The 72089-nt window shown below is 38.2% G+C and overlaps 2 protein-coding genes and 2 non-coding genes across 5 annotated transcripts; 2 read left to right on the top strand and 2 right to left on the bottom strand.

The window, feature by feature from the left end:
* Positions 1-30163: 30163 nt before the first annotated feature.
* Positions 30164-30271, bottom strand: LOC148577317 (small nucleolar RNA R71). The gene has a single exon (XR_015904281.1). It is a non-coding gene; the product is annotated as a small nucleolar RNA R71 (small nucleolar RNA).
* Positions 30272-39868: 9597 nt separating this feature from the next.
* Positions 39869-39975, top strand: LOC148577316 (small nucleolar RNA R71). Its single transcript, XR_015904506.1, has one exon. It is a non-coding gene; the product is annotated as a small nucleolar RNA R71 (small nucleolar RNA).
* Positions 39976-63668: 23693 nt separating this feature from the next.
* Positions 63669-66041, top strand: LOC107631189 (manganese-dependent ADP-ribose/CDP-alcohol diphosphatase-like). 2 transcript variants are annotated; one of them, XM_016334551.3, is made up of 2 exons: positions 63669-63908; positions 64809-66041. In XM_016334551.3, exon 2 carries the CDS (start codon positions 64846-64848, stop codon positions 65842-65844), a length of 999 nt encoding a protein of 332 aa, XP_016190037.1. In that variant the 5' UTR covers positions 63669-63908; positions 64809-64845; the 3' UTR covers positions 65845-66041. The 2 variants fall into 2 exon arrangements, with proteins under 2 accessions (XP_016190037.1, XP_016190044.1); XM_016334558.3 differs by having other exon boundaries at positions 63767-63908; positions 64812-66041.
* Positions 66042-67915: 1874 nt separating this feature from the next.
* WR3 (nitrate transmembrane transporter) lies at positions 67916-69288 on the bottom strand. Its single transcript, XM_016334571.3, has 2 exons — positions 69042-69288; positions 67916-68767 (listed from the first exon to the last, which is right to left on the bottom strand). Exons 1-2 carry the CDS (start codon positions 69172-69174, stop codon positions 68280-68282), a joined length of 621 nt encoding a protein of 206 aa, XP_016190057.1. The 5' UTR covers positions 69175-69288; the 3' UTR covers positions 67916-68279.
* Between the last annotated feature and the right edge of the window lie 2801 nt (positions 69289-72089).

Here is a 72089-nt window from a genome sequence, read left to right as displayed (position 1 = left end):
CATGAAGCTGAATGCCAAATTATTTGGCATTGATACTTGGGAAGTTGAACCTCCCTTGTTCATCAATGAACTAAGTGATCTGGATCAACTGACATTGCCTCAGAAGAGACAGGATCCTGGAAAGTTCATAATACCCTGTACCATAGGCACCATGATCTTTAAGGCTCTGTGTGACCTTGGTTCAGGAATAAACCTCATGCCCCTCTCTGTAATAGAGAAACTGGGAATCTATGGGGTGCAAGCTGCTAAAATCTCACTAGAGATGGCAGACAGCTCAAGAAGACAGGCTTATGGACAAGTAGAAGATGTATTAGTAAAGGTTGAGGGCCTTTACATACCTACTAATTTCATAGTCCTGGATACTGGAAAGGAAGAGGATGAATCGATCATCCTAGGAAGACCTTTCCTGGCCACAGCAAGAGCTGTGATTGATGTTGACAGAGGTGAAATATTCCTTCAACGGAATGAGAACTCCCTTGTGTTCAAAACTCAAGGATCTCCCTCTGCAACCATGGAGAAGAAGCTTGAAAAGCTTCTCTCAAAGCAGAGTCAACCAGAGCCCCCACAGTCAAACTCTAAGTTTGGTGTTGGGAGGCCACAACCAAACTCTAAGTTTGGTGTTGAACTCCCATATCCAAACTCTAAGTTTGGTGTTGGAGAGTCTCAACAAAGCTCTGCACATCTGTGAGGCTCCATGAGAGCCCACTGTCAAGCTATTGACATTAAAGAAGCGCTTGTTGGGAGGCAACCCAATGTTTATCTAACTCTTATTTTTATTGTTTTTCATGTTTTCTTAGGTTCATGATCATGTGGAGTCACAAAATAAATATAAAAATTGAAAACGGAATCAAAAACAGCAGAAGAAAAATCACACCCAGGAGGAAGCATCTGCCTGGCGTTCAACGCCAGAACAGAGCATGGTTCTGGCGCTGAACGCCCAAATGGGCAGCATCCTGGCGCTGAACGCCCAGAACAAGCATGGTTCTGGCGTTCAACGCCAGAAATGGCAGCAAAGGGGCGTTGAACGCCCAAAATGGGCACCAACCTGGCGCTGAACGCCCAGAGTTGTGTGCAAGGGCATTTTGCATGCCTAAATTGGTGCAGGGATGTAAATGCCATGACACCTCAGGATCTGTGGACACCACAGGATCATCTCAGGATCTGTGGACCCCACAGGATCCCCACTTTACCTCCTCATAATCCTAGTTTTTATTTCCACATCTTCTTCTTCATCTATTCCTTCTTCTTTTGCTCGAGGGCGAGCAACATTCTAAGTTTGGTGTGGTAAAACAATTATGTAAAGGATCTATAGCTCAGTGGTAGAACATTTGACTGCAAATCAAGAGATCCCTGAGATACCTCAGGGGATACATTTTCTTCCACACAATTATTGGAAGCAACTAAGGGTGGAATATCAAGAGCACTCCATCATCCTTCATGAAATCAGAGAAGATCAGAAAGCAATGAAGGAGGAGCAGCAAAGACAAGGAAGAGACATAGAAGAGCTCAAGGACATGACTAAGGTGGACTCATTCCTTGTTCTTACTTTCTCTGTTTTTCGTTTTCTATGTTATGTGCTTATCTATGTTTGTGTCTTCATTACATGATCATTAGTAGTTAGTAACTTTGTCTTAAAGTTATAAATGTCCTATGAATCCATCACCTCTCTTAAATGAAAAATGTTTTAATTCAAAAGAACAAGAAGTACATGAGTTTCGAATTTATCCTTGAACTTAGCTTAATTATATTGATGTGGTGACAATGCTTCTTGTTTTCTGAATGTATGCTTGAACAGTGCATATGTCTTTTGAAGTTGTTGTTTAAGAATGTTAAATATGTTGGCTCTTGAAAGAATGATGACTAGGAGACATGTTATTTGATAATCTGAAAAATCATAAAAATGATTCTTGAAGCAAGAAAAAGCAGCAAAGAACAAAGCTTGCAGAAAAAAAAAATATATATATATATATATAGGTGAAAAAAAAAATTTAGAAAGAAAAAGAAAAAGCAAGCAGAAAAAGCCAATAACCCTTAAAACCAAAAGGCAAGGGCAAATAAAAAGGATCCCAAGGCTTTGAGCATCAGTGGATAGGAGGACCTAAAGGAATAAAATCCTGGTCTAAGCGGCTAAACCAAGCTGTCCCTAACCATGTGCTTGTGGCGTGTAGGTGTCAAGTGAAAACTTGAGACTGAGCGGTTAAAGTCAAGGTCCAAAGCAAAAACAAAGAGTGTGCTTAAGAACCCTGGACACCTCTAATTGGGGACTCTAGCAAAGCTGAGTCACAATCTGAAAAGGTTCACCCAATTATGTGTCTGTGGCATTTATGTATCCGGTGATAATACTGGAAAACAAAGTGCTTAGGGCCACGGCCAAGACTCATAAAGAAGCTGTGTTCAAGAATCATCATACTGAACTAGGAGAGTCAATAACACTATCTGAACTCTGAGTTCCTATAGATGCCAATCATTCTGAACCTCAATGGATAAAGTGAGATGCCAAAACTATTCAAGAGGCAAAAAGCTATAAGTCCCGCTCATATGATTGAAGCTCTGTTTCATTGATAGTTTGGAATTTATAGTATGTTCTATTCTTTTTATCCTATTTTGATTTTCAGTTGCTTGGGGACAAGCAACAATTTAAGTTTGGTGTTGTGATGAGCGGATAATTTATACGCTTTTTGGCATTATTTTTAGTATGTTTTTAGTAGGATCTAGTTACTTTTAGGGATGTTTTCATTAGTTTTTATGTTAAATTCACATTTCTGGACTTTACTATGAGTTTGTGTGTTTTTCTGTGATTTCAGGTATTTTCTGGCTGAAATTGAGGGACTTGAGCAAAAATCAGATTCAGAGGTTGAAAAAGGACTGCTGATGTTGTTGGATTCTGACCTCCCTGCACTCAAAGTGGATTTTCTGGAGCTACAGAACTCGAAATGGCGCGCTTCCAATTGCGTTGGAAAGTAGACATCTAGGGCTTTCCAGCAATGTATAATAGTCCATACTTTGGCCAAAAATTGATGACATAAACTGGCGTTCAACGCCAGCTTTCTGCCCAAATCTGGCGTCCAGCGCCAGAAAGGGATCCAAAACCAGAGTTGAACGCCTAAACTGGCATAGAAACTGGCGTTCAACTCCACAAATGGCCTCTGCACGTGCTACACTTATGCTCAGCCCAAACACACACCAAGTGGGCCCCGGAAGTGGATTTATTCATTAAGTACTTACTCATGTAAACCCTAGTGACTAGTTTATTATAAATAGGACCTTTTACTATTGTATTAGGCATCTTCGATCAGTTGTATGCTATCTTAGATCACAATAGGGGGCTGGCCATCTCGGCCATGCCTGGACCTTCACTTATGTATTTTCAACGGTAGAGTTTCTACACTCCATAGATTAAGGTGTGGAGCTCTGCTGTTCCTCAAAGATTTATGCAAGTACTACTGTTTTCTATTCAATTCTTCTTATTTCGCTTCTAAGATATCCATTCGAACCCAAGAACGTGATGAAGGTGATGATTATGTGTGACGCTCATCATCCTTTTCCCTTATGAACGCGTGCCTGACAAACACTTCCGTTCTACATGAATTAAGCTAGAATGAGTATCTCTTAGATCTCCTAACCAGAATCTTCGTGGCGTAAGCTAGAATGATGGCGGCATTCAAGAGAATTCGGAAGGTCTAAACCTTGTCTGTGGTATTCCGAGTAGGATTCAATGATTGAATGACTGTGACGAGCTCCGAACTCGCGATTGCAGGGCGTTAGTGACAGACGCAAAAGGATAGTAAATCCTATTCCCGCATGATCGAGAACCGACAGATGAATAGCCGTGCCGTGACAGGGTGCGTGAGCAGATTATTCACTGAGAGGATAAGATGAAGCCATTGACAAGGGTGATGCCTCCAGACGATTAGCCGTGCCGTGACAGGGCATTGGATCATTTTCCCGAGAGATGACCGAAAGTAGCCATTGACAGTGGTGATGTATCACATAAAGCCAGCCATAGAAAGGAGTAAGACGGATTGGATGAAGATAGCAGGAAAGCAGAGGTTCAGAGGAACAAAAAGCATCTCCATTCGCTTATCTGAAATCCCTACCAATGATTTACATAAGTATCTCTATCCCTATTTTATTATATAATATTCGAAAACACCATTATTATTTTATATCCGCCTGACTGAGATTTACAAGGTGACCATAGCTTGCTTCATACCAACAATCTCCGTGGGATTCGACCCTTACTCACGTAAGGTATTACTTGGACGACCCAGTGCACTTGCTGGTTAGTTGTACGGAGTTGTGTCCACACATAGAGCCACAATGAGGATTCAATACAATTATATATTGTTAATCTCACACAAGTACAAAGAACAGGACATCACAATTTCGTGCACCAGCACGCTAGTACAAAATTCCAGAGAGCAAAATGGAGGACACAAAAGGGGCAAGGCACGCCAGGTTGGGCATGGCATGCCTGACCGATCAACTACTATGGGCGTGCCACTTGAGCAAAGGAGCGTGGCACGCCAACTCACCATTCCAAGAAGAACCTCCACTATGGCGTGCCACTTGGTATCGAAGGCGTGGCACGCCAACTCCAAGAAGTCACTTGGGCGTGCCACTTGAGAACCCAGGCATGGCACGCCAAGTTTGAAGAGTTCACAAATCCATGAGCGTGCCACTTGAACAGCATGGCATGGCACGCTGGTACAATAATCCAGAGAAGGGGCTGAAGGCAATTGAAGACTGGGTGTGCCACTTGTAGTCGAATGCCACTTGAGCAACCAGGCATGGCATGCCAATGCATAGAGATAACAAAAGCAAGGACTGGGCGTGCCACTTGGTATCGAAGGCGTGGCACGCCAACTATTGGAACCAATACAAGATCATGGGCATGGCACGCTGGTATAAGTTTCCAGAGAGGATGAAGGAGGCCAATTACATGGGGCGTGCCACTTGGTATCGAAGGCGTGGCACGCCACTCACCATTCTTCACTTAAGCGTGCCACTTGAGCAACCAGGCGTGGCACGCCAGTGTCATTTAGAGAGCAAAGAAGAATTGGGGCGTGCCACTTGAGTTCGTGGCATGGCACGCCAAACAGAGGAACCACTCACTCACAAAAGGGGCGTGGCACGCCAGACCCTGGGCGTGCCACGCTAGTACAACTTTCCAGAGAAGCTTAACGAAGCATAGAGCAAGGGCGTGGCATGCCAGACCCTGGGCGTTGCACGCCAGTTCAAGTTTCTAGAGGCAAAGAAAAGTGGAAAAAGGCAAAGGGCATGCCACTTATGTTCGAAGGCGTGGCACGCCAAGGTTTATAGAGAGATGAGTGTGCCACTTGAAGGATTAGGCTTGGCATGCCAAGCTAGAAATAAAGGGCACGTGACACGCCAGTAAAGCGCTAGCCACACGCCAGCTAAAAAGTCACGCTTATTGAGTGTTTTCTTTTCCCTCCAAAATGTAATTTTCTTTTTTCACTTTTGTAATTCTTTTATTTTACTAGGAGTAGTATAAATACCCCTAAGGAGTACTAAAGAAGGGGGGTTAAGCAGTTAGTTTTAGATCCACTTTTACACTTTACTTCTGAGTATTTTTTGAGCTATGAGTAGCTAACTTCCCTCTCATTGAGAGAGGGAGCTCTGTTGTACATGATGGATTGATAATAGTGAAACTCTTCTTCTCTTCATCTTCTCTTTGATTTACTAGAAGGAATTTCGTTCTTAATGCTTAGTGTTCAATTATCTTGGAAAAGAGATTGAATGCAATTGGGTTTCATGGGAAACTTGGAAAAGGAAACATGAAACCATGCTTGAAATCCCATCTCACACTTGAGTAGAATCTGGGTTTTAGTGTTTGGATATGTGACATATAATCCTCCCTCTACTTGGACCTATAATGGTGTGTGGTATAATCAGGGACCAAGTATATCTCTCTTCATGAGCAATTAGACCAAGGAATTGGCTATTGATCAAGATCTGAGAGATTGAGTCACCAAGGGATTGGGGCTCAATCAATCATGATTGCCAAGAGGTCAATGAGTTGCATGATTGAAGAGGATATAAGCTAGATTTGATCGATGGAGACAACATCTCCCAATCTCAATGAATTTCCCCATTCTTATCTATCCATTTCTCTATAGCTTAATTTTACATTCAGCAATTCCCCATTCCCATTTACATTCAAGTCATTTATGATTCTTTATTTTACATTCTGCCATTTATATTTTTGCACTTTATCGCTTTTCTTTATATTCTAGTCATTTACATTTATGTCATTTACAGTTCTGCACTTCACAATCTTATTAATCTGCTTGACTAATTCATCAATCAATTAAAGTTGCTTGAATTTGCCAATCTCTGTGGATACGATCCCACTCCACCGTGGGTTATTACTTGACGATAACTTTGGTGCACTTGCCAAAAGAACTAATTCACAAATTTTTGAATGGGGTGTGAATTGGACTCATCAAGTTTTATGGCGCCGTTGCCGGGGATTGGCTTAAATTTAACAATGATTAAATTGATTGGAGAGCTAGATTAAGCAATTTAAATTCCTTGTTATTTTAGTTTTTTTTTTATTTAGCACCTTTTATATTTTTATTTTATTTTTTTTATTTTGAGTTATATTTCTTTCTTCTTTGATTATTCCTATTCATCATCCATATTTCCACTCTTCTAACTGTTCAATTAATTGCACCACTCACACTAACAACCACTCTAACAAGAGTAATTTCTCCATTCATTTTCTTTCTTGCTTTTTGCCTTGTTGGTTGTATGACAGGTAGAAGAAGTGGGGCTTCAACTTCCTTTGATTCTAAACCTGAGAGGACCTTCCTTAGATTAAGGATGGAAGCAAGAGGGAAGGAAGTCGTTGGTGCTGAGGAAGAGGAAGAGTATTTTGAAACAGACATGGAGGATAATATGGAGAACCACCATGAAGAAGAAGCTCACAACCATGCCAGAGAAGGCCCAGTCAATCATGATAGGCAAGAAAGGAGAGTCTTAGGCTCCTACATCAATCCAAACCCAGAAAGTTGTGGTAGCAGCATCCTAAAGCCAACAATTCATGCCAATAATTTTGAGATGAAGCCTTAGCTCATCACACTTGTTCAGAATAATTGCTCATATGGAGGAAGTGCCCAAGAAGACTCTAATCAACATCTCAGCACATTCTTGAGGATATGTGATACTGTAAAGTCCAACGGGGTACACCCTGACATCTACAAACTACTCTTGTTCCCTTTCTCACTCAGAGATAAGGCAGCAAAGTGGTTCGAATCATTCCCCAAGGATAGCCTAACTACATGGGAGGTGGTCGTGAATAGATTCCTTGTAAGATTTTACCCTCCACAAAGAATCAACAGGCTGAGAGCTGAGGTGCAAACTTTCAGACAACAAGATGGAGAAACACTCTATGAGGCCTGGGAGAGATTCAAAGATTTGACAAGAAGATGCCCACCAAAAATGTTCAATGAGTGGGTACAACTACAAATCTTTTATGAGGGACTATCCTATGAAGCAAAGAAGGCAGTGGATCATTCTTCAGAAGGCTCACTCAACAAAAAGAAAACCATTGAAGAGGCCATAGATGTCATTGAGACTGTAGCTGAAAATGAGTATTTTTATGCTTTAGAAAGGACTCAGAAGAAGGGAGTGCTAGAACTCAACTCTGTAGATGCTTTGTTAGCTCAGAGCAAGGCAATTGCAGCACAAATAGCAGCCTTAACCAAGAGGATGGAGGCCAACCAAGCCTCAGTCATTCAAGACCAAACTCCTCAACAAGAGAATGCACCAGAATCTGAAGGTAACTGGGAACAAGCTAATTATGTGAACAATTCATCTAGACTACCATATGACCCACACTCTAAGACATACAACCCAGGTTGGAAGAACCACCCAAACTTTGGGTGGAGAAATCAACAAAACCACAACCAGGACCACAACAAGCCTTATTCATCAAATCAGCATCCCAACCACAACCCCAACCATCAAACAGGGAACCATAGACCCTACCATAACTCACAAAAAAAATCATACTATAGTAACCAACCCATACACAACAACCTCAATCAAGATGCACCATCCTCAACTATGCAACCATGTGAAATCAAGAGCGACTTTGAGAGGATGGAGGCTGCAATAGCACAACTGTCATCCCAGATTACAGGGGCAGTCTCCACCCTCATGGACAGACAAGCACAAACTGAAAGAAGGATAGATGTTAATCAAGAGGAATACAGGTCAAATCTGAAAAATCAAGGTGCAGCAATCTCAAAGTTGGAAGCACAAGTGGGAATTTTATCCAAGCAAATCCCACTTCCCACACACACATTTCCCAGCGATACCATGCTAACCCAAAAGGGGAATGCAAAGCCATTACTCTAAGAAGTGGGAAGGTTGTAGAAGAAGGAACCCCAAGCAAAGACAATCATGAAGAAGTTGCAGCAAAGCATGGGAACAAGGATGAAAGGGAGATCCCTGCTCCACCTCCACCAAAACCAGTCTTGAAGCCTTACGTGCCAAAGGCACCATACCCACAAAGACTGGGAAAATATGGGAAGGATGGCCAGTTTTCTAAGTTCCTAGAGATCTTCAAGAGGCTCCAAATTAACATACCATTTGCTGAGGCATTAGAACAAATGCCATTCTATGCCAAATTTTTGAAGGAGCTTATAACCAAAAAGAGGAACTGGGAGGCAAAAAAAACCATAGTATTGACTAAAGAATGCAGCGCCATCATACAGAAGAAGCTGCCTCAAAAGCTGAAAGACCCAGGGAGTTTCTAAATCCCCTACATCATACGAGATATCACCATTGAGAAAGCTTTGTGTGATTTGGGAGCTAGCATAAATCTTATGTCCCTAACCATGATGAGAAGGATGAAGATTGAGGAAGCCAAGCCGACAAGGATGGCACTCCAATTGGTTGACAGAACATTTAAGTTTCCACATGGGGTGGTGGAGGACTTGCTAGTGAAAGTAGGAGAATTCATTTTCCCTGCTGATTTCATTGTGCTGGACATGGAAGAAGAGGCCAACACGTCAATTATCCTAGGAAGACCATTGCTAGCTACTGCTGGAGCCATCATTGATGTGTAGAAAGGGGAACTAGTCTTGAGAGTGCATGAAGAGAAAATGGTCTTCAACGTCTTTAAAGCAATGATTTACCCCAAAGAATCCATAGGAGAATGCATGCTGGTAGACACCATGGAACAGATAGTTCAAGAAGTCTTGGAAGAAGAACAATGTGGAGGAACCATTGAGCTGGAACAAGCATCAGATGGAGAACCACCACAAGCAACCATGAGAAACTCAATCATGCCAACCACCACAGACAACAAAGATGCAGAGTCACCAAAACTAGAGCTGAAAACCTTACCACTCAGCTTGAAATATTCATACCTGGGTGCTAACAACACTCACCCAGTGATCATAAATTCAAGTTTGAGCAAGGAACAAGAAGAGGATCTTATTCAAGTGCTGAGATAGCACAAGGATGCCATAGGCTGGACACTTGTAGATTTAAAAGGATCAGTCCTTCAATGTGTATGCATAAAATCTTACTTGGAGAGGATGCCAAACCTTCAAGACAACAACAAAGGAGGCTGAACCCAACTATGAATGAAGTGGTTCAGAAAAAAGTGTTGAAATTGTGGCAGGCAGGGGTGATCTACCCCATCTCAGACAGCCCTTGGGTAAGCCCAGTGCAAGTAGTCCCTAAGAAGGGAGGGATCACTGTTGTGTCAAATGAGAAGAATGAATTGATACCCACAAGGACATTGACCGGATGGCATATGTGCATTGACTACCGAAAACTTAATGAAGCCACTCGGAAGGACCACTTTTTCCTACCTTTCATGGACCAGATGCTTGAAAGATTGGCAGAAAATGAGTATTATTGCTTCCTGGACGGGTATTCGGGCTATAATTAAATTGTTGTAGACCCCAAGGATCAGGAAAAAACTTCATTTACTTGTCCATATGGTGTCTTTGCTTATAGGAGAATGCCCTTTGGATTGTGCAATGCACCAGCAACATTCCAAAGATACATGCTCTCCATTTTTTCTGACATGATTGAGAAGTTCATAGAAGTATTCATGGGCGATTTTTCTGTGTTTGGGAACTCATATTCTGATTGCCTATACCATCTTGCTCTTGTGCTAAAAAGGTGTCAAGAAACCAACCTGGTTTTAAACTGGGAGAAGTGCCATTTTATGGTGACTGAAGGGGTGGTTCTTGGTCACAAAATTTCAAAAGATGGCATAGAAGTAGACAAGGTAAAAGTGAAAGTAATTGAAAAATTACCTCCACCATGCAATGTCAAAGCAATCAGAAGTTTTTTAGGACACGTTGGGTTTTATAGGAGGTTTATCAAAGATTTTTCAAAGATTGCAAAACCCCTTAGCAACCTACTTGTCTCAAATACTCCCTTTGTTTTTGATAGAGAGTGCATGGTAGCCTTTGATAAACTTAAGAAGAAACTCTCCTCTGCACCTATTATAGCACCACCAAGCTGGGATCTTCCCTTTGAACTAATGTGTGATGCATCTGATTTTGCTGTTAGTGCCATTCTAGGACAGAGGAAAGACAAGCTAGTACATGTTATTTATTATGCTAGCAAGGTCCTTAATGAGAATCAAAGGAACTATACCACCACAGAGGAAGAACTTTTAGCCATAGTTTTTGCTTTTGATAAGTTTAGATCATATTTCATTGGCTCAAAAGTAATTATGTTTACTGATCATGCAGCACTCAAATACTTGCTTACCAAACAAGAATCTAAGCCCAGACTAATAAGGTGGATCCTGCTGCTCTAAGAATTTGATATTGAGATTAAAGATAGGAGCGGAGCAGAGAACAAGGTAGCTGACCACCTCTTAAGGATCCCACAAGGAGAAGAAATGCAGAAAGTAGCAGTAAATGAAATCTTTCCTGATGAACAATTGATGATGATTTGAGTAGCCCCTTGGTTTGCAGACATAGCTAACCTCAAAGCTATTGGGGAGCTACCAACTAACATCAATAAGCACATGAGGAGGAAGCTAATCAAGAATGCCAAACACTACATCTGGGATGACCCCTATTTGTTCAAAAAGTGTGCTGATGGAATCCTAAGAAGGTGTATATCCCATGAAGAAGGGCAGGAAGTGTTATGGCAGTGCCATGGATCCGCATATGGAGGTCACTTCAGTGGAGAAAGAACAGCAGCAAAAGTGCTTCAATCTGAATTTTACTGTCCAACAATGTTTAAGGATGCCAAGGAAATGGTGTCAAGGTGTGATGAATGCCAAAGAGCTGGTAATCTAACCAAGAGAAATGAGATGCCATAGCAATTCATACTAGAGCTGGAGCTATTTGATGTATGGGGATTGATTTCATGGGACCATTCCTAACCTCCTACTCAAATAGCTACATATTGGTGGCTGTTGATTATGTTTCAAGGTGGGTAGAAGCCATAGCCACTGCAACAAATGACAATAAGGTTGTGATAAGCTTCTTGAGAAGGTACATCTTCAGTAGATTTGGAGTTCCCAGAGCTCTCATTAGTGATGGAGGGACACACTTCTGCAACAAATAACTCGAGACACTCCTTCTCAGATATGGAGTAAAGCACAAAGTGGCAACTCCATACCACCCACAGACCAACGGGCAAGCTGAAATTTTCAACAGAGAGCTAAAAAGAATCCTTGAAAAAACTGTTGGAAGCTCAAGAAAGGATTGGTCTAAGAAGCTGGATGATGCACTATGGGCCTACAGAACAGCCTATAAGACTCCCACTGGAATGTCTCCATACCAACTGGTATATGGCAAGGCTTGTCACTTACTAGTTGAACTTGAGCATAGAGCGTTTTGGGCTCTAAAAATGTTAAACTATGATGAGCAAGCTGCTGGAGAAAAGAGATTAATGCAACTCAATGAGATGGAGGAGTTTAGAAATCAAGCATATGAGAATGCAAAAATCTACAAAGAGAACACAAAAATATGGCATGACCAAAAGATAGCAAGAAGGGAGTTCACTGAAGGACAGAAGGTGTTACTCTACAACTCAAGACTCAAGTTCTTCCCTGGGAAACTGAAGTCTCGATGGTCAGGGCCTTTCACCATACTCAAGGTGTTTCCCTATGGACATATAGAGCTCATGGAGGACAAGACTCAGAGAACTTTTACTGTCAATGGCTATAGACTCAAACACTATTTGGGAGGCTCCTTAGAGGAGTAGAGAGTGAGCTACAAGCTCAGCTGAAGATGAAGAAATGTCAAGCTAATGAGAATAAAGAAGCATTAGTTGGGAGGCACCCTAACACTTTATCCTTTTTGATTTAATTGCTTTTCTTAGAAGTAGTTTAAAATCTATTGCTTTAGATAGTTTAATTTTCAGTCTCACTTTGATGTTACAGTATCAAATTAGGATTAGTTTACAATTGTAGACTAGAAAGTTTGATTTTAGCTTTGGTAGCTAGATTTTCTTTACATTTTTTTCTTTCTATTTTGGATTGCAACTTGATGAAGGCATAAATCACGCTGAGTGAATGGGCTGAGAACTAGCTAAATTGCTAAGTTTGGTGTGGCCTCTCACCAACTTAATCTAGGCTTACAAACAATTAATATTTTGATTTTGAAGAGTAAGCCCAAAGATTAAGTTTAGTGTGGCCACCACCAAGAATCACCTAGAAGCCAAGTCACCCTATTTGAAAGCACTTAATGCTTTGGGTAAGAACATGAACGTGGTTTAATGAGTTCAGAGGAATTGGAATCAAAAGAAAATGAAAAGATTGATGTTATTCCACTCTTATGAACACATTAAATACACAATGATGAAACTAATTTATTAAGATGCCAAAGAATTAAGTTTGGCATCCCAAGGGACACCCATCAGTTGCAATCCAATTCACTCTTGATGAGAAGGAATGTGAAGGGGTTCTTTTGTCATTACTAATGGGTTTAGTTTTAATTTTAGGAGAGAAGATGGGGCCCACATGGTAAACAACTCACAAAGCAAGGAAGTCAAAGTGTACTTGCACTTTGGAACTCAACACATGCAGAAGACACTGTGAGAAAAGAGTTGGCGCCTCTTCCCACGCTAGGCGCCACTCCTCAAGTGGGAAAACTTTTAACCCTTTTTATTTCCCACCCTTCGAACCATACCATTCACCCATCATAAAAGCCTCACTTTCCCATCTCCTATCCCACTTCAACAACCCCCAATCACACACGAAGAATATACACCCCTCACCTTCCTTTCTTTTTCCATCTTTTACCATCTCTTCCCCTACTTTCTTTCTTCTTTTTTCTTGATTGGGATAATCAAGTCCTAAGTTTGGTGTTGGAGCAAAACCTTATTTTGCTTGCTCTTTCTTGCAACCCCCATTTTTTTACAACCTCAAACACACTCTCTCAACCTAATAGTACCACCAAAAAGCTCAGCCTCAAAGAAAAGAAAAACCAAGGAACCAACCTCTGGATCCTCAAGCTCTTTTAATGACTACAAGTTTCTCTCCACATTCAACCAAAATCAATTCTATGGTTGGGTGAGTGAGAGGGAAATCATTCCAGAAGTTGGGTTTCAACTAGGGAGGAATGAGCATATTGAAATCAACATTGAGATCAACAATAGGGGTTGGTCACTTCTATGCAACCCACCAAGGAAAGTGGTAGAGAGCTTGGTGAGGGAATTCTATGCCAACGCCGTGCCTCAACCAGGACAACACTATGCCTACATTAGCTATGTAAGGGGGAAGTCCATTGACTACAGCCCCTCTAGCATAGAAAGAATGCTAATGGTGAAAAGGACAAGCTCCACTCGGAGCTATGAAGAGAGAATGAAGCAGCAAGACCCTGGGTTTGAGGAGATCCTGAATGAAATTTGTGTGATGAATGTCCACTGGATAAATGACAAGGATGGGATACCCAACCAATTAAGGAGAAGATATTTGAGCCCCCAAGCTAGATGGTGGCTAGAATTTGTGAGGAGGTCCCTAATCCCCACGTCCAACACTTTAGAGGTGACCAAGGAGAGAGCTGTGCTCATCTACAGCATCATGAGAGGAGAAAACAACAACGTGGGGGAGATGATCGCCAACAACATCAACAAAGTGCTGAAAAGCACCAGTGACAACACAAGGTTGGCATTCCCCAGCATTATACAGAGGCTATGTGATGAGGCTAGAGTAGAAAAGATCATTGATGAGGTGCTTGTGAAGCAAGACAAGTTCATAACTGCCAAAAAGATGACCAAGGTGGTAGCTGTGCACCCACTCAACAGGGCCAGAGAACGAAGAGCTCAGGCTCATGAACCACAACAACAACAACAACAACAAGAAGAGGCAGAAGAGCAACCTCACTTCCTCGCATTTCAACCACCACCACACTACCAATATCAGCAATTTCCAGAGGGATTCAACTGGGAGCAATTGCAAGGAGATGTACACCAAATGAAGGGAGATCTACACCACTTGAGGGAAGATGTCAATCAACTCAAAGAAACTCAACAAAAACAATGGAGCCAAGTCAACCAAAACATTCAACAACTCCAAGGGAATTAGGAGCATATGAAAAAGGAGCAGCAAGAATAATTTGACTGGGGAGAGGTGCAAAGTGCACTGGACAAAATAGTAGAGCAAGGCAAATGGCAACAGAGGAACTTGGCCGAATTCAGACATCTCTATGATGCCAGAACCATATCCAGGAGGCAGTATGACATCAACACACAAGAGAAGTTGAATCACTTGTGTAACGTCGTGGCCACTCTAAACCCAGAATACCCAACCTTCATGCAAGGAATGGAAGAGCTAAGTGCAAGACAAGAGGAAATCCTAGCCAAACATAAGGAAGATGAAGGACAAAGGGAAGGGGCCAATGAACTAAAGAAGAAGCTGCTCAAGATTATTGAGTCCCATGGTTGACACTTTCTAATTTCTGAAATCTTGTTTAAGTTTTTGCTCTATTTACTCTTTGAATAAATAACCATGCTAGGATAGTTTATGTTTTATGCTTAGTTTTAATTCCTGTTTGAAGTCTTTATGAGTTTTTTTTTACAAGAAAGAAAATGCCATGTATTTCAAGTCTTCATTTCAACATAAATAAAAGTAGAGCTTGTCTCCATAAGAGTTACTGTGAGTTGTGCTAAAACATCAAGAGAGACCAAGGCCAAGAGGGATTATCAAACAAACTAAGAAATAAGAAACTAAGTGTAGAACCTTAGATGAACTAAAAAGAAAATGAGTCATGGAGAGCAACTAGTCCTAGAAGGTATAACAAGGGAAGGCTAAGGGGTGTTCCTTGAATATCCATAGAACCAAGAGGTAGTAAGCAATAAAGGCCCAAGGCTCTGAGCATCAACTACTGAGATAGAAAAAGAAACATTAAAAAGCTCAAAAAAAATTAAAGATCTTAGTAGATGCTTGTGGTGAAGATGTGTCAAGAAGAGACATGGGCAAGTAAATTCTTAGGGGTGTCTCAACACCTAGTACCCTAAAACCAACTGGTTTGGGAGTGCTAATTGAAAGCTTAATTAAAGGGTTGTCTTGAGACAAAACACTTAGAGTCGTGGTCAAGAAAGCAAAACAACCCTTACTACTTCAAGGTGACAATCAATAGAAAAGACCCCTAAAGCCTATACCTGAAAGAACCTTCAAGGATCCAAGAGCTTTTCATGACATTAAAACATTCATGCATGTGTTGAACACTTAGTTTTACTCTTAGCTGTATTGCAATCATTCAAAGCCAAGGCCTCAAGTTATAAAGGTTTACTCACATTGATTTGCTTGGGACAAGCAAAGCTTAAGTTTGGTGTTGTAATGACTTGCATCATCTACCCTTCTTTCTTGCATATAGAAGACCATAAAAGAGCATAAATCTCATTTGATCAGTACAATTTATGCATTATTTGATGAATATTATGGTACACTACTTTGAGATGAGTTGTGCTGAATTTCAGGTGAGAAAGGCATCAAAAAGGGGTAGAAGACAAACAAGAAGCTGAGCATGTAAAACTGGCGTGCCACTTGGAGCAAACGCCACAAAAATGCACTGGCGTGGCATGCTAGGAGCTAGGCATGGCACGCCAGTACTAAAGTCTAGAGAAGAAGTCCAAGCATGCATATGGGAGTGGCACGCCAGGGACTGGTCGTGGCACGCTAGTACAAAATTCCAGAGAGCAAAATGGAGGACACAAAAGGGGCATTGCACGCCAGGTTGGGCATGGCACGCCTGACCCATCAACTACTATGGGCATTCCACTTGAGCAAAGGGGCGTGGCACGCCAACTCACCATTCCAAGAAGAACCTCCACTATGGCGTGCCACTTGATATCGAAGGCGTGGCACGCCAGCTCCAAGAAGTCACTTGGGCGTGCCACTTGAGAACCCAGGCGTGGCACGCCAAACTTGAAGAGTTCACAAATCCATGAGCGTGCTACTTGAACAACATGGTGTGGCACGCTGGTACAATAATCCAGAAAAGGGGCTGAAGGCAATTGAAGACTAGGCGTGCCACTTGAAGTCGAAGGCGTGGCACGCCAACCTCTCAACCTCACTTAGGCGTGCCACTTGAGCAACCAGGCGTGGCATGCCAATGCATAGAGATAACAAAAGCAAGGACTGGGTGTGCCACTTGGTATCGAAGGCGTGGCATGCCAACCCAAGCATGTCACTATGGCGTGCCACTTGAAGGCTGAGGCGTGGCACGCCAACTACTGGAACCAATACAAGATCATGGGCGTGGCATGCCAGCCTTTAGGCGTGGCACGCTGGTATAAGTTTCCAGAGAGGATGAAGGAGGCCAATTACATGGGGCGTGCCACTTGGTATCGAAGGCGTGGCACGCCACTCACCATTCTTCACTTAGGCATGCCACTTGAGCAACCAGGCGTGGCACGCCAGTGTCATTCAGAGAGCAAAGAAGCATTGGGGTGTGCCACTTGAGTTCGTGGCGTGGCACGCCAAACAGAGGAACCACTCACTCACAAAAGGGGCGTGGCACGCCAGACTCTGGGCGTGCCACGCTAGTGCAACTTTCCAGAGAAGCTTACCCAAGCATAGAGCAAGGGTGTGGCACGCCAGACCCTGGGCGTTGCACGCCAATTTAAGTTTCCAGAGGCAAAGAAAAGTGGAAAAAGGCAAAGGGCGTGCCACTTGAGTTCGAAGGCGTGGCACACCAACACAAGAATTCCACTATTGCATGCCACTTGAGTTCGAAGGCGTGGCACGCCAAGGTTGATAGAGAGATAAGCGTGCCACTTGAAGGATTAGGCGTGGCACGCCAAGCTAGAAATGAAGGGCATGTGACATGCCAGTAAAGCGCCAGCCACACGCCAGCTGAGAAGTCATGCTTATTGAGTGTTTTCTTTTTCCTCCAAAATGTAATTTTCCTTTTTCACTTTTGTAATTCTTTTATTTTACTAGGAGTAGTATAAATACCCCCAAGGAGTACTAAAGAAGGGGGTTAAGCAGTTAGTTTTAGATCTACTTTTACACTTCACTTTTGAGTACTTTTTGAGCTATGAGTAGCTAACTTCCCTCTCATTGAGAGAGGGAGCTCTGTTGTACTTGATGGATTGATAATAGTAAAACTCTTCTTCTCTTCATCTTCTCTTTGATTTGCTAGAAGGAATTTCGTTCTTAATGCTTAGTGTTCAATTATCTTGGAAAAGAGATTGAATGCAATTGGGTTTCATGGGAACCTTGGGAAAGGAAACATGAAACCATGCTTGAAATCCCTTCACACACTTGAGTAGAATCTGGGTTTTGGTGTTTGGATATGTGACATATAATCCTCCCTCTACTTGGACCTATAATGGTGTGTGGTATAATCAGGGACCAAGCATATCTCTCATCATGAGTGATGCACGGAAACTTGTCTCTCAACAATTTCCCTCGGCAAGTATACCGAATTGTCGTCAAGTAAAAACTCACAATAGAGTGAGGTCAAATCCCACAGGGATTGATTGGTCAAGCAACTTTAATTGGAGGAATGTTCTAGTTGAGCTAAGCAGAATTTGATTGGAGAATTGCAGGAATTTAAATGGCGGAAGGTAAATGGCAGGAAATGTAATTACTGGAAACAAAGGACTGAATGTAAATGACGGAAAGTAAATTGTAGAATCTTAAATGGGGAATGGGGAAGATGAACATAAAAGTAAATGGCAGAAAGTAAAGAGAATGGGTAAGATCAGAAATGAGAAGTTCATTGGGCTCAGGAGATGTTGTATTCTCCGGATCAAGTTCATTTTCATCTCTTCCTCAATCAATGCATTCATTGATCTCCTTGGCAATCTTAAGTGATTGAATTCCTATTCTTTGGTAATTCAATCTCTCAAATCTTGATCAATAGCCAATTTCTTGGTCTAATTGCTCATGAGAAGAGATGAATTGTGGTCACTGATTATACCACATGTATGCCCAAATCAAAATGTTGGTAGGATTATATGTCATTATATCCATCCAAATCCCAATTTGGTCCAACATGAGAAAGCATTTCTAGCATGATCTCTTCATTCCTCTTCCAAGCTTCCGAAGAGATCCAAGTATGAATAGCTTCTTTTCCAAGACAACTACCCAATTGGATGAAGATTGAAAGCTTTCTAGTAAAATCAAGAGAAAAGAAAGAAGAAGAATAATGAAAACTATTATTGATCCATCAAATTACAACAGAGCTCCCTAACCCAATGAAAGGGGTTTAGTTGTTCATAGCTCTGGGAATGGAAAACAAAGATGGAAAATACATTCTTAAAGTAAAACTAAAAGTGCAGAGAAAGTAAAATTATACAGAGAGTAGTTCTCCTAATGTCCAAAGCTCTCTCTCTAGTTCAAAACTACTCCTATATATACTACTATTCTGATCTTCTAGTTGGCTCTTCAAGTCTTTGGATATGGGCCTTTGGATCTTGAGTTGAATTAGTTTGGAATCTTTAGTGGACTCAGCTTTACTTGCAGAGAAAGTGTGAAGTAGGCATGGACTTTAACTAGGACGTTAGTGGCGTTAATGTTAAGTGAAAATGTGGGTTCGAGAATGTTAATGACAATCACCTTTTTCACTAACGTTCCTAGCCCAAGATGGTTCACGTTAACTTCAATGTTAGTGGCACTAACGTGACCACTAACGTTGCCTTTTGGTCCATCACAAGCATTATTGGCGTTTACCTTTGCCAATAACGTTGCTCTTAGCCCCCCTTTTCTCACGTTAGAGTCCACGTTAGTATAACTAATATGGCTCTTAACGTGGGTATGCCTTAGCCTCGAGAGCGTTAGTGACACTTACCTTTGTCATTAACGCTTCAAACGCCCCTTCTCACGTTAGTACCTCACGTTAATTATCTTAACGTGGTCACTAACGTGGTGGTGATTGCCATCTCCAACGTTAGTGACAAAGGTGAGTGTCACTAACATTGGCTCATCATTTCTTTCCTCCACGTTAGCTTCCACGTTAATGCAATTAACGTGGCAACTAACGTGGCTCATAGTGGCTTGGTCCAACGTTAGCGACAAAGGTGAGTGTCACTAATGTTGGCGATTCCTTGCTCCTCCCACGTTAGAGTTCACGTTAATGTAGTTAACGTGACTCTTAACGTGGCCAATTGGGCTTAGTCCAACGTTAGTGACAAAGGTGAGTGTCACTAACGTTGGCATTGTCTTCCTTTCCACATTAGAGTTCACGTTAACTGAGTTAACGTGACTCTTAATGTGGCTAATTGCCAATTCAGAGCGTTAGTTGTATTCACTTTTACCACTAACGCTGGAGCTCCCTTTCTCTCCATGTTAACTACCACGTTAATGTAGTTAACGTGGCAATTAACGTGGGCCATGATGGTTTCAAAGGCGTTATTGGCAATCACTTTTCTCATTAACGTTGCAAGTTTATTCCCATTCCACGTTAGTGGTCACGTTAATTAGATTAACGTGGCTGCTAATGTGGCTCTTCCTTGCTTCCTTTGTCCTGAAATCAAGCAAATAAAGTGCATCAAAGCTCTAATCCAAGTTATGAGACATGCATTATCCAATTTGTCATTCAATTCATGCATAATTCTCATAAAATCACATGAAATTCACAATGTTTGCTTGAATCAAGATGTAAGTGATTATCTACCCAAAACTTACTTTTTAACTAAGAAAATGCATGAAACTACCCTAAAACAGTAAAGAAAAGGTCAGTGAAACTGGCCAAAATGCCCTGGCATCACAACACCAAACTTAAAGCTTGCTTATCCCTAAGCAAGTACTGAAACATGAGAATGATGAATGAAATGACGAGAAATGAGTCATTATTATGGAAGTCATGTCCTTGGTTTTATAGGGTTTCATGCATAGCAACTTAGGTTCATTCCTTCATTGGCTTTCAGACCTTTACCATGCCCTGGAATACTCACTTGATTGCACCCTATGAGACTTTTATTCATTGATCCCTTTGTCTTTTCAGGGTTTGATTGTGTTCTTTAGACTAGGTGCTCTGTAAGGGGGCGACTCTTTAATATAAGCTTTCAGCCAGCACTCCCGAACCAGTTGGTTCAAGGTGCTAGGTGTTAAGACACCCCTAAGGACTTACTCCCTCAAGTCTCTTTCCCCCATACATTCACACCACAGGCACATGGTTTGTTATTTTTCTTCTTGAGACCTTGGTGTCCAGCACCTCTTTGGGTTACTAAGTGCTCTGTAGCAAGGGTTACTCTTGATAGTGGACTTTCAGCTGATAATCCTGGGTTCGTTAACCCAAGTTACCAAGTGATAAGGCACCCCTAAGAGCTTATTCATCCAAGTAGATCCTTTACACAGGAGAACCATAGACACATGCCTTAAGATTCAACCCTTGGTGCCTAGCCTTATTTTTTATTCTTTTTCTTTATTTCTCAACTTTCATTTTTCTTTCCCTTTTTCTTATTAGGATCTTGTTATTTAGCTAGTCTCATGGGGTGTGTTTCAAGCATATGATTCAGGACAGATAGTTGCCTTCCTACCTTGTTGGTGAACCAACTTAGCTAAGTAATTACTACACCACAAGCTTAAGAACTTACTCCACAAATTGAACATCACTCTGGTCTTTCATAACATCTCTTTTTATTTGACTTAGAGGACAAGCATACAAGTAGGCAAGGTGAAAATGCAGCAGATAGCTTGGCACAGCACACATATGACAAAGGCGAGGAAAAACGAACATTAAATCCTAGTGATGTAAACTAAAGAGTAGCTAATAATCAGGGATACATTCAGACTTCCAATTTGAGCATTTCCAAGCATATGGAATCAAGTAACAATACAACCTTTTGGTGGTGACTTCTAGCCATCCCTTTGTTATCATCGTCCACAGCTTTTGCATCCTTCTTTGCCTCCTTGGATGATGGTGCATCGTTATTCCCAAAGATTTGATTGAATTCCTGCAAAGATATTGGAAGTTGCTTGTTCCCAAAGCACTTGAGAGTTAGTTAGCATGCATGTATGCTTGTGAGTTTCTGAACCTAATTTGGTGTGTGAACACCAAACTTAGTTCCTTGCCTAATGCAACAGATTGAATACATGCAGAGGATCTTATGTGCTTTTATTACTAAAACGACTATGAACTAGAAACTAAACTCTTGTCAAGTGGTTTCCCTGATTGGTTGGGGCTAGCAATTTGCTCTTGAAGAGGTGTAGTGTGATTCTAACTGAAATCTTTGGTGGAACACCAAACTTAGAATTACACATTCACTCTTGGATTGTTTTGGTGTGCAACACCAAACTTAGCTCCTCGCAATACAGGGTAAACTACTTGTAACTTTTATTGAAATGATCATGAAAAGGAAACTACCTTAGGTTGGATTGCCTCCCAACGAAGCGCTCTTTTAGCGTCGCTAGCTCGACAATTTCTCCATCAGTTGAGATGATATTTCACTTTGGGGCTTTCCCCCATGTTGCCCATGTAATGCTTGAGCCTTTGTCCGTTCACAGTGAAAGTTCTCCTTGAGCTTTCCTCCATGATTTCTATGTGTCCATACGGCGAGACCTTTGTGACAAGAAAGGGTCCAGACTACCTTGATTTGAGCTTCCCAGGGAAAAGTCTCAATTTGGAGTTGTAGAGGAGCACCAGCTGTCCCTTCTCGAAACTCCTGGGTGTCAAATTGAGGTCATGTCTTCTCTTTGCCTTTTCTTTATAGATCTTGGCATTTTCATAGGTGATGAGCGGATAATTTATACGCTTTTTGGCATTATTTTTAGTATGTTTTTAGTATATTTTAATTAGTTTTATTATATTTTTATTAGTATTTATTTAAAAATCACATCTTTGGACTTTACTATGAGTTTGTGTGTTTTTCTGTAATTTCAGGTATTTTCTGGCTGAAATTGAGGGACCTAAGCAAAAATCTGATTCAGAGGCTGAAAAAGGACTGTAGATGTTGTTGGATTCTGACCTCCCTGCACTCAAAGTGGATTTTCTGGAGCTACAAATGCGCAATTGGCGCGCTCTCAATTGCGTTGGAAAGTAGACATCCTGGGCTTTCCAGCAATATATAATAGTTTATACTTTTTCCGAGATTTGATGGCCCAAATAGGCATTCCAAGTCAGCTCAAGAATTCTGGCGTTTAACTCTGAAACTAGCACAAAAGCTGGAGTTAAACGCCCAAACTAGCACAAAAGCTGGCGTTTAACTCCAAGAAAAGTCTCTACACATGGAAGCTTCAATGCTCAGCCCAAGCACACACCAAGTGGGCCCGGAAGAAGATTTCTGCATTAATTACTGATTTCTGTAAACCCTAGGCTACCAGTTTTCTATAAATAGGACCTTTTGCTATTGTATATACAATGGATCTTTGATAAGTCTTATGTTGTCTTAGACACGTTTGGAGGCTGGCCATTCGGCCATGCCTAGACCTTGTTCTTATGTATTTTCAACGGTAGAGTTTCTACACACCATAGATTAAGATGTGGAGCTTTGCTGTTCTTCAAGAATTAATAAAAAGTTCTATTGTTTTTCTATTCAACTCAAGTCTATTTCTTCTCCAAGATATTCATTCGTTCTTCAACTTGATGGATGTGATGATCCGTGACACTCATCATCATTCTCACCTATGAACATGTGCCTGACAACCACCTCTGTTCTACTAGCAATGGCTTGAATGCGTATCTCTTGGGTTTCTAATCTCAGATTGGAACCTTCGTGGTATAGGCTAGAATTATTGGCGGTCATTCTTGAGATCCGGAAAGTCTAAACCTTGTCTGTAGTATTCCGGGTAGGATCTGGGAAGGGATGACTGTGACGAGCTTCAAACTCGCGATTGTGGGGCGTGTGACAGACGCAAAAGGATCAATGGATCCTATTCCGACATGATCGAGAACTGACAGATGATTAGCCGTGCGGTGATAGCGCATTTGGAACATTTTCACTGAGAGGACGGGAAGTAGCCATTGACAACGGTGATGCCCAACATAAAGCTTGCCATGGAAAGGAGTATGAATGATTGGAAGAAGGCAATAGGAAAGCAGAGGTTCAAGAGGAACAAAGCATCTTCATATGCTTATCTGAAATTCCAACCAAAGAATTACATAAGTATCTCTATCTTTATTTTATGTTTTGTTCATCTTTTAATTATCAATTCTTCATCACCATCTGAATTCGCCTGACTGAGATTTACAAGGTGACCATAGCTTGCTTCAAGCCGACAGTCTCCGTGGGATCGACCCTTACTCACGTAAGGTTTATTACTTGGACGACCCAGTGCACTTGCTGGTTAGTTGTGCGGAATTGTGACAAAGTGTGATTCACGTTTAAGAGCTCCAAGTCCTTTGGCGCCATTGTTGATGATCACAATTTCGTGCACCAATAGGCTTGAGATCTGAACTCCTCCATTTCCTGTAGCTGCAGGACTCTTTTTTCACCAGCGGCAAGGCTATCAAAATTTAGTAGCTTGAGAGCCCAGAGGGCTTTGTGTTCAAGCTCCAATGGTAAATGACAGGCCTTTCCATACACCAGTTGATATAGGGACATTCCGATTGGTGTTTTGAAATCCGTTCTGTATGCCCAAAGAGCATCATCTAGCTTCTTCGACCAGTCCTTTCTTGATGCTCCTACAGTCTTTTCCAGAATCCTTTTTAACTCTCTCTTAGATATCTCAGTTTTCCCACTTGTTTGGGGGTGATAAGGTGTGGCAACCTTGTGCTTTACCCCGTATCATCGGAGAAGAGCTTCTAGTGGCCTGTTACAAAAATGGTTCCCTCCATCACTGATGAGCGCTCGTGGGACTCCGAACCGACTAAAGATATTCTTTCTGAGGAAGTTCATGACCACCTTGTTATCATTTGTTGGGGTTGCAATGGCCTCTACCCACTTTGAAACGTAATCCACTGCTACTAGGATATACTTGTTTGCATATGAGTTTGGAAATGGTCCCATGAAATCGATTCATCAAACAGTTCCAGTTCTAAGATGAAATTCTGTGGCATCTCATTTCTTTTGGGTAGGTTTCCAGCTCTTTGGCATTCATTGCAGCTCTTTGCTACTTCCTTGGCATCCTTAAAAAGGGTGGGCCAAAAGAATCCGCTTTGTAACACCTTGGCTGCAGTTCTTTCCCCTCCAAAGTGGCCTCCATAGCACGAGCCATGGCAGTTCCATAAGACCTCTCTTCCCTCTTCTTCTGAAACACATCTTCTAAGGATTCCATCTGAACACTTCTTGAATAGTTATGGTTTATCCCAAACAAAATACTTCGCGTCATTGATGAGCTTTCTTTTTTGATGTTTGTTGATTTCTATAGGTAAAGCCCTAGTTGCCTTGAAATTGGCAATATCTGCAAACCAGGGTGCTCTGTAAACCGTCATCAACTGCTCATCTGGGAAGAACTCATTTACACTTGTATCATGTGATCCTTCTTTTTCATGAGGGATTCTGGATAGGTGATCTGCTACTTTGTTCTCCACTCCTTTCTTGTCTCTAATCTCAATATCGAATTCTTGCAACAACAAGATCCATCTTATTAGTCTTGGTTTTGATTCTTGCTTGGCAAACAAATATTTAAGTGCTGTGTGATCCGTGAAAATGATCACTTTGGCACCAATGAGGTACGATCTAAACTTGTCAAATGCAAAAACTATTGCCATCAACTCCTTTTCAGTAGCGGTATAATTTCTTTGAGTGTCATTGAGGACCTTGCTGGCATAGTATATCACATGGACCAAGTTATCTTTCCTTTGTCCTAACACTGCCCCAACTGCAAAATCAGAAGCATCACACATTAGTTCAAATGGTAAGTTCCAATCAGGTGGGGAAATGATAGGGGCAGAGGACAGCCTCTTTTTCAAGTTTTCGAATGCTAGCATGCATTTTTCATCAAAGACAAATGGTGTATCAGATACAAGGAGATTGCTTAAGGGCTTGGCTATCTTTGAAAAATCTTTAATAAACCTTCTGTAAAAACCGACATTCCCTAAAAAGCTCCTAATTGCCTTGACATCACTTGGTGGGGGTAATTTTTCAATGAGTTCCACCTTAGCTCTGTCTACCTCAATGCCTTGGTTAGAAACCTTATGGCCAAGAACTATTCCTCCTGTTACCATAAAGTGACATTTCTCCCAGTTCAAGACTAAGTTGGTCTCTTGACATCTTTTTAATACCAGGGCCAAGTGATTTAGGCAATTAGGGAAGGAATCTCCGAATACCAAAAATTCATCCATAAAGACTTCAATGAATTTTTCTATCATATCTGAGAAAATGGAGAGCATACAGCGTTGGAAAGTTGCAGGTGCATTACATAGCCCAAATGGCATGCGCTTGTAGGCAAACACTCCATATGGGCAAGTGAATGATGTTTTCTCTTGGTCTCTCGGATCAACCACTATTTGGTTATATCCTGAATAACCATCGAGAAAATAGTAATATGCGTGTCTTGCAAGTCTTTCCAGCATCTGATCCATGAAAGGAAGGGGGAAATGATCTTTTCTTGTAGCTTCATTAAGTTTTCTGTAGTCTATACATATCCGCCATCCTGTGACGGTCCTTGTAGGGATTAGTTCATTCTTTTCATTGGGGGCTACCGTGATTCCTCCTTTTTGGGGACAACTTGCACGGGGCTGACCCATGGGCTGTCTGAGATCGGGTAGATCACCCCTCCCTGCCATAACTTCATGACTTCTTTCTGTACCACTTCCTTCATGACTGGATTCAGCCTCCTTTGGGTTGAATGGATGGTTTGACATCGTCTTCCAACAGTATCTTATGCATGCATATGGCTGAACTGATTCCTTTCAGGTCAGCGAGGGTCCATCCAATGGCATCCTTATGCTTTCGCAATACTTGGAGTAGTTCATCCTCTTGATCTTGGCTGAGGGCTGAGTTTATGATCACTGGGAAACTTTCATTCTCTCCTAAGTATGCATATTTGAGAGTGGGTGGCAGTGTGATGAGCGGATAATTTATACGCTTTTTGCCATTGTTTTTAGTATATTTTTAGTATATTTTAATTAGTTGTTATTATATTTTTATTAGTTTTTATTTAAAATTCACTTTTCTGGACTTTACTATGAGTTTGTATGTTTTTCTGTGATTTCAGGTATTTTCTGGCTGAAAGTGAGGGACCTGAGCAAAAATCTGATTCAGAGGCTGAAAAAGGACTGCAGATGCTGTTGGATTCTGACCTCCGTGCACTCAAAGTAGATTTTCCTAGAGCTATAAATGCCCAATTGGCGCGCTCTCAATTGCGTTAGAAAGTAGACATCCTGGGCTTTCCATCAATATATAATAGTCCATACTTTGCCCGAGATTTGATGGCCCAAATCGGCGTTCCAAGTCAGCTCAAGAATTCTGGCGTTTAACTCCAAAACTGGCACAAAAGCTGGAGTTAAATGCCCAAACTGGCACAAAAGCTGGTGTTTAACTCCAAGAAAAGTATCTACACATGGAAGCTTCAATTCTCAGCCCAAGCAAATACCAAGTGGGCCCGGAAGAAGATTTTTGCATTAATTACTGATTTCTGTAAACCCTAGGCTACCAGTTTTCTATAAATAGGACCTTTTGCTATTGTATTTTAATACTATTGATCTTTGATAAGTCTTATGCTATCTTAGACACGTTTGGAGGCTGGCCATTCGGCCATGCCTAGACCTTATTCTTATGTATTTTCAATGGTAGAGTTTCTACACACCATAGATTAAGGTGTGGAGCTCTGCTGTTCTTCAAGAATTAATACAAAGTACTATTATTTTTCTATTCAACTCAAGTCTATTTCTTCTCCAAGATATTCATTCGTTCTTCAACTTGATGGATGTGATGATCTGTGACACTCATCATCATTCTCACCTATGAACATGTGCCTGACAACCACCTCTGTTCTACTAGCAATGGCTTGAATGCGTATCTCTTGGGTTTCTAATCTAAGATTGGAACCTTCGTGGTATAGGCTAGAATTATTGGCGGCCATTCCTGAGATCCGGAACGTCTAAACCTTGTCTGTGGTATTCTGAGTAGGATCTGGGAAGGGATGACTGTGACGAGCTTCAAACTCGCGATTGTGGGGCGTGTGATAGACGCAAAAGGATCAATGAATCCTATTCCGACATGATCGAGAACCGACAGATGATTAGCCGTGCGGTGACAGCGCATTTGGAACATTTTTACTGAGAGGACGGGAAGTAGCCATTGACAACGGTGATGCCCAACATAAAGCTTTCCATGGAAAGGAGTATGAATGATTGGAAGAAGGCAATAGGAAAGTAGAGGTTCAGGAGGAACAAAGCATCTTCATACGCTTATCTGAAATTCCAACCGAAGAATTACATAAGTATCTCTATCTTTATTTTATGTTTTATTTATCTTTTAATTATCAATTCTCCATCACCATTTGAATCCGCCTGACTGAGATTTATAAGGTGACCATAGCTTGCTTCAAGCCGACAATCTCCATGGGATCGACCCTTACTCACGTATGGTTTATTACTTGGACGACCCAGTGCATTTGCTGGTTAGTTGTGCGGAGTTGTGATAAAGAGTTGAGATTACGATTGTGCGTACCACGATGATGGCGCCATTGATGATCACAATTTCGCATACCAAGTTTTTGGCGCCGTTGTCGGGGATTGTTCGAGTTTGGACAACTGACGGTTCATCTTGTTGCTTAGATTAGGTACTTTTTAGAATTTTTAAGAATGAATTCTAGAGTTTTAAGGTGATGTTCTTAGCATCACAAAAGCTGATTGATTCTCATCAATTTAGCTGCTGAATGTAATGTCCTGCTGAAGCTTGGCCAAACATGTCTAATCTTTTTAGATTGAAGCTTTAGACTAACATTGCATGATTCCTGGAATTCTCATTAAAAGTTTTGATTCTCTTTATTTTCTTTTTCCATATAAGTTTCGAAAATCACAAAAAAAATTTATAAAACCCTAAAAATAAAAAATATTTTATGTTTCTTGTTTGAGTCTAGTATCAATTTTTATGTTTGGTGTCAATTGCATGTTTTTATTCTTCTTGCATTTTTCGAATACATGCAATATGTTCTTCATTGATCTTCAAGTTGTTCTTGATGATTTCAATTCTCTGATCTTTAAATTCTCTTGTTTTGTGTGTTTTGTTGTTTCTCATATGCATTCTCAATTTGTTAGTGTCTCTTATATGAAAATTTTTAAGTTTGGTGTCCTACATGCATTGTTTGATTTGAGTTTCCTAAGATTTGTTGTATTTTGATTGTTTCTCATCATTAAAAATTCAAAAATATTTTCAAAATCGTGTTTTTTCAAGTCAATAATACAGAGAATTGAAGATTCAGAACATTCAGCAGAGGAATCAAACAGAAAAAGCTGGGCGTTCAAAACGCCCAGTGAAGAAGGAAAACTGGCGTTTAAACGCCAGCCAGGGTACCTGGCTGGGCGTTTAACGCCCAAAAAGGTAGAGTTTTGGGCGTTAAACGCCAGAATGGATGCCATTCTGGGCGTTTAACGCCAGGATGACACTAGAGGGAAGATTTTGTTTTTAATTTAGATTTTTTTCAAATCTTCATAATTTTTCAAAATCAAATCTTTTTCAAATCACATCTTTTCAATCATATCTCTTCAAAATTAATATCTTTCCATTTATTTTCGAAAATCCTTGTTATAATTAAACATTTACTTCAAAATTTTCAAGTCGTTACTTGCCTATTAAGAAAGGATCAAAATTTAAATTTTAAGAATCATATCTTTTTATTTCTTGTTAGTCAAGTAATCAACTTTAATTTTAAAAACTTTCTTTTTCTAAATTGATTTTCAATCATATCTTCTCAATCATATCTTCCCAATCATATCTTCTCAATCATATCTTCTCAATCACATCTTTTTCAAAATTAACTCTCAATCATATCTTTTTTATTTCTAATTTCAAAATCTTTTTCAAAAATCACTTAATTTCTTTCCCAATTTTAGTTTTCGAAAATCATCAATGAATTTTTCAAAATTTCTTTTAATTATTTCAAAATCTTTTACTTTATTTTCGAAAATTCTTCCCCTCTTCTCACATCCTTCTATTTAAAAGACTAACACTCTTCCTCAAGGTGCAATTTGAACTCCCTCCTTCTTTATATGTTCGAATTCTCTTCTATCTACCTCCTCCTTCTATTCTTCTTTTCCTCTGACACCTCAAGGAATCTCTATACTGTGACATAGAGGATTCCCTACTTTCTTGTTCTCTTCTCTTTCATATGAGCAGGAACAAAGATAAAGGCATACTTGTTCAAGCTGATCCTGAACCTGAAAAGACCTTGAAGAGAAAGCTAAGAGAAGCTAAAGAAAATCTCTCTTTAGAGGGCCTAACAGAGCTTTTCAAGGAAGAAGAAACTGTGGTAGCCGAAAACAACAATGCCAACAATGCAAGGAAGGTGGTTGGTGACTTTACTGCACCTACTCCCGACTTCTCTGGGAGAAGCATCTCAATCCCTGTCATTGGAGCAAACAACTTTGAGCTTAAGCCTCAATTAGTTTCTCTAATGTAACAGAATTGCAAGTTTCATGGACTTCCATTGGAAGATCCTCATCAGTTCTTAGCTGAATTCTTGCAAATCTGTGATACTGTCAAGACCAATGGGTTTGACCCTAAAGTCTACAGACTTATGCTTTTTCCTTTTGCTGTAAGAGTCAGAGCTAGGACATGGTTGGATTCACAACCTAAAGAAAGCCTGAACTCTTGGGAAAAGCTAGTTAATGCCTTCTTGGCAAAGTTCTTTTCACCTCAAAAATTAAGCAAGCTTAGAGTGGAAGTCCAAACCTTCAGACAGAAGGAAGGTGAATCCCTCTATGAAGCTTGGAAAAGATACAAGCAATTGATCAGAAGGTGCCCTTCTGACATGCTTTCTGAATGGAGCATCATAGGAATTTTCTATGATGGTCTGTCTGAACTATCTAAGATGTCATTGGATAGCTCTGCTGAAGGATCTCTTCATCTGAAGAAGACGCCTGCAGAAGCTCAAGAACTCATTGAAATGGTTGCAAATAACCAATTCATGTACACTTCTGAAAGGAATCCTGTGAATAATGGGATAGCTCAGAAGAAAGGAGTTCTTGAGATTGATACTCTGAATGCCATATTGGCTCAGAATAAAATATTGCCCCAACAAGTCAATATGATTTCTCAGAGTCTGTCTGAAATACAAGCAGCAACAGACAGCACTAAGGAAGCTTCCTCTGAAGAAGAAGCTTATGATCCTAAGAACCCAGCAATGGAAGAGGTGAATTACATGGGAGAACCCTATGGAAACACCTATAATCCTTCATGGAGAAATCATCCAATTCTCTCATGGAAGGATCAACAGAGACCTCAACAAGGTTTCAACAACAATAATGGTGGAAGAAACAGGTTTAGCAATCGCAAGCCTTTTCCATCATCTTCTCAGCAACAAACAGAGAATTTTAAACAGAGCCATTCTGATTTAGCAACCATTGTCTCTGATCTAATCAAAATCACTCAAAGTTTCATGACTGAAACAAGGTCCTCCATTAGAAATTTGGAGGCACAAGTGGGTCAGCTGAGTAAGAAAATTACTGAACTCCCTCCTAGTACTCTCCCAAGCAATAAAGAAGAGAATCCAAAGAGAGAGTGCAAGGCCATAAACACGTCTCACATGACCAAACTTGGAGAGGAGGAAGAGGCAGTAATCTCCACTGAGGAAGACCTCAATGGACGTCCACTGGCCTCCATGGAGTTCCCTGATGAGGAACCATGGAAATCTAAGGCTCACACTGAGACTATAGAGATTCCATTGAATTTACTTCTGCCATTCTTGAGCTCAGATGAGTATTCTTCCTCTGAAGAGGATGAAGATATTACTGAAGAGCAAGTTGCTAAGTACCTTGGAGCAATCATGAAGCTAAAGGCCAAGTTGTTTGGTAATGAGACTTGGGAGGATGAACCTCCATTGCTCATCAAAGAACTGGATGACTTGACTAGGCGGAGATTACCTCTGAAGAGACAAGATCCTGGAAAGTTCTCAATACCTTGTACCATAGGCACCATGACCTTTGAGAAGGCTCTGTGTGACCTAGGGTCAAGCATAAACCTCATGCCTCTCTCTGTAATAGAGAAGCTAGGGATCATTGAGGTACAAGCTGCAAGAATCTCACTAGAGATGGTAGACAATTCAAAGAAATAGGCTTATGGACTTGTAGAGGATGTCTTGGTAAATGTTGAAGACCATTACATCCCTGCTGATTTCATAATCCTAGAGACTGGGAAATGTATGGATGAATCCATCATCCTTGGCAGACCCTTCCTAGCCACAGCAAAAGCTGTGATTGATGTTGACAGAGGAGAATTGATCATTCAAGTGAATGAAGACTCCCTTGTGTTTAAAGCTCAAGGATATCCCTCTGTTACCATGGAGAGGAAGCATGAAGAGCTTCTCTCAATACAAAGTCAAACAGAGCCCCACAGTCAAACTCTAAGTTTGGTGTTGGGAGGTTCCAATATTGCTCTGAATATCTGTAAAGCTCCATGAGAGCCACTGTCAAGCTATTGACATTAAAGAAGCGCTTGTTAGGAGGCAACCCAATTTTTACTTATCTATATTAAATTTCTATTTTCTTTTGTTATTTTATGTTTTTTATAGGTTGATGATCATGTGAAGTCACAAAAAAAAACAATTGAAAAATCAAAAACAGAAGGCAAAACAGAATGAAAAATAGAACACCCTGGAGGAGAAACTTATTGGCGTTTAAACGCCAGTGAAGGTAGCAGAATGGGCTTTAAACACCTAGTCTGGCACCATTCTGGGCGTTTAACGCCAGAAATGGGCACCAGACTGGAGTTTAACGCTAGGAATGGGCAAGAAGCTGGCGTTAAATGCCAGAAATGGGCAGCAGCCTGGCGTTAAATGCCAGAAATGGGCAGCAGCTTGGCGTTTAACGCCAGGATTGGCAGCAAGGGGCGTTTTGCACGCCACATGGTGCAGGGATGAGAAATCCTTGACACCTCAGGATCTGTGGACCCCACAGGATCCCCACCTACCCCACCTCTCTCTCTCTTCTTCACCCATTCACCAATCTCCTCAATACCTCTTCTCCAAAAATCCCTCACCTATCAAATCCCACCATTCTCTTTACCACTCACATCCATCCTTCATAAAACCCCACCTACCTCACCATTTAAATTCAAACCACTTTCCCTCCCAAACCCACCCATAATGGCCGAACCATACCCCCCTCCCCACTCCTATATAAACCCATCTTCACTCCTTCATTTTCACACAACCTAAACACCACTTCTCCCCCTTGGCCGAAACACAAAGCCCCATCCATCTCCTCTATTTCTTCTTCTTCTACTCTCTTCTTTCTTCTAAGTTTGGTGTGGTAAAAGCTAAAGCTTTTTTGTTTTTTCATAACCATTAATGGCACCAAAGGCCGGAGAAACCTCTAGAAAGAGGAAAGGGAAGGAAAAAGCTTCCACCTCCGAGTCATGGGAGATGGAAAGATTCCTCTCAAGGGTGCATCAAGACCACTTCTATGAAGTTGTGGCCAAGAAGAAGGTTATCCCCGAGGTCCCTTTTAAGCTCAAAAAGGGCAAATATCCGGAGATCCGACATGAGATCCGAAGAAGAGGTTGGGAAGTTCTCACCAACCCCATTCAACAAGTCAGAATCTTAATGGTTCAAGAGTTCTATGCCAATGCATGGATCACCAAGAACCATGATCAAAGTGTGAACCCGGATCCTAAGAATTGGCTTACAATGGTCCGAGGGAAATACTTAGACTTTAGTCCGGAAAATGTAAGGTTGGCATTCAATTTGCCTATGATGCAAGGAGATGCACACCCATACAATAGAAGGGTCAACTTTGATCAAAGGTTGGACCAAGTCCTCATGGACATCTGTGAAGAGGGCGCTCAATGGAAGAGTGATTCAAGAGGAAAGCCGGTTCAACTAAGAAAGCATGACCTCAAGCCCGTGGCTAGGGGATGGTTGGAGTTCATCCAACGCTCAGTCATTCCTACTAGCAACCAGTCTGAAGTTACTATAGACCGGGTGATAAATCACTATTTTATGGTTTATCTTGTGCTCAATTGAGTGGTTTTTATCTACTCTTTACCCACTTATTCATACTATTTGCATGGTTTTACAATTGCCTTCCTAATTATGTGCTTTGATTGAAAACATGTTTCTTTGGACTTATATTTGTTAATATTAATCCTCTCTTATTACCATTAGATGCCTTGATATGTGTGTTAAGTGCTTTCAGAGATTATAGGGCAGGAATGGCTCAGAGGATGGAAAGGAAGCATGCAAAAGTGGAAGGAATACAAGAAGTTGGAGAAATTGCTAAGCTGTCCAGCCTGACCTCTCTGCACTCAAACAGCTATAACTTTAGCTACAAAGGTCCAAACGACGCGGTTCCAGTTGCGTTGGAAAGCTAACGTCCAGGGCTTCGATTTGATATATAATATGCCATAGTTGCTCTGACGCTAGGTGACGCGACCGCGTGCTCCATGCGGCCGCGTCGCAAGTGACGAATATCAGCGAATCTGAATTCGCAACCAGCGAATTCTGGGCTGTTTCTGACCCAGTTTGTGGCCCAGAAAATACAGATTAGAGGCTATAAAGTAGAGAAATGCATCCATTCATGAGGAGGCTCTCATAATTCATAATTTTAGGAGTAGATGTAGTTTTTAGAGAGAGAGGTTCTCTCCTCTCTCTTAGGATTAGGATTTAGGATTTCTCTTAGTTTTAGGAGTGACTCTCAATCCCAGGTTCTTTATTTTTATTTCTTTTCCCAAATTAATTTATGAACTTTTCCATGTTATGATTTAAATATTTTATTTAATATAATTTTAGGTATTTTCAGACTTATGATTGCTCTCTTTAATTTCTTACTGCTCTTTGTGTATCCAAATTATTTTTATACAAGTAGACATTTTTTCCCTCTTGGCTTTGGTTGAGTCATTGAAGACACTTAAGTTATCAAACTCATTGTTGATTGAAAATTGGAATTCTTCAAGAATTAATTCAAGTTCCAATAACTTTAGCCTTTCCCAAGGAAAGACTAGGACCTGAGGAATCAGAATTTATTCATATACTTAACTTACCTGCATAGCTAAAGGTTAACAAAGTAGGATTAAAATCTAATTCTCGTCACAATTGATAAGGATAGGACTTCCAGTTTTTCATACCTTGCCAAGAGTCTATTTTATAGTTATTTGTTTTCTTTTTATTATCATTCAACATACTGCTTCCTCACTTTCAAAACCCCAGTTTACAAAACTCATAACCAATAATAAGAACATACTTCCCTGCAATTCCTTGAGAAGACGACCCGAGGTTTAAATACTCGGTTATCAATTTAAAAGGGGTTTGTTACTTGTGACAACCAAAACGTTTGTACGAAGGGATTTTTGTCAGTTTAGAGACTATATCTACAACGCGACTATTTTTATGACATTCTTTACTGGCAAAAATCCTTACGTCACCGGGCTATCATGATTCATAGCATCATGATTAGAGAAGAAGTAGAAGTTCATGAGGTTATATCCCAAGAACTCTACAAGGTGGCGGACAAGTCCTCCACTATGGCAAGGTTAGCCTTCCCTCATCTTATTTGTCACCTCTGCAATTCAGCTGGAATTGACATAGAGGAAGACATCCTCATTGATGAGGACAAGCCCATCACTAAGAAAAAGATGGAGCAAGTGAGAGAACCTCACCAAGAGCATGAGGAAACTCCTGATCATGAAATCTCTGAGATGCCTCAAGAGATGCATTTTCCTCCACAAAACTATTGGGAGCAAATCAACACCTCCCTAGGAGAATTAAGTTCCAACATGGGACAACTAAGGGTGGAGCACCAAGAGCACTCCATCCTCCTCCATGAAATTAGAGAAGACCAAAGAACCATGAGAGAGGAACAACAAAGGCAAGGAAGAGATATTGAGGAGCTCAAGCACTCCATAAGATCTTCAAGAGGAAGAACAAGCCGCCATCACTAAGGTGGACCCATTCTTTAATTTCCTTGTTCTTTATTTTCCTGTTTTTTGAATTTTTATGCTTATGTTATTTATGTTTGTGTCTTTATTACATGATCATTAGTGTCTAAGTGTCTATGCCTTAAAGCTATAAAAATGAATCCATCACCTTTCTTAAATGAAAAATATTTTTAATTGAAAAAGAAAAAGAAGTGCATGAATTTCAAATTTTAAAACAGTTTAATTATCTTGATGTGGTGGCAATACTATTGTTTTTCTGAATGAATGCTTAAACAGTGCATATTTTTGAATTTGATTGTTTATGAATGTTAAAATTGTTGGCTCTTGAAAGAATGATGGGAAAAGGAGAAATGTTATCTGATGATCTGAAAAATCATAAAATTGATTCTTGAAGCAAGAAAAAGTAGTGAAAAGCTTGCACAAAAAAAAGAGGCGAAAAAAAAAGAGAAAAAGAAGAAGAAAGAAAAAAAAGCAAGCAGCAAAAGCCAATACCCCTTTAAACCAAAAGGCAAGGGTGATAAAAAAAAAAAGGGATCCAAGGCTTTGAGCATCAGTGGATAAGAGGGCCCACAGGAATAAAATCTTGGCCTAAGCGGCTAAACCAAGCTGTCCATAACCATGTGCTTGTGGCGTGAAGGTGTCAAGTGAAAACTTGAGACTGAGCGGTTAAAGTCGAGGACCAAAGCAAAAAGAAGAGTGTGCTTAAGAACCCTGGACATCTCTAATTGGAGACTCTAGCAAAGCTGAGTCACAATCTAAAAAGGTTCACCCAGTTATGTGTCTGTGGCATTTATGTATCCGGTGGTAATACTGGAAAACAAAGTGCTTAGGGTCACGGCCAAGACTCATAAACTAGCTGTGTTCAAGAATCAACATACTTAACTAGGAGAATCAATAACACTATCTGAATTCTGAGTTCCTATAGATGCCAATCATTCTGAACTTCAAAGGATAAAGTGAGATGCCAAAACTGTTCAGAAGCAAAAAGCTAAAAGCCCCGCTCATCTAATTAATACTGATCTTCATAGATGTTTTTGGAATTCATTGTATATTCTCTTCTTTTTATCCTATTTGATTTTCATTTGCTTGGGGACAAGCAACAATTTAAGTTTGATGTTGTGATGAGCGGATAATTTATACGCTTTTTGGCATTGTTTTTAGTATGTTTTTAGTATATTTTAATAAGTTTTTATTATATTTTTATTAGTTTTTATTTAAAATTCACTTTTCTGGACTTTACTATGAGTTTGTGTGTTTTTCTGGAGCTACAGAAGCCCAATTGGCACGCTGTTAATTGCGTTAGAAAGTAGACATCCTGGGCTTTCCAGCCATATATAATAGTCCATACTTTGCCCGAGATTTGATGGCCCAAACCGGCGTTCCAAGTCAGCTCAAGAATTCTGGCTTTTAACTCCAAAACTGGCACAAAAGCTGGAGTTAAACGCCCAAACTGGCACAAAAGCTGGCGTTTAACTCCAAGAAAAGCATCTACACATGGAAGCTTCAATTCTCAGCCCAAGCACACACCAAGTGGGTCCGGAAGAAGATTTCTGCATTAATTACTAATTTCTGTAAACCCTAGGCTACCAGTTTTCTATAAATAGGACCTTTTGCTATTGTATTTTAATACTATTGATCTTTGATAAGTCTTATGCTATCTTAGACACGTTTGGAGGCTGGCCATTCGGCCATGCCTAGACCTTGTTCTTATGTATTTTCAACGGTGGAGTTTCTACACACCATAGATTAAGGTGTGGAGCTCTACTGTTCTTCAAGAATTAATACAAAGTACTATTGTTTTTCTATTCAACTCAAGTCTATTTCTTCTCCAAGATATTCATTCGTTCTTCAACTTGATGGATGTGATGATCCATGACACTCATCATCATTCTCACCTATGAACATGTGCCTGACAACCACCTCTGTTCTACTAGCAATGGCTTGAATGCGTATCTCTTGGGTTTCTAATCTCAGATTGGAACCTTCGTGGTATAGGCTAGAATTATTGGTGGCCATTCCTGAGATCCGAAACGTCTAAACCTTGTCTGTGGTATTCTGAGTAGGATCTGGGAAGGGATGACTGTGACGAGCTTCAAACTCGCGATTGTGGGGCGTGTGACAGACACAAAAGGATCAATGGATCCTATTCCGACATGATCGAGAACCGACAGATGATTAGCCGTGCGGTGACAGCACATTTGGAACGTTTTCACTGAGAGGATGGGAAGTAGCCATTGACAACGGTGATGCCCAACATAAAGCTTTCCATGGAAAGGAGTATGAATGATTGGAAGAAGGCAATAGGAAAGCAGAGGTTCAGGAGGAACAAAGCATCTTCATACGCTTATCTGAAATTCCAACCAAAGAATTATATAAGTATCTCTATCTTTATTTTATGTTTTATTTATCTTTTAATTATCAATTCTCCATCACCATTTGAATCCGCCTGACTGAGATTTACAAGGTGACCATTGCTTGCTTCAAGCCGATAATCTCCGTGGGATCGACTCTTACTCACGTAAGGTTTATTACTTGGACGACCCAGTGCACTTGCTGGTTAGTTGTGCAGAGTTGTGATAAAGAGTTGATATTACAATTGTGCGTACCATGATGATGGCGCCATTGATGATCACAATTTCGCATACCACAGTGCTTTGAGTTCAAGTTTGGGTGCTTCTTTTTTTCATTCTCTTCCTTTGGTGCACCCTGTATATGAATCTTTGCTGTTGCAGCCTCTTCACTAGATGTTGATTCCTCCTCTGTTAACCCTTCAAGTTCTTTTTCTTCAAAAATCTCTTGTACTGCGTCTTCTAGTGAATCTAACCTCATACATTCGCCCAATGGTTCTGGTGTGTAACTCATGGCCTTGAACACATTGAATGTCATCTTTTCAATGTGTAATCTCAAGGTGAGTTCACCTTTTTGGACATCAATGATAGCTCCAGCAGTGGCCAAGAACGGTCTTCCCAGGATGATGGAGGCCTTGGCTTCCTCCTTCATGTCCAGCACTACAAAGTCTGCTGGGAAGATAAAATCTCCTACCTTCACCAGCAAATCTTCTACTATGCCATGAGGAAACTTGAACGATCGGTCTGCCAGTTGTAGGGCCATTTTTGTTGGCTTAGCCTCCTCAATCCTCATTTTTCTCATCATAGCTACTGACATCAGATTTATGCTGGCTCCTAAGTCACACAGAGCCTTCTCCACTGTGATTTCCCCTATAATACAAGGGATTTGAAAGCTCCCAGGATCCTTCAATTTCTGGGGTAGTTTGTGCTGAATGATGGCACTACATTCTTCGGTTAGTGTCACAATCTCATTGCTCTTCCAGCTTCTCTTCTTGGTCATTAATTCCTTTAAAAACTTGGCATAGAGCGGCATTTGCTCTATTGCTTCAGCAAAGGGTATGTTGATTTGTAGTTTCTTGAAGATTTCTAGAAATCTTAAGAATTGGTTGTCATCCCCCTTCTTTTTCAATTGCTGAGGGTATGGAGCTTTTGGGACGTCTAGCTTCAGCATTTCTCCTTTTTGCTGTGAACTGGGAATGGGAATTTGGACTTCATCTCGTTCTTTTTCCCCTTCATTTGAGTTCTTCTCTTGTGATTTCTTGGGAATTTCCTTCAATTCCTTCCCACTTCTGAGGGTGATAGCCTGACATTCCTCTCTTGGGTTTGGATCGGTGTTGCTGCACAGGTTATGGCTGGGAATTTGCTTGAATAGGTAGCCAATTTGTGTCTCAAGTTTCTTGATGGCAGCATCTTGATTCTGCATATTGGACCGCACTTCCTCTCAGAACATTTTACTGTCCTGGACTTCTTTGCATATTCGTTCAAGTAGGGTCTCAATCCTTGAGAGTCTATCTTCGGATGATGGTAAGTTGGAGTTGGAGGGATGAGAATGGCCATTTTGGTTTTGATATGGATGTTGAGAGGTGTTGTTAGGTGGGTGCTGATATGATCTCTGTGTGGAATGTTGGTGAGCTGCATTGTTGTTGGGGTTGTGACGTCTCTGATCTTGGCCTTGATCTTGTTGATTTTCCCACCCAAAGTTTGGGTGGTTCCTCCAACCAGGATTGTAAGTTTTGGAGTATGGATCATGGGTCTGCCTAGGTGAGTTTCCAATGTAGTTGGCTTGTTCCTGCTCACCCTCTGCTTCTGCATTCACTCCTTCTTGGGTTGCTGATGAGGTGGTGATTGCTGCTACTTGGTTCCTCTCCATCTTCTTGGTAAAATCAGCCAGCTGCTTGGTGATCATCTTGTTTTGGGCCAGCAGTGCATCCACGTTATTTATCTCCATCACTCCTCTAGTGTTGCCTCTTTCAGAAGCATAAAAGTAGTCATTCTCAGCTACAGTCTCAATGACATCTATGGCTTCTTCAATAGTCTTCTTCTTGTTCAGAGATCCCCCAGATGAGTGGTCTACTGCCTTCTTTGATTCATAAGAAAGACCTTCATAGAAAATGTGTAACTATACCCATTCATTGAACATATCTGGCGGGCACCTTCTTGTCAAGTCCTTAAACCTCTCCCATGCTTCATATAGAGTTTCACCATCTTATTGCCTAAAGGTTTGTACCTCAGCTCTCAACCTATTGATTCTTTGAGGAGGATAGAATCTCGCCAAGAATTTGTTCACCACATCTTTCCAGGTTGTTAAACTCTCCTTCGGGAAGGATTCCAGCCATTTAGATGCTTTGTCCTTGAGTGAGAAGGAAAACAGGAGCAGTCTATAGGTGTCAGGATGAACACTATTAGACTTCAAGTATCACATATCCTCAGGAATGTGGTTAGATGTTGATTAGGGTCTTCTTGGACACTTCCTCCGAATGAACAGTTGTTCTGAACCAGGGTGATGAGCTGTGGCTTTAGTTCAAAGTTATTGGCATGTATGGTTGACTTTTGGATGCTACTTCTACAGTTTCCTGGGTTTGGATTGATATAAGAGCCTAGAACTCTTCTTTCTTGTCCAGCATGATGCATTGGACCTTCTCTGCCATGGTTGTGAGCCTCTTCTTCATGATGGTTCTCCATATTCTCATCCATGTCTGGTTCAAAATACTCATCCTCTTCCTCAGCACCGACAACTCTCTTTCCTCTTGCTTCCCTCCTTAGTCTAAGGAAGGTCCTCTCAAGTTCAGAATCAAAGGAAGTTGAAGCCTCACTTCTTCTACATATCATACAACTAACAAGGCCAAAGCAAAAAGGGAGATAGAGAGTATTCTTGTTAAAAATGCTGTTAGTGTGAGTGATGCAATATATCAAACAGTTAGTGGGTTAGTGAATTGAATTGTAACAAATACGAGAACACCACAAACGGGTAGGCGTAAAGGGAAGAAAATAACTAAAACTGAAAGTAAATTACTCAAACAGAATTTAAATCAAACAGAATTTAAATCAAACAAAATAAAAATGCTCAATCTAGTTATCCACCAATTTGATCATTGTTGATACAAAATCAATCCTTGGCAACGGCGCCATAAACTTGATGCACGGAAACTAGTCTCTCAACAATTTTCCCTCGGCAAGTATATCGAATTGTCATCAAGTAAAAACTCACAATAGAGTGAGGTCGAATCCCACAGGGATTGATTGGTCAAGCAACTTTAATTGGAGGAATGTTCTAGTTGAGCTAAGCAGAATTTGATTGGAGAATTACAGGAATTTAAATGGCGGAAGGTAAATGGCAGGAAATGTAATTACTGGAAATAAAGGACTGAATGTAAATGATGGAAAGTAAATTGCAGAATCTTAAATGGGGAATGGGGAAGATGAACATAAAAGTAAATGGCAGAAAGTAAAGAGAATGGGTAAGATCAGAAATGGGAAGTTCATTGGACTCAGGAGATGTTGTATTCTCCGGATCAAGTTTATTTTCATCTCTTCCTCAATCAATGCATTCATTGATCTCCTTGGCAATCTTAAGTGATTGAATTCCAATTCCTTGGTAATTCAATCTCTCAAATCTTGATCAATAGCCAATTTCTTGGTCTAATTGCTCATGAGAAGAGATGAAGTGTGGTCACTGATTATACCACATGTATTCCCAAATCAAAATGTTGGTAGGATTATATGTCACTATATCCATCCAAACCCCAATTTGGTCCAACATGAGAAAGAATTTCTAGCATGATCTCTTCATTCCTCTTCCAAGGTTCCGAAGAGATCCAAGTATGAATAGCTTCTTTTCCAAGACAACTACCTAATTGGATGAAGATTGAAAGCTTTCTAGTAAAATCAAGAGAAAAGAAAGAAGAAGAATAATGAAAACTATTATTGATCCATCAAATTACAACAGAGCTCCCTAACCCAATGAAAGGGGTTTAGTTGTTCATAGCTCTGGGAATGGAAAACAAAGATGGAAAATACATTCTCAAAGTAAAACTAAAAGTGCAGAGAAAGTAAAATTATACAGAGAGTAGTTCTCCCAATGTCCAAAGCTCTCTCTCTCTAGTTCAAAACTACTCCTATATATACTACTCTTCTGATCTTCTAGTTGGCTCTTCAAGTCTTTAGATACGCGCCTTTGGATCTTGAGTTGAAGCAGTTTGGAATCTTCAGTAGGCTCAGCTTTACTTGCAGAGAAAGTATGAAGTAGGCATGGACTTTAGCTAGGATGTTAGTGGCGTTAACGTTAAGTGAAAATGTGGGTTCAAGAACGTTAGTGACAATCACCTTTTTCACTAACGTTCCTAGCCCAAGATGGTTCACGTTAACTTCAACGTTAGTGGCACTAACGTGACCACTAACGTTGCCTTTTGGTCCATCGCAAGTGTTATTGGCGTTTACCTTTGCCAATAACGTTGCTCTTAGCCCCCCTTTTCTCACGTTAGACTCCATGTTAGTATAACTAACGTGGCTCTTAACGTGGGTATGCCTTAGCCTCGAGAGCGTTATTAGTGGCACTTACCTTTGTCACTAATGCTTCAAATGCCCCTTCTCACGTTAGTGCCTCACGTTAATTATCTTAACGTGGCCACTAATGTGGTGGTGATTGCCATCTCCAACGTTAGTGACAAAGGTGAGTGTCACTAACGTTGGCTCATTATTTCTTTCCTCCACGTTAGCTTCCACGTTAATGCAATTAACGTGGCAATGCATTAACGTGGCAACTAACGTGGCTCATAGTGGCTTGGTCCAACGTTAGTGACAAAGGTGAGTGTCACTAATATTGGCGATTCCTTGCTCCTCCCACGTTAGAGTTCACGTTAATGTAGTTAACGTGACTCTTAACGTGGCCAATTGGGCTTAGTCCAACGTTAGTGACAAAAGTGACTGTCACTAACGTTGGCATTGTCTTCCTTTCCACGTTAGAGTTCACGTTAACTGAGTTAACGTGACTCTTAACATGGCTAATTGCCAATTTGGAGCGTTAGTGGTATTCACTTTTACCACTAACGCTGGAGCTCCCTTTCTCTCCACGTTAACTACCACATTAATGTAGTTAACGTGGCAATTAACGTGGGCCATGATGGTTTTGAAGGCGTTATTGGTAATCACTTTTCTCATTAACGTTGCAAGTTTATTCCCATTCCATGTTAGTGGTCACGTTAATTAGATTAACGTGGCTGCTAATGTGGCTCTTCCTTGCTTCTTTTGTCCTGAAATCAAGCAAATAAAGTGCATCAAAGCTCTAATCCAAGTTATGAGACATGCATTATCCAATTTGTCATTCAATTCATGCATAATTCTCATAAAATCACATGAAATTCATAATGTTTGCTTGAATCAAGATGTAAGTGATTATCTACCCAAAACTTGCTTTTTAACTAAGAAAATGCATGAAACTACCCTAAAACAGTAAAGAAAAGGTCAGTGAAACTGGCCAAAATGCCCTGGCATCAATGAGCAATTAGACCAAGGAATTGGCTATTGATCAAGATCTGAGAGATTGAGTCACCAAGGGATTGGGGCTCAATCAATCATGATTGCCAAGAGGTCAATGAGTTGCATGATTGAAGAGGATATAAGCTAGATTTGATCCAAAGAGACAACATCTCCCAATCTCAATGAATTTCCCCATTCTTATCTATCCATTTCTCTATAGCTTAATTTTACATTCAGCAATTCCCCATTCCCATTTACATTCAAGTCATTTATGATTCCGCACTTTACATTCTGCCATTTATATTTCTACACTTTATCGCTTTTCTTTATATTCTAGTCATTTACATTTATGTCATTTACAATTCTGCACTTCACAATCTTATTGATCTACTTGACTAATTCATCAATCAATTAAAGCTGCTTGAATTTGCCAATCTCTGTGGATACGATCCCACTCCACCGTGCGTTATTACTTGACGATAACTTTGGTGCGCTTGCCAAAAGAACTAATTCACCAATTTTTCAATGGGGTGTGAATTGGACTCATCAAGGCGCCAAGGCTTCTTTGGTTGGTCTTGATCATGGGCGCTAAGCGCCAATTGTTTTTCCCATCATGTGCATTGGGCACTGGGAAGTTGTTGCTTTGTTCTTCTTCGAAGGTGTTAGGCACCAAGGTTAGGTGCTTGGCGTTGGTGCCCTTGGGTGTGAGAAAATCTTTAGCACTGAGGAGTTGACGTTGGGTGCCAATTTCGGGCGCTTATGCCCTACCCTTGATATTTTTGGACGCTGAGCCTTTGAGGGTATGGAATGCTGGGCATGTATTCTGGCACCTTAACTAAATCCATTGGTGGCTCTTTTAAAGCTTGAAGTGAAGGTACAAGGGGACTAGTAAGCACGTGTTCTCCTTGAGTCATGACATTCTCCATTGCTTCTTCCTCCTTCTTGTAAGTTCTTGTAGTTTCTTTGCCAACCACTTTGTCACTCCTCAAACTTATAGTCTAGAATTTTTTTCTTGGATTTGGAATTGTATCACTGGAAAAAGCATTTGTGGGTTTGGATAATTGTTGAGTGATGAGCAGATATTTTATATGCTTTTTGACATCATTTTCATATAGTTTTTAGTAGTTTTTATTTTGTTTTTATTAAGCTTTTATAGGTTTTAATGTTAAATTCACATTTTTTTATTCTACTATGATTTTTTGTGTTTTTGGAAAATTTCAGGTATTTTCTGGTTGAAATTGAAGAGCTGGAGCAGAAGTCTGATTTAGAGGCAGAGAAAGCACTGCAGATGCTGTCCAGATCTGACCTGCCTGTATTTGGAAGAGCTTTTCTGGAGCTACAAAAGTCCAAATGGAGCGCTCTCAACGGATATGGAAATCTGACTTCCAGAGCTTTCTAACAATATATAATAGTCTATACTTGGCTTCGGATTAGAAGGCCCAAAACTGGCGTCCAACGCCAGCTTCCTACCCCCTTCCAGGCGTCTAGCGCCCAAAAGAGCAGAGACTAATGTACAAACGCCCAAAGAGGACCCCCTAGCTAGCGTTCCATGCCCAGAGACCTCATAGCACGTGGATCTTATCAAATATTAGCCCAAACACTCACCAAGTGGGCCCCAGAAGTGAATTTTAGCACTAGATAGACTGTTTTACCCTTACTAGTCATCTGTTTAGTATTTAAAGTGTATTTTACATTATCATTCAAACAACATCAAGGAATTTATGCTATTTTCGAGTTTTACATTGTATTCTCACTTCATTATGAGTTTCTAAACCTCCCAGGTTGAGGGGAGGAGCCCTGCTTAGTTCTATGAATTAATAAAAGCACTATTATTTCTCTTCAATCTGCGTTTGATTAATTCTAAGATGTATATTTGTACTTCATCATGGTAAATATGATGATCTAACCAATTATCTCTATTCCTCAGATTAAGACGAACGTGCCTGACAAACACCCGCGTCTACGTGGGTCAGAATGCGTCTTTCATCGGATAAGGACGACCAACAGCTTGAATATACATCTCTCAGACAGCTAATCCACGACTTCGTTCGGGACTTCTCAAGACATCAGTTCAGCTAAATTCTGGGGAGATTAGGATCTCTGTGGTATAGGCTAGAATCCATAGATGCAGCATTCTCTGATCCAGAAGATCTGACCTTGTCTATGGCGTTTTGAGTATGATCATAAAGGAGAATGGACTGTTCGCGCTTCACCCTTAAGTAGAGATGGATCCACACTAAACCTGGGGTTCAGATCTGGAGGAGTATTGGTAGCTGCTCAAACCAGTGTCAATCACATACAGCCTGCTGACGAGCGGATTTTTGCTAGTAAAGAATTTCACAAACAAATTCTCGTTGCTAGTATAGTTTCTAAACCAACAAAGAATCCTTTCGTACAAATAAATTTGGTTGTCACAAGTAACAAACCCCTAAAAATTAATAACCGAAGTATTTAAACCTCGGGTCGTCTCTCAAGGAATTGCAGGAAATTGTTCTTGTTATTGGTTATGAGTTTTCTGAAAAATTTTTAAATGAGGAATGGAAAAATAAATGTTTATAAATTAAATCAATGAAAATTAACAAGAGGTTTTATGTAATTAAAATAAAAAGCCTTGGCTAGGCAAAGATTAATCGGAAGTTCTATCCTTGTTGGATTTCCCAAGATTAATAGTAATATGTTGTTGTTTCTACTTAGTTAACCCTTACCAAATAAAGGAAAGTCAAGTAACTAACTAACCAACTTTGAATTCACAAGTCCTAATCCTCTCCCTTGGGAAGGATTAGCGTTAGTGACTAGAGAGGCAGCCAACAACTTCCAATTACAATTTAACTCTTGAGTCTTCCAACTCAAGGGTCTCCTATTAAATATTAATCAACTCCAAAGCCAAGTTGAAAGTCTACTCCATTGACATGGATGACATTTTCGCATACATGTAAAGGGAGTAGAAAGAAGACATGATAATTGGAATTGAATTGAGATAATCAAGCAAATAAAGAAATTAAATGGAAAAATACTCTTTGCATTAATAAATTAACAAAAGAAGAAGATAAACTAAAATAATAGAATAAATAAAAAGTAGAAGAAAACTAAATTAAAGGAACATTGAACCTGGAATTGGGAAAAAATAAACCTAGAATCCTAAAAACTAGAGAGAGGAGAGAGCCCCTCTCTCTAAAAACTACATCTAAAACCTAACAATTTGTGAATGATGGGAACCGAATGGATTCCTTGTGATTACCCCACTCTGTAGCCTTTAATCTATGTTTTTTGGGCTTGAAACTGGGCCAGAAACAGCCTAAAAATTTCCCCCAGCGATTTCTGATACGTCCAGCATGTGGCTCTGTCACGTGTACACGTCGTCCACGCGTATGCGTCGCTGAATTTTTGCAAGGTCATACGTACGCGTGCCTCATGCGTGCGTGTCATCTAACTGCATGGTAACTATGGCAAATTATATATCATTTCGAAGCCTCGGATGTTAGCTTTCCAATGCAACTAGAATTGCCTCATTTGGACCTCTGTAGCTCAAGTTATGGTCAATTTAGTACGAAGAGGTCAGGCTTGACAGCTTTGGCAATTCCTTCAATTTCTTGTATTCCTTCCACTTTTGCATGTTTTCTTTCCATCCTCTAAGCGATTCCTGCCCTATAAACCCTGAAATCACTTAACAAACATATCACGACATCGAATGGTAATGAGAGAGGATTAAACATAGCAAATTTAAGGCCAAAGAAGCATGTTTTCAATCATAGCACAAAATTAGAAAGAAAAATGTAAAAACATGCAAATTCAATGAATAAGTGTGAGAATAGTGGATAAAATCTACTCAATTAAGCACAAGATGTACCACGAAATAGTGGTGCATCACCTGCTATTAAAGAAATCACTCACAAGCAAGGAGAGCAGTAGTACCAGAGTTAATTCAGAAAGACAAAGCAACTCCAACTCTCAACTCTATTCCTATTATTTAATCCAATTAGCTTTACCCCCTTTCGCACATTACTCTTACAACTCTATATATGACATATAATCATTCAAAGTTTACCCAACAACCTTCTGATTCCGCCTGACTAAGACCTGCAAGATAAGCATTGCTTGCTTCAAACCACAATCCTCGTGGGATCGATCCTGACTCGCTCAGGTATTACTTGGATGACCCAGTGCACTTGCTGGTATAACAGTACAAAGGTGTGGGGATTCGTGCTACCATTGAGCAACTTGTCCTACTTGTTTTTCCAAATTTCTAATTAAGGCTGTAGTTTCCTATATGAAATTTTGAGTGGCTTGCATAAAAGTGGAGGTGTTATGGGAGAGTTTTTCTAAGACAATTTCCATATTGGAAATCCTTTGAGGAAATTAGGATTCTTGTGATGGTTGTGGGGGTTGTGAGGAATGGTATTGGGAGTTGAGGTTGTTTTGGTGAGGGTTATTGTTGAAATTGGGTTGCTTTTGACCTTGATTCCCCCATCCAAAGTTGGGGTAATTTCTCCACCCAAGATTGTATATCTTAGAGAAATGATCATTGTTGGGTAGTCTAAAAGAATTCCCCAAGTAATTTGCTTGCTCAACCGAAGATTGACCATACTCAAAGCCTTCAACTTGAAGTACTCCACCACTCATGTCATAAGAAGTATCTTGGGTGTTCACGGATGAGACTTGCCTGCCCCCTAAGTGTTTAGTGATGGTATTGATTTGTTGGGACATGACCTTATTTTTGGCAAGAATGGTATCCAGGACATCTAATTCCATGACTCCCTTTCTTACTGTTCTTTCTGAAGAGTATAAATACTGATTATTGGCCACCATCTCTATCAATTTCAAGGCCTCATCAGTGGTCTTCTTCATACGCAGAGATCCTCCAGCTGAGTTATCCAATGAGATTCGTGAAGCAGGGGTGATCCCATCATAGAAAATCTAGAATTGGACCCAGTCAGCAAACATGTCTGGAGGGAACTTTCTCAATATATCCTTGTACCTCTCCCAAGCATCAGAGAGACTTTCCTTCTTGTTGTCTGAAGGTTTGAATATCTGTTCTAAGATTTGTCAACCTTTAAGGTGGAAAAAAACTTATTTAAGAATTTGGTGACAAAGTACTCCCAAGTTGCTATACTCTCCTTGTGTTGAGTGTCAAACCACTGTTTAGCCCAATCATTTACAGCAAAAAGGAGCAACAATAATCGATAAACTTCACCTAGAACTCCATTAGTCTTGACTGTATCACAGATTTGTAGGAAGTTAGAGATGAACAAGTTAGGATCTTTCTGAGGGCTCCCATGAAATTGACAGTTTTATTGCGCCAAAGTAACAAGCTAGGGCTTCAACTTGAAGTTGTTGGCATTCACAGTAGGTGTCACAATGCTACTTCCACAACTCCCAGGATTTGGAATAGTGAAAGATCTAAGAGTCCTCCTAGGTTAAGGAACATTAGCATTATTGTTTGCATTGTCAGCCATGTTGTGTTCTAGTTCTTCTTCACATATCTCTTCAATCTCTTCTTTAACTCTCTGATCTCTAGCTTATTTTCTTTGTTGCCAAAGAGTTCTTTCAATTTTAAAATCGTAGTGAAGAGATTCTTTATCCTTATTATTCTGCATAGACACAAAAACAAGAGAATCAAATTGGAATTCCCTTCGTCATAGTGAAGGGAACTCCCAGGGGGTGAATAACAAACAATAAATTACTAAAGCTATAAAAAGTCTAATCTAAGTAATCAACTGATTAGTAGTTTGTTAACCACAATTAATCTCTGGCAATGGCGCCAAAAATTTAATACAAAATTTCCACACTTACTATCGGCAAGTGCACTGGATCATATCAAGTAATACCACGGGAGTGAGTTATCGTTCTTACGAGGATTAACAGATTAAGCAAACAATAGTCAATTGATTATTCTAGTCAGACAATCAAAAATGAGTTTTTTGAAATCCTTAAAATCAAAATAGATAATGTAAACAAAGCTATTTAAGAACGTGTGAAAAAGTATATGAAAGAACAGTTAAGGTGTTAGAGATATTTAATTTTTAGGATTAACAATTATTGCTATCTACTTTGATCATGCAAAGATATAATTTGCGGCAAACCCTAAATAATCGAACCCTAATCCATTTGCAATTAACTGTGCTAAGAGATTAAGTGATTTTTGGTTTAAGAGATTAAGTGCAATTTCTGGTTTAAATGCCACACAATTCTTCGAATGTAAAATCAATATGTAAGAATCAGAATAACCGCTTTAATAGAATAATAATTTTTAACTGCCCGGGATCGGTTCGAAAAATTAGACATCTTAATTTGAAAATATAAAGGTAAAATTTGAATTCAATAGATTTTTCTGAGTGGGAAAATGTATCTTTTATGGAAAACTTTTGTAAAAATGCGTACCGGCACAGTCGGCAGTACCGACTCTAGTCTGACCTGTACCACGTATTGAGAAAAATAATATTTTGAAAATTAAATTTATTATTTTTAAAGGACAAAAATAATTTAGAATCGAAAACGGGACACTAATGTGTAAGTTTTTAGCCCAAAGTGGGCCAAACGGGTTGGACCGGACCCAAATCGGACCCAAGGTCTAACATATATATACTATATTAATGAGCTTTCAGCTCATTTTAATGGGGAGAGAGAGAGAGAGAGAGAACTCGGGTAGATGAGAAGAGAGGAGAAGAAGACATTGTTACTATTCATCTCCTTTTTCTTTTGGCCATATCTTGAGCTACGGATCTTCAATTGACGTGTCGTTTGTGGCCACGCGCAGCTCTCTCTGAGCCCGTCTTTTCTAACTATATTTTTCCAGTAAGATTTCAAAACTCAAACTCCAGTTTCTATCCCTAACAATTTCGCATTTTTACGTTTAGTTTTTGAGTATATTTTGTGATTTTATTTGTTTAGGGGTGATCTTGCATTAGAATATTATTGGGTTTTACCCCTAATATCATTGGGTATGGTAAGTTTCTTCAAACCTTGTGTTTAGTTATTTTTGTGAACCCTAGGTTTGATGTTGGTATGTTGTATGATGTTAGATTGAGGTTTGATATTTGTTGGAGTGAGCTTGATGGTTTTAAAGCCTTGAGTTTGAGCTTGGTGTTTCGAGTTGCGTGAAAATTGGCCAAGGTATGGTTTTGATTTCTTCTATGTAATATGTAATATTTCTGGACACTTAGGCTAGTGGACTTTAGGATAGGATTGAATTGATTGTAGGAAATTGTTGAATTTGATAATGTATGATGGCGTTGTTGATTTTGATGAAGTATGATGTTGAACTTTGATATTGTTGTTGATTATTGAAATGGAGGTTGAAAATGATGATTTTGAGTGTTGATAATGAATTATGAAGCTTATTGACGTTGATAAATGTTGAAAATGATGAAATGATGCTTTGAGTGTAATAATTGAGAATTTAAGGAAGGTAAGTGAGAATTTTTGTATGAAATCCGTGAAATTGCACATTGATAGGTTGTGGAAGGAATTGGAAGATATAAGAACATCATTTAGGTCCATTGGAACTGTTTTGGTTGTAGGATATTCGGTTTTGGTTGTGAATTTTGGAAGTTTGAGAATCTAGCAAATTTTTGGTAAAAAACTAATTTTTGGTGAACTTTGACAGATCATAACTTGAGCCTCAAAGCTTAAAATTAGATTAACTTTGTTTTAAATTAAAGGTGGTTTTGAGATCTTTAAATTGGTATAAAGTTTGATGAAAATGGATTTTTGTAGAGGAAGTTATGAACATTTAAAGTTTGGTATTTAAAACTAATTTTCTGCAACTTTACAAAATTTTGAAAATTTGGAGGGGTATGCATACGCAGGTCCCCCATACGTGAGCGTGCGATTATATTTGGCACCTATGCATACACGGAACCTTGCATACGTACGCGGAATGTGCAAAACTTGAGTATGCATACTCGACCATATGATCTGGTATGCGAATGATGCTTTCTATTCAGCACCCATGCGTGCACAACTTCTTGTATGCATACGCAGAATGGGCAAAATTTCAAGTATGCGTACGCATACATGGACATGCGTATGCATAGACTGAAAAATGATTTTTCTTTGTTTTCAATGGTTTTCTAACTTTCTAAACTTCCTTCAATTGCTGTTTAAGAGTACTATCTGGTAATTTAGAAGACGGTGACTTAGGCTTGGTATGTCAGTTGGGTGGTTTTATCTTGTGAACTAATGGGGAGCCGGATTAATGATGAAATTGAGATATTAATGATGGATGATGAGGTTGGAACTTGAAAATGAATGATTATGGTTAATGAGATGAGTATAAGCGAACTTGTGCTATAAGCAGTGATCTCTGAGATTGAGTATGTGATTGTGATATGCATTGTTCTTCATTGTAGGGGTTGTGGCAGTCTCCTGCCTGCATTTGGATGTAAGGGTTGTGGCAGTCTCCCACTCACGTGACATACATTGCATTGATAAGTCGCTATGTGCCTCGGGCAAAGGCTGTGGCAATCTCTTGCTTGTCGAGGTAGCTGTACCAGCGTAAGGTCTGTGACAGTCTCCCACCTACGTTGAGATGTGAGGGTTGAAGCAGGATTTCCCATTCACTTTTCACGCTAATGGAGAAGGTGGTAGGACACTCATCCCTCGAAATTATTCCTCTTGAGTATGTGTTTTCTCTCTGGTTGTAAGGTGGTAGGGTACTATCCCACAGAATCATACGGCATCCAGAGAAAGGTGGTAGGGCACTCTCCCTCAGAACATTTTTCTCTGAATGGAAAAGGTGGTAGGGCACTCATTCCTCATAATTATTCTTCCTGAGTATGCGCAACAGAGATACTAATTCGGGAGTTGCCGACCGGATTTTGTGTCGGGTTTGGCACTATAACCGACATGTGATATCACAGCCAATAGGACAGGCATTCATCATATGCATCTTCTATATGCTTGCTTGCTTTTATTACTTGAGTTATGCCTATTTGAATAACATGCCTAAATGCTAGTTGAATTACCTGCTATATATGTATATTACATGTGTTTTACTTGCTTGCGTTATCTATGATTGTCTGGTGCTGAGGAGGTTAGGTAGGCGGTGGCGATGGAATCGCGTGGAGGGTAGGTTGACGAAAGCTGTGGGATTCAGCAGTGTGATTGGTATTAGTTAGAAATCTCTTAAGTTTAGATAACCCGGTTTATAGTTTATGGTTTAAGTTATTTATTTTGTTAAGCTTAAATATCGGTATCTATGTGAAGTCCTAGGATTGCCTTTGGCATTTCGGAACCTTACATCTTATATTTTGGGCACTATTACCATACTGAGAACCTCTGGTTCTCATACCATATGTTGTTGTTGTTTTTCAGATGCAGGTCGTAACTACCTCGGTGAGTTGCGATATGGTAATGGAGCGGAGGATCTTATGCTCTCTTGTGTACTTTGATTATTTTGTTGTAGTACTTTCTCTGACCTTTTTATTTTAGACTTTATGGCCTTAGAGACTTGATTTGAGAGATAAGTTGTATAAGTTGTTTTAAACTTCTAAAGCTTTTGTATTTTAGTTTGACTAGCCACTTTAAACTCCGCAGGCTGTGACTAGTCGTCTTTTTGGTACATCATACTTATATATATATATATATATATATATATATATATATATATATATAATTTAATTATTACCTTGTGTATCCTAGAGCTATCTACAAGGTTTTATATGTATTATGTTTTGCTCTATTCGTACCTACACATTTAGTTACCGTGTGTGAACGCTTTGTGTTTTGTAATTCCACTTTATGCAACTTTGAGCTTTTATTCCGTCATTGGGCTTCTAGTTATATAAATTCCTGGATATATATTATATATTATAAGCTTTAGAACTATCGTGACACTTTGTTATCCTTTACTTTACGGCTAGAGGTATGGTTTAGGGTAACGGGGTGTTACACAATATTTGATACAAGAGTGTTTATAACTATTTTTTTTGTTGCTCACATTATCTCCTAATTCGACAAGTAAATGACTAATTCATAGAGTTCCATTTAAAAATTTGTTGTTGGCCAATGAATTATTATATATACAAAACGAGATTCGAACTCGACACTTGCTTAAACAAATGAGTGAACTAATCACTCGACCAACCCAATTTATTTATAACTAAATTGTCTTTATTAAATATGTATAATTTTTTACCTGAAATTTATAAAAAAATTTTAAAAATATACCTAAATTTTAATTTGTTTCAATTGTGTCCCTGATGAACTAATGTTTTAAATATGTATGCATTATATCCTTTTATCATTTTTTAAATCAAAATATATTTTTTCCATTTTACCCTTATAATATCTTCATCTCTGTTTCTCATCATACTCATAACTTCATCTGCCCTCAATTTCTCTCATCATCAGACATCATACATCACAAGCCACCTCTACTTCTACTACCATCATCGTCCTCCTTCATCTTCTCTGCCTTTATCACAACCGCCACTACTCCTTCTGTGCCATCCTCACTCTTAGCCTTCTACCATCACCACCGTCTCCAGCAGTGCACTACCACCGTCCTCTATCGCACCATTCCACCACTTCCTCCAGCAATAATAGCAAAAGCTCTACACGGAATAGAACAAGTAAAAGGATGCTTTAGAAGAACGATATCGCCGTTGCCATGGTCATCCCACTACTAATCTTCCATTGTCATTCTTCATCTCCATCACCACAACTACAACCCTCACAACCACATATCTAACTCCACAACCCTGACTTCACACCCTTCTCTCCCCACTTCTGTCTCTCTGGATCTATTGCTCTATGCTTTCATTTTTCTGAATCTTGATGTCTTTCTTCCCTCAAACTTCTATTTATTCAGAAAAAATTGAATCATGTTGTTGTTGTTGGAATTAAAAAATGTGATTGTGGTAATAGAGTTGTGGTGGTAGAGGTTGGAGATGGCATAAGGATGGGATAAGATTACGTTGATAAATTGGTATTTTGGGAGGGTGGGTAGTAGCGGTGAGAGGTAGGGGTTTGGGAGGGTAAGATGATTGGGGTGACAGTGGAAGGGTTGGGGGTGATTGAGGTGGTAGCTGTGAAAAGTTGTGTCGATGTTATAGTGTTTGTTGTTTTGTTGGAGAATAATGCTATGGTGTGGCGGTGGCAATAACAAAAAAGAGAGAGTAAAACTAAAAGATGAAGATAGGTCATGTAGGAGTATTACGGTGGTGGGTGATGTGGTGGCATAGGATGGGACCGGGAGAATGATGCTATGATGATGTTGATGATGATGATTGAATTAAGGGTAAATTTAAAAAAAATGTTGGATGCCTAAAATTTGATAAAAAGATATAATTGACACATTTAAAATATTTCAGACAAAATTAAAATAAATTAAAATTTAAAGATATTTTAAAAATTTTGATAAATTTTTAGGATAAAAATATATATATTTTTAATTAAATTTTACTCAATTCTAGTAAATCAAACATATAAGTCATGTTAAGATCATGGTTAGTTTCGTTACTGCAATAATAAACACTTATAACTATCATAACTCTAGTACTAATTAGCAATATTGTCTCGTCAAGATAGTGAACTCGTAGTTTTTATCTCAATTTGTTAAGCTAATTTAAAATTGTAATTCATTGAGTTGTAAAATAGAACATAAACATGACTCATAAAATATAAAAATTTAGAAAAATTTGATAGCAAAAATTACAGAATTGTATTCAGTGCCAATTACAACCATTCAAGTTCAACAACAAAGTTCAACAATCTAATTCAAACAAAAAATACCAGCATAACAAAAATTCAAGAATTATATTCAATGTCACAACAACAATTCAACCATTCAGTTGAAAGAAATTTAACCAAAAAAAATTCCATAAAGCATTTTAAGTAATTCAGAAGAAAATAGAGTAAAACAAATTTAAGCCACTAAGATAACCAAAGCACTATTTAAGTCACACCATCATATCAAAACCAAATAAACTTTGTCACGTGAAGTTCCAAGTATAAGCAGGTAAAATGTAGAGTGCCCTCAGATCTTATGGCTTACAAAATTTTAATGCTCATAGACAGCTACTAAGCCAATTGTGTGCATCAAATCCTCTCAACAAGATTCCGAGATTTTTAATCATAGACAGCTACTGTCTCAATACAGTTTGTCCTAAACATCATTGGGCATAATAAATTAAGGTAAGACATGATGCTCAGAGATTAAGCATGTATAAACATAGAAGGGAAAGATAAAACAAAGATTCACAACAATCAACATCTATAATAATAAATCAAAATGATAGCAATTTTTACCAAAATAAAAATAATTGTTAACAGTGGGTGACAAAGGCAAAAGGAATGGAGAGGCTTTGAATCATGTTCAATGCTCTTGCTTGCAATAAGTAGTAGAAATATTTATTTTGAAGTTTGATCAATTATACTTTTCAATTGTAAAGATTCATTAAGTAGTAGATTGAACATATTTACTTTTCAATTGAAGTTTGATCAATAAGTAGTAGATTGAACATTAAAGACTGAAGAGGATAAAGAAGTCTTAACTTACCTACTGAACTAGTAGCAAAGGAGAGGAAAGAGCAGTGATCCAGATTCTAGAGCTATAGAGGCGGAGTTAGAGAACCAGAGACAAAGAGGCAGAGGCAGAGAGTCTCGCAAGTCGCAATTGCAAAGTGACGCTCACGCAGTCTAGCCACCATCAGTCCAATTTGACAGCACCATCGGCAAACCTCACGACGAGTCGGTGACACTCTAAATTGGGGATTCCTATCGCGCAAAATTCAAATTTCAGAGGAATAGAGAGATAGAATCAAAGAGAGAGAGAGTCAGAGATTGAGACTTGAGAGAGGTGAAAATTTGAAATTTTGGCGATGGAGAATTGGAGATAAACTGTAAAAGTGAGGGAGATTAAGAGATTAGAGAATTTATTGTTAGTTTTCTATGACTCCTCCATCTTCCATGGTCTTCTATTCAGATTGGGCCATTGGGTTGGGTTGGACTGCAATTAGGGCCAAGAAAATAGCTTCTTCAACTTGGAGCACAACATCGCGGCAGCAGCAACAATTTTGGCGGCTCTGCGTTTTTGAGCGGCGATTTTGCACAATGCAGCTTGGTTCTAGACGAAAAGAAAAAGCGCAACGGAAAGATGGAGCAAAAGCGTAAAATCATGCATTTCCACAAGTTAAAACGTTATTCTGACTACCTTGTGCCTGATCAAATAATTTATGCATAGACACTTTTAGATATCCTTATATCTTTCCATTTATTTTTTTGTTTATTTAACAAAAGTCAAGGAAGTGTTTTTTTTAAGTAAATAAAATAAATGTTTTATTTATTAAAATATGTAATTTGTAGTAATTTTATGAAAATGCACTTTATCTCTTATCTTGTTTACAATATAAACGAAATAATATTGCACGTATCTCATTTACACTATAAACGAGATAAGGCCACATAACGTTGACGTGTATATTTTGTTTCCGGTATAAACGAGATACGTACAATCTTATTTCGTTTACACTGTAAACGAGATACGTTACGACAAATTTTCAGTACCTATAAAAGCATGTGCAACCCTTTGTATTCTCCACAAATATTTCACTACTTCTTCTCTATCTTTTTCTTCTAAAAATAAGCCAAAATATCTAGTAGTAGTGGATATTTGGTTATAAGTGTGTATCCCAATTGTCATATGAGAAATACTGATAATGAGGTGAAATTTGTGTGTGAGAATCCCATTCTGTTGCATACCCGATGAGTAAGTTCTTTGTCTAAACTGAAGAGTCTGATATTGAGTAGCGTCGGTGTAGCGGGAGAAAAGAGATCGGAAGGGTGGGGTATAGGTTGCTAGCACTGATGGAAAATGGATTTTTTTGGTTTCGTCTGTTTTGACTCCATGGCGATGTGCATGTGTGCCTGATGTTTGACATCTATGGGAGAATCATGGCGGAACAAGTAATGGAGCTTTCTGCAGAGGTTAGTGATGTCGATGGCGGTGGATCTGGACAGTCAAACTTCGTGCAGAATGATCCACCAATCCCACCACCACCGCTAGATGTTGCTCGTCCAGTGGAAGACATGGACGTTGATGATGAGGACTCAGACGTGGAGTATGTTGAGGATAGCAACGAGAGCGGTTCTTCTGAAGATGATGAGGAGGAGGAGTATATACCAGAGATCCCGGTCGAGCCATCATGTCGGTATCTTCTTCAAGCCCTGGACCTAAGTTATCTATATCCAGTCACTATCATATATTGGATCTGGATGCGATGCAAGAGAAAAATCCATTTTTCAACACCGGTGAAGACGATTACAACTTAAATAGTAGTGTGGAATTTTAGGTTAGCCATAGATTGAAAAGTCGAGATGCAGTATTGCAGGGGGTGAAGAATTACAGCATTCGCAGAAGTGCTGAGTACCGAGTTGCAGAGTCAAATTGATTAAAGTACCCTGTGCATTGCCCATAATCTGAAGCAAGCTGCCCTTGGCGTCTCCATCTTGCTCTCTGACAGAATCTCGGATATTGATAAGTTCAAGTTTAACTGTGTTCTATATTCTCAGTTATCATTGTTATGCTTGTTGTACATCTCAACCATGGTTGTTCTACTTCTTTAGGGAGGTGTGTAGCGTTGGAGGAGCGCACACGTGTTTAGCACCCACCATGTCTCATGACCACCGACAGTTGGACATCAGTCTCATCTGCTGTGTCATCCTTTCAGTTGATACAATCCTCGCCATCCGTCAGCATCTTTGTCCTACAAGGTGCAGTTAGGCAAAACTATCACTTCAAACCCTTGTACAGAAAGGTATAGATTGCGAAGAAAAAGGCAATTGCATGAATATACAGTGATTGGGAGGAGTCATACAATAAGGTGCCAAGGTTGCTGCAAGCACTATAGAGTTGTTTTCCCGGAACGATATGTGAGATCAGTGATGTGCCGTACTATGAGGGACACCTTATGGTGCGTGATTGTAGCATGTTTGATAAGGTATTTTGGGCCTTCTCAACATATGTGGAGGCTTTCAAGCATTGCAAGCCGTTCGTCTCCGTCGATGACACGCATCTATATGACAAATATGGTGACGTTTTGTTTATTGCAGTGGCACAAGACGGTAACAGCAATATCCTTCTTGTAGCCTTTGCAATTGTTGATCCTGAAACCTCGGAGTCCTGGTCTTTCTTTCTAACCAATCTAAGGCAACATGTGACCCCACAAGAAGACATGTTGATTATTTCTGATAGATCTCAGGTGATCAATGATGCACTGAGAGCTGACGATAGTGGGTGGTAGCCTCCTAGAGCGTTTCATGCTTATTGTATCCAGCACATGGCGGTGAATTTTATGTCTCGTTTCAAGTCTGCCAAGGGAAATCGGTATCTCATAAATGCAGCTTACAGTCCAAGCAAAGACTGGGTATGAGTGGTATATGGATGCATTGAGGGGTTTGTCACAAGAGATGGCGGACTGGGCTAGTAGGTTCAACAAAGAGATCTAGCTATAACACTTCGACGAAGGTTACCAATTTGGGCAGATGACGATGAACCTCTCCGAGTGCATGAATGCATGCTATTTACCGATTTCAGCCGTCGTACGATGCACCTACGAGCGGCTACAGTAGTTGTTCATCAAGAAGGGACGGGAGGCACATGCACAGGCAGTGGCGGGTAATCAATTTTTCCAATGGATGATGGCTGCTATTGAGAAGAACAGAGAGGAAATCTCGAAGTTGTGCGTCACTCACTTCGGCATATGGGCATTAGTGTTATTGGTTAAGGAGTTAGTGACCAAGTGTCCTCCCGAACCTCCCTAGCTTGACGACGACGATTCGGCACGTCCCGGAGAAGGTCAAAGACGTTCCTCGGTTTATTGGGAGTAGGCTGGACATCACCCTGTAAGTCCAATAGCCTGGAGTCATGAAGAACATGCTGCCCGTATAGGTGTCCAACGCGGCAAGCCCCCCGGCACTAATTCCAGTACTCCTGGGTAGGCCGATAGTCCATGAACGGGTGAATGGCGATCCAATGTCCTTCCTTAAATAGAGCCCTAAAATAGTCATACCAATCCCAGAGCTTAGTCGGCCACCAGACATCCTCATCCACTCCTATGGAGGTTAGGAACCTATCGACGTTGACCGGGGCCCCTGGCACTGGCTGCTCGCCTCATAACTGGTGTTTTACTCGGTCTACGTAGTGAAACTCAACTATATTGAAGCAGACGAGGTACAACAGACATCCATGTCTCCCATTCTGCCTCATCCTTTGCCGCAGCAGGCAGAGCTCTTGTAGAGCTAGATTGTTTTACGAGGTCCACAAGAACTACAACGAAATATGTACGATAATAATCAGTATCATTTTTCAACACATGATAAGTAATTTACTTTTTTTGTTACTGATTTAAAAAAAATAGAGTTTACCTCATCCAACTGAAATTGGTCCAACTCACGACGCCATGAGGACTCTGTGCTCATGCTGGTCCCAACTCTGCTGTGCCATACCTACCAACCTGTGAATACTCGCAAGAATGACAAAGCATCAATTTATCGCATATCATATTGGATTACAGAAATGACAAACAAGAAAACTATAAATCACATTTACCTCACATCCATGGGATACGTATAAAGTCGTTACTTTGGTGGACACCATTGGAGAAATCTCTGGTATATCCAAAAAACTAGCATTGGAGTGCATCCTGCAATTTCCGTGTTCGTCCGATGTGTTGTAGAGCATAGGAAATGGTACGTCCATGCAAGCACCACAGAACCCCAAGACAGAGAACGACACCACTGAAAGTCATCAAGGAGTGGCAGCCACTAGAGATGGACCTGATTGTTTGACTTGTCAGTCATCAGGTAACCTCCAATCAACAACATAATGTAGCACCTGGTGTACTGTCGGAGGGTGGTTGGATCATCCGTAATGGGAATCTGCTGGAGTCGCTCCCGAAGCCATGTCAGCTTGAGGGAGAAAAAATCCTTCCTCCATGCTCCCTACTGCTTAACCACAAGAGGCTTGGCACCAAGTAGCCACTCCACCAACTCCCAGCTCTCTGTCCCATACCATGTAAGAAAATCACGAAAACAGCCACCTATTGGCTCTCCATGCACCCATAACCCGAGGTGGTATGCGACGTCCTGTAGGGTGATGGTGCACTCACCCCATGACAGATGAAAAGTGTGTGTCTCCGGACGCCAACGCTCCACGAATGTTGTGATCAGAGAGTTGTCAAATACGAAATTTCTGAGAGGCACTGTATCGTTAAAGCTAGCCTCCATCAAATAAAGGACAATGGTGTCCGGTGGGATAAGTGTGTGACTCACTTGCCTAGAGAGAAGCAATCGAGGCCTCTAATAAAAAATTAAAAATTAAATAAGAAATCTATAAAACTATAAAGCTAGATTAATTAACACCAAGTAATACTCCCCATTAACATTCACAAAAGAAATTAACTTAAATAAAAATATTAACTTAATTAATTAATAACTTTATTAATTCCCATGTACTTAATAAATAGCTTCGTTTAAATAAAAAATCGTACTAAATAATTAATAACCAAGATACTACACAACTAGTTAATTAATAACTAAATCAATAAATAAGTAGAAATAAATTTGACAAATGAGTAGAAATATTTATCTAATAAATTAAGTTAAATAAAAATGTTTATTTAATTAATTAATAACTTTATTAGTAAAGATGTATACTTAATTTAAATAAAAATTGTATTAAATAATTAATAACCAAAATATCACACATCTAATGAATTAATAACTAAATTAATAAATAAGTAAAAACAAATTCGATAAATGAATTAAAATATTTACTTAATAAATTAATAAATATCAAGTTAGTTAATAACTAAATTAATAAATATCAAGTTAATAAATAAACTTAAATTACTAAAAGCAAACCTTATCAACCATACATTCATCCATCTAACATGTCTTATACACCACTTCTATGAAAAGTATCCTAACTATGGCTTCACTCATACATGATTTAACATAAACACAAAGACAACAACGACACTAACTTCGAAGTTGGCTGCCCCTGCGTTGTGCCATATCGCGTTCAGGCAGTTGATGTCCAGATCATGTGCATATGCGCGTACCATGCTCACCTAATAAGTTGATAATATAGTTAGAAGATGGTAGAAGTTGGAGAAAATTTGAAGAAATAGATGAAAACCAACTCCAAATGGTGCTGTAAACGAATTGTATATATAGGCCGTGTTTAGTCTTATCTCGTTTATAGTGTAAAAGAAATAAGACTGCACGTATCTCGTTCATACTCTAAACGAGATAAAACCCTTATACAACACATATATAAACGTGATACAGTTACATCGTTTCGTGCTTTATCTCATTTATAATAATCTTATTTCGTTTACATGATAAGGAATAAGGTGCATTTTCATAAAATTACTATAAATTACATATTTTAATAAATAAAATAATAATAAAAAATTTAGTTTATCTTCTAAAATAAAAATCTAAAATTTAAAATATCTAAATTCACATTATTAACATCAAAGTAATGATTTTAGAGCAAGAAGATCAATAACATTTACATGTTTCTTATCCTATATCTGTAAATTAGATTCAAATATACCCTTACCGCAAATTTTAGGTTAGAATATAGGATAATAAATTCTTCATTTTTAAAATTAATAAAGTCAATAAAAAATGATATTATCCAGGGATAGATTTATTCACAAGAGAGTGGGGCAATTGCACCAGTAAAATTTTAAACTTTCTTGAATAGTTTTTAATAAAAAAAAATTATTTGCCCCACTATATTATTAATATTAACCTCACTAGATTAAGTTATCATAAAAATTATTTTACTACAGTTAACTCTACTAATATAAAATTATTGTGTTAATTAATTTCAGATTAAAAAAATTATCTTATTAAACTTATTTTAATATTAAACTTTAGAAAGAAAAATTAATAAAAGTATAAAAAAAAAATTAAAAGTCAAAATAAATTACACTTTTATAATTACTCTAAGTAAAATTTTTACTTTTCAAAGTAGCTTATAAAAATTAACTTTTAAATATGACTTTTTAAAAGTTATAGCATTTATATTTGGTAAATCAAATAAAAAATAACTTTTAATAAACACAAGCAATATTTATTAGTTTGGTAAAATAGCTTTTAAAATTTAAAAATATTATAATAGACATAAATATAAGCATTAAATTTAAAAATTAGTTAACATATGAGGTTATATTAGACTTTTAAATTTTAAAAAGCACAAGCTAAACTTTGAAAAGCTCTATGTTGGTACTTTCAAAAATAAGATCTCTTAAAAGCTGCAAGTACAAGCAGATAGTCTTTTTGATTTACCAAATACAAAATAAAGAGCTTGAGCTTTTAAAAAGCACAAATACCTCTTCAAAAAATTTTACCAAACCGAACCTAATTATCTCAACTTCTCAAGTCCCTAACTCTTGGCTTATGTTCTATTCTTTTTCAATTTTTAATTCTATCCATTAGATTTTTTTTTCATTTATTTTTTACATTTGATTGTCAACTACTTTATATTAGATATGTGTTTCGATGATCGATTTTCAAATTTAATAAAAATTGGTATTCTTTTTCAAAAATTAATTAAGACTCGAAAAAATATTGTTTATCCATTAGTATTTCTTCTCTTAAAGTTAGTTTTAGTTTAGTCCATAATAACTGTATTAGTTGAAAAAACTATCTCTACTATGAATATCCTAAAAGGTTGACTTCATAATCGTGTAAAAGATAAATTTTTAATAAATACTTAGTAACATATATAAAAAGAGAGATATTTAATTATATTGACAATAAAAAAATTACTTAATCTTTTTAAAATATACAATTTTAAAAAATAAAATTTTAAATTATTTTATTATTTTAAATTATTATTTTATCATTTTAATTTATTAATTAAATAATTCAAAAATTAATAATATTTTATAATAACATAATATAATTATAAAAATTATTATTATATTATATACATTTTGTTTTCATTATCAAATTTTTTTAAATTCGTTGTTGATATTATCAATTAAAAATAAAAATATTATTTATATATTAAAATTAATTCTAAAAAATATGTATTTTATATTTTAATATATATTTTAATAATTAATTAATAATTAATTTTAATATATACTTAACATAATTGATAATGGCAATATTACTCCCCTAAAATATTTACAATTAGTATTTAGTAAGCAAACATGCTGGTGTTGGTGGGTTGAGTTTAAAATCCGAGACAAAGCCGCAGTATTATAAGGAGGATGAAATACGCCAGAAAAAGCAAGAGACAACACACATGGTAGCTTGGGGCGCGTGAGACATTGGTCAATGGCCATGGTTACAAAGACACGTGGCGTTAATGAACAGGTAGAGAGACTCAGAGACTAATTGATAACTGTGTTAGTCCCGTGTGCCTGACAACTCGGCAAAAAGACAATTTTAGCCCCTCTACTTTTTTTAGCCAACAAAAAACCTAAATTTTTAGTCATTCGATTATGAATTTAACTTATTAATTCATAAATAACTTCCTTGCAATTCCCCCAAATTAAAAAGTTTATATAACCCCAACTCTAAACTGCAGCTTCAAACCTCGTCACAATCGAAAACTCTCTCTAGTATCCACATACATTGTGTCATTGTGGTATATACATATATATGCTCTGTTGATGATTGCTCCACTTCCATCTCAGGATTCAAATTCAATCATTGTTTATTAAACTCGGACAAGTACGTCTTTAATTTGATTTCTATTCTCTCTCTCTCTCTCTCTCTCTCTCTCTCTCTCTCTCTCTCTCTCTCTCTCTCTCTCTATATATATATATATATATATATATATTTTGCTGGTTTATTGTATCATCTGAAAGCAATTGTTCTTCGTTGGTTTGCTTGCTTTATAGGTGATTTTAGTGTACCTTAGTGGGCACATTACATACAAATTTAATCTAATATGTGGAAATTATTAATTTAACTCGAAGGGAAATCTGGAATCTTTGATGTGATTGTGACATCAAATAATGAAAACGAGGGTGTAACTGGGTTTTGAATTTTTGATAATCTTTTCAATCTTAATTGGCCATTAGAATTCAGAATTTCTCATGTTCTCGCGCTTTATAATGCTTCAATAGACACTATTCTGATCGCAACTAATTGTGATTACTGTGTGTCCTATCATCCATGCTTCGAACAATTTCTTCTGCACATCCTTCTTTAAGTTCTTTCTATTATATCTATAGATCACTGTGCAGTTTGTGTACAATGAGAATGTCTTTTTATCTGGACTTGAAAGTTGAAACTTGTTACCAGATAACTGATGTTGTATCTCTAGTTTTGTTTGATTTTGAAACTGTCTAGTTATAACAGGACAAGCCATGATTTTGAAACTTTTTGTTGTATGCCACTGTATTTTCTCATTCCCGTAAACACTAAATTTTTTGATATTATCAAATTCAGAACTTTTTGGTGGATGATAGATTAATGTACCCACCATATATTTGTAGAATTAATGAAGTTAGTTAATATCATTACAAACAAACTCATAAGAAGTGATTTGTAATCTCAAATTAAATTGCTTATATATGAGAAAATTCTATTCTGCTGATACATATATAATTGATTTTCTATGTCCAGTAGGAGCTTGTGGGGAGTTTAGGGACATAGATACACCATGGGTTATGCCAACGGGCAAGCTAATTATGTTAATGGAGAATCTACTTCAAATAGGAAACAACAACCTCTCTTTTCTTTTGGATTGATTACTGATGTCCAATATGCAGACATTCCAGATGGTCGATCGTTTCTTGGTGTTCCTCGGTACTATAGGCATAGCATTCTTGTATTGCAAAGAGCAGTTAAAGAATGGAACAATCACCAGAGGCATAATTTTGTGATAAATTTTGGAGACATTGTTGATGGATATTGTCCGAAAGATCAGTCTCTTAAAACGGTAAAGAAAATTGTTCATGAGTTTGAGAACTTCAAGGGACCCGTGTATCACTTGATTGGCAATCATTGCCTATACAATCTCCCTCGCAGTCAGTTGCTTCCGTTGTTGAGGATTCAGAGCGATAAAGGGCACGGTTACTATGATTTCTCGCCCATGCCAGAGTATAGGTTCGTTGTTCTCGATGGATATGACATCAGCGCCATTGGTTGGCCCAAGGATCATCCAAGAACATTAGAGGCCTTAAAGTTCTTGCAGGCAAAGAATCCGAACGAGGACAAGAACAGTCCAATGGGTTTGGTTGGGCTTGAGAGAAGGTTCCTCATGTTCAATGGGGGTGTTGGAGAGGAGCAAATGAAATGGTTGGACCGCGTCCTTGAAGAATCAACAAGATTGAAACAGAAAGTTGTGGTCTGCTGCCATCTTCCTCTGCATCCCGGCGCATCGTCGAAGGAGGCATTGTTATGGAATTATGACGAAGTAATGAACTTAATACATAGATACAATTGTGTGAAGCTATGTATAGCAGGACATGATCACAAAGGTGGATACTCAATTGATTCACATGGCGTACACCATAAAGTTCTTGAAGCTGCATTGGAGTGTCCTCCTGGGACAGATGCATTTGGATATGCTGATGTTTATGATGACAGAATATCGCTTCATGGCACTGATAGAATGAAGAGTGTAGATATGTACTTTAATCCTAAGGCAGATTTGTGATCAAAAGATTGTTTGGTTGGTTCATGAGTCTACAAAGTTCTGCTGAAGAGAAAAATATTCAGCAAGCACTAACATAAATGGCGGTTTTGTCAGAAATGATCTGCTTTAACAAATTTTGATTATTCTTGTAAAATTGTTAGCAGGCTTTGTTCCAGATATATATAAATATATATATTCAATGATAAACTTCCTCTTGTTTCTTAGTGCAGTTATTTTTCATTACTATAAAAATTAAGTAAATAATAAATAATAAATAAAATTCAATCTAAATCTGCGCATTCAACTGCTTTCAGCTTACTTCACTCCAGGTGGCTTAGCTCTCATTGCAAGCTAATACTACATTTTTGGAGGGTGAATTCTATGGTGTAGAAGAAGAGAATTTTTTACATCTATATATATTTGTTGTCAATAAAAAAAACTACCAACTATCTAGGGAAAGAAAATTTAAAAGACAATATCTGCTATTGTTTTGATAAATTGCAGAGTTTATTTTTTGTTTTTTTGCTATTCCTTGAAACACGTGAAGGAATTTAATAACTAAATATTTATTTAATTAATGATTATAAAAATGATATTGAACCTTTTTTTTTGTGAATTCTATTTATTTTGGATAATGATTAAGGTTTAAAAGGTTAAAACATTTTCATAAATAATAATTATAGTAAACAATATAAAATTTGCAATATACGTAAATATAATCAAATTTAATATTTAATATAGTCACCAAAAAAAAAATTCAATACTTGATATGTGAAATAATCAAATTTATCTCACAGTTAAAAATTAACACATAATAAATTAAAAATAATTAATATTCATCTATCAACTTAAAAATCAAAATACAATATAAAATACTGTTTAATATTTAAAATAGATAAATTTAAATTTAAATTAATATTCAAATCATATATATTAATTAAAAATTATATTTACGTATATCACAAATTTTAAATTATTTACTAGAACTATTATTTATGAAAATTTTTTAACCTTTTAACCGTAATCATATTGTTTTTCTAAATATATATTATTTTCTCAAATTTTTTAACCAAATTATTACTCTTTTCATATTTCTAATAAATTTTGATAGTTATTTTAAATAATTATTTAATTTAATTAGTATTTTAAAATAAATTTTGTTCATTATTATTCCAAAAAATGTATCTAATTACTATAGAATTTTTTTTATGTATTTCTTGTGAACATTTTAGGAGACTTTTTTTTTTCTGCTGCACCATACTTAATATATGCTTTAATATATATAAAAAGTTAATGACTTTTTTCTATAAGTCTTGTAATTTATAAAATTTAGGTCTGTATTTTTAATTTTTATTTATAAATATGGTTTGATTCAAAATAAATAAAATTTTACAAAAACAAAAAAATTCAAATAAAGGTCCAATATTAATTTTATAATCACTAATTAAACAAATATTTATTATATTTAATTATTAAATTTCTTCTTGCACATCAAGAAACAAAAAAATTGAAAACATTTTGCAACTTAACAAAATAGGTAACTACTCCAATGAAGATTTAATTATTATCATCATGTAAAGATATATAATTTTGATCATTGGATGATAGATTGTAGGATTTGATTTTATTTGAAGTAAAAGTGTTATCTTTATTTAAAGTGTTGCTAAATAAATAAGTTACACTTTTTAAATAAAAATCATCATGAGAAGATATTTTTGGCATCTTCATGGGAGTAGTTGCCAACAAAATAATGGTAGATATTGTTTTTAAATTTTCTCTCTCTGAACACTTGGTACCTTTTTCTATTGACAACAAATATATATATATAGGTGTAGAAGATTTTCTCCTTCTACACCATAAAATCCACCTTTTTGGAGTTGAGTTTGGCTTTCATGATGTACCACTCACCTAGATGCCATCCTAGACATTAAATTGTGTTATTACACTTTCTATTTCTTTTTATTTGTCATTGCTACATTGACATAAAAATATACCAAAATACTATATTTATGGAAAAAAGAGAACAAAAGGAGTATTCGATATCAGTCTTCCTTAAACCCAAAAAAAAAAAAAAAAAAAAAAAGAACACAACTTTCGGAAGAGTTCATCGTGCTTCACGTAATGCCCTCATGATTATTTAATCATTATGGAATTAATGATCCGATTTTATAATTCATACACCAAAGAGAGAGTTTACTTATTTAACAATAACTATAAATCTCCATATCTTCATAATTTCCCCTCTAATTCTGCTTGCTCTGTTTTAATAACTCAGCATGAACTTAACATAGGTACATTTTTTTTTAAAAAATTTTATAGCAGCAAGCGCTTATGTTGTGACAACTGACATACACCATAGAGCAAGAACACAAAAGAAAGAAAACAAAGCTACGTGTCTTTTCCAGTACTTTTACCTAGTAGCATGCATCTTCAGTTGATACTTGATATCCTATCAATCACTTGGAAACCTTACCCTTCCTCTTCTCGATGTAGAAGAACACAAAGAGTGACATCACCGAGAAAACACTGAAGCAAATTGAGCATATATCAAGGGACGCGTGGCGCCCGATGATTGCTTGGATCTCAAACAAGTTTGTTGTCTTCTTAGCATCAGTGGTCTGACCGTAAGCAACTTCAGCGTCATTAGAATCAAACGCGTAGGCGCGTACGAAGTACGTGGCGGTGGGCACGTCGCGCTCGATCACCCACTCGAAACGATTAACGGTCTTGTTGGAAGCGTCGTAGGGTTTGGCCACGATCTTGTGCTGGCACGTTTTGTCCCTTGAGAGGTCGTCCTCCGTCTTCCTCCACGCGCGGTCTTTCTGGCTGATTGGCGCGTAGCACAGCTTCACCTTAACGGTCTGATATGCAGAGTCTGTTCCGGCTGGTAAGGTCTTGTTAAGACCCCATGTCACTGTTATTTTGTCTATTCCAGCTTTCAAAACTGCCAAATTGGAAACAGCCGGTAAATAACTATTATAAATTCACTGAATTTCGGATTATAATATAGTTGTGCAATTTACACCTAGTATGCATTAACTAATTTTAATTTCGTTGTTGTTTATTGATAACAGAAAATACTAAAAACAAATAATGAAACTAATCAGGTCCTTTTATTTAGTGACCTAATTATACAAGATATGCAAAATTTGGGTTTGGTTCGGAGAAGTTAAGATTAATGATGATGGAATTTGGCACGTGAGTTGTGGTTTTGTTACCTTGTCCTTTCTTGGGGGAAGCGGTGACATCAAGGGTTTTCTTCAAGGAAGAGAAGTGACCTTTGCCATAACAAGTTCCGGTTAAGCAGCAAAGGACAAGTAGTGATGCTACCACAACCAATCTTGATGCCATTGTTGCAGAGAGGTTAGAAAAGTCAACTTTGTGAGAGGGTGAGTTAAAGAGAGAGAGAGCGCACGGCCAAATCAAATTAATTGGAAATTATGTAATTTGGAATCTGAGTGGGATGCATGAGTTTTAAGCCTTTTATACAAGGCCTGGTCCTATAAAATATTAGGAAATCGATAAATATGTATGAGGAATATAAATTGAGTTTTTTTTATCAACCATAGCCACGAAAAGTCCAAGTCCCAAAAATTCTAAATTTTATTAATACCACTTGAGTGTTTTTTGGAAAAAAATAATGGAAGATTCAAACAGGCAAGTGGTAGATATGGCCCTTGGGCTTGTTAAAAGGGCCAATTCATACTGAGATCTAAGCAGCAACTCCTAATTTATATGTTGACTTTTTTTTTCTTCTTCTAAAATATGCATGACACATGAAATGTGAACAATCTTAGCGCAAGTCTATTTAGTTATATTAGGAGATAAGTCTCAAAGTAGTCCCTACAGTTGCACTCGAGTCTCATAGTAGTTACTGAACTTAATAGTTACTCATATTCGTCCTTGAAGTTGAAGTTGCACTCTGGGACTCAGATTGGCACTACCGGAAAGCTGATCTGGACTCTTTCGTGACACGCTGACCAAGTAACGGCTAGCTGACATTGATTAGTAAACTTTTATGGTACAATTTGGTCCCTAAATCAAAATTAAGAATTTTAATCCCCAAATTTAATTATTATTCTCTTCTCTATAGTAGTAATTCCTCTCTTTTCTTTTTTTCTCTTCTCTTCTCTTCTCTATATGGATGTGAAAGACACTACAAATTACAACTTCATTGAAAGTACGCATATGTTTTGTTAATTAAAAGTCAAACACTATGTCTTTGTATTTAACATTTTATGCACTCATTTAACTCTAGTTTAATTAAAATGTTATACAAAATTCAATTTTATATTTTTATATGATTTTATAAAAATCTATCTCTTGTATTTATGGAATTAAAAAGTTACATCGTTATTATTATATACTACATTATATTTCCTTTCGATTCCTGTTCCAAAATAACCATGCATCATCCTAATTTAACTGTCATTCACATAGTATTAATATAAAGTGTTATATTATGGCATTTCAAATCGTATGACATCTCCATTAAAATGACGTGTCTAAGATTTTATTATAATTAAATAGGTATTTCAAATTAATTAAGGGTAATATTAGAGAAACAAAAAAAATAGCAAAAATTTACCTAATTTAAAATTTATTATTTTAGTCTCTAATTAATAAAAAACTAATTAAGCAAAATAAATATAATTAACTAATTTAAGACACTAATTTGATCATATTAAAATATTAATCATATCATTTTTTGTTTGTAAATGTCATGCTCACATTTTAATATTTTATATTAGCATTAGATATGAGTTGAGATTCACAATTTATGAATTTAGGAATCAATTTAATCATTTTTAAAAGTCAATAAATTTTTATGAACGTTCACAATTTTAGAAACTAAACTTTGCATTATTTCTTTAATTATATATATCACATAACTTTTTTTTATGTTATAATCTCACCATCTTTCTTACAAAAAAAAAGGGATAAAAGCGGTTAAACTTGTTCAAATAATGGTTGTTAAGAAGATTCTAGTTGTTGTTATTATTATAAGATACTTTAATTAAAAATAAACAAAAAAAATCTTGTGAATTTGGGATATGAAGATCTATGCCTGTAGAGAAAAGAGGGATTACTGTAGAGAAGAGAATGATGATTAAATTTGGGATTAAATTTTTTAATTTTGATTTAGGGACCAAATTATACCATAAAAGTTTACTAATCCAGGTCAGCTAGCCGTTACCTGGCCAGCGTGTCACGGAGGAGTCCAGATCAGCTTTCCGGTAGTGCCAGGTGGACAGAATGTGCCGGAAGGACAAATCTGAGTCCTAGAGTGCAACTTCATGGACGAATATGGGTAACTTTTAAGTTCAGGAACTATTATGAGACTCGAGTGCAACATTAGTGACCACTTTAAGGCTTATCTCGTTATATTTATTATTGTATTAGTTATGGGTAAGTTGATTCAGTTCCTTTCCTTTCCTTTTTTAACATGAAACTCCACATTTTTTTATTTTTTAAAAAAATAGCGAAAAATAAAAAATGGAAAATAAACCTCCTCATAATATACCTAAATAATCCTAACTATAAACTATTATACTCTAAGGTGTGGGAGGAAAAAAGTGATGTAAATGATCTTGTAGAAAAAGTGACATACGGACATTAGTAACTTCAAATGGTTAGACACGCGAGTTTACATATTATGCCTTTAAATAATTTTAATAAAATAAAATTATATTTTTTTGATAATATTAAAGAAATAAAAAAAATTATCAGAATTTATCCTTTTTTTTTTTTTTGAAAATAAAGGAGTTCGACACAAATAGAGTAGAGCAAATAGGAAAAGATATCCAAAACAAACAAGCAACACCTAACAAGTAACATAAATAAAGAAACTCCTCAAGACCTCTCCAGCACAGCCGTTAACAACATGAAGAGAGTTCCCTCCTCCACTCGTCACAGTTAGCCATGAACATATTGCTGATATCCTCAACATTTCGGTTCGTATTCTGGAAAATTCTCCTGTTCCTTTCCAGCCAAATGTTCCAAATGATCGCACAAAAGCTCCTTAACCGCTGCTTCCGGTCCTCCTTTCCGCGAGGCTCTTCTGTCCAACTTAGAAAATGGTCCTTCATAAGTTCCGGAAAGAGACCCGGGACGGCTAAACACAGATATCCAAGTACTCCACACCTGCCAAGCGAAATCACAGCTAAGGAACAAGTGATGGACCTGTTCAACATCCTTGTTACATAAAACATAGCTCGTATCATCCTGATTGAGAATCCCAAGTCGACTTAGCCTCTCCTTGATAT

The sequence above is a fragment of the Arachis ipaensis genome, chromosome B1 (assembly GCF_059453495.1).
Source record: "Arachis ipaensis isolate K30076 ecotype BB chromosome B1, ASM5945349v1, whole genome shotgun sequence".
NCBI classification, from domain to species: Eukaryota; Viridiplantae; Streptophyta; class Magnoliopsida; order Fabales; family Fabaceae; genus Arachis; species Arachis ipaensis.
This window is presented reverse-complemented; position numbering and strand designations above follow the sequence as displayed.

Excerpts from the sequence above, each read along its gene's own strand:
- LOC107631189 (XM_016334551.3), top strand. The coding sequence starts at position 64,846 with ATGGGTTATGCCAACGGGCAAGCTAATTATGTTAATGGAGAATCTACT.
- WR3 (XM_016334571.3), bottom strand. The coding sequence starts at position 69,174 with ATGGCATCAAGATTGGTTGTGGTAGCATCACTACTTGTCCTTTGCTGC. Across the intron at positions 68,768-69,041 it reads TTCCCCCAAGAAAGGACAAG|TTTTGAAAGCTGGAATAGAC; the intron begins GTAACAAAACCA and ends CCAATTTGGCAG.